The sequence below is a fragment of the Mobula hypostoma genome, chromosome 2 (assembly GCF_963921235.1).
Source record: "Mobula hypostoma chromosome 2, sMobHyp1.1, whole genome shotgun sequence".
Classification (NCBI taxonomy): Eukaryota; Metazoa; Chordata; class Chondrichthyes; order Myliobatiformes; family Myliobatidae; genus Mobula; species Mobula hypostoma.
The window spans coordinates 159,224,736-159,296,824 of record NC_086098.1 but is presented as its reverse complement, the minus strand read 5'-3'; the positions used below and the strand labels follow the sequence as shown (position 1 = coordinate 159,296,824).

Below are 72,089 nucleotides of genomic sequence, written 5' to 3'. Positions count from 1 at the left end.
TCCTGATCTCCACCGTTCTTGATTTTCCTATTGTCCAAAGATCCAGCCAGCATTATTACGCAACGTTTCGACACATCAGTTTGGAAGCAGAGTAGGTTGTACCTTCTGCCACTCTTTACTTCTCTCCCCACCCGCCCCCCCCCATTACTAATGCTCTCATATCATGTTCCTGCTCTCTCCCTGTACCCTTGATGCCTCATCTGTGTGGAAATTATGTACCTGAAATGTGTTCAGCAACTGTCTCCACTGCTTGCTGTGGTAGCAAATTCCGAAGACTCCTCATCCTCTGAATGAAGAAATTTCCATTCAGTCCTGCCCTGTATCCTGAGACTGATCCCCTGGTCTAGACCCGTGGTTAGAAGTGTCCTTTCTCCACCCACTCTTGGACGCTGTTGGTGTTTATAGATTTTCAGTGAGACCCTGGTACCTCTGAACTCTGCTGACTACAGACTTGGATCCCTCAGGAACTGACGGATCTTGTCTGGCTAGAAAGCTGCCCATGCCATTCTCAACTGTCTTGCTTCATGTCCTCTTGTTAATGACTTGCTGTCCAATGAAAGCGTCCCATTATTAGACTCTCCTCAGTTTTACTGAGGCATGAACAACAGGCCTTCCTACAGCTTGCCTCTTGCATGCTACTGCCATATTTTACCGTAACCTTCCATAGTTCTGTATCATGGTGATGGGATGTGCTGAAACAGAGGCCTTGTGCAAGGCCTACATAAATTCAGCATTAGGTATTCATCACTCCCTTACAGAACCCAGAACCCCGAACCCCTTCCTCTCCGTCTGCATCTTTAGCATCTAAACCCTTGTAAAATTCCACTGACTCCTGAGTCCTGTTCTCATAGCAACCTCTGTACAGTATGAGTCTGAGAGATCCCAAACTGTGCTGTCAGTACCACTAATCTGAGCGTAACAGTTCTGGAGAAACAGCCCAGTGGAATCCAAATAACAAACTTCAATTCTGTAAAGGTGAAAGTGCTACTTTAGCTCTCTAATATTCTCAGCTCTGGAGCTTGCAGTCTTCTTCCTCTGTTCCCTATGGTGTTATTTTAATTCCTGATACCCTCCAGCATAGCCAGAAAGCCTTTAACTTGAGTGTATTAAAAGCAGTAGCTGGTTGGTAGTTGTAACTCTGTCAAGCAACACTCCTCACTTTCAGGGCAGTTGATTATCACCAGTGGAACTTCGCACACTGGTGGGATTTGAGGATTAGGCTGGTTCCATTCATTGGAGTGTTATCACTTTGATGTCCATCAGCTTCTGTTTCTCTGGGGTGCTTGATGATGCAGTCAGATGTGACATAACATTAAAGGCAGCTACACTCTCACCTCCCCCCACCCCCCCCCATTGTTCAGTACTTATCCGGCCCTTTGTTCGGTACTTAAACCACAGCTCTGAAGTCTGCAGTGAGTAACTGTCCCTTGAAAGCAGTATCCATCACTCTTGGTGAGAGTAGATTGTACTTTGGCTTTGAACAGTGTGTGCATGGGTAACATTCTGCAGTGTGCTCCATAAGTCAGATTGTCCCTTGAGTCACCTCACTCTAGAACTTTTCTCTTCCTAATTATTTCTGACCTTCTCTCCCAAGTTCTGACCTGCCTTTCCCAGTGTCTGTCAGGTTTGTCCTTTAGACTGATCTTTGGTCTTTTACTCATCCCCCAGGCATGAGTCAATTTCTTTCCCCAGACAGTTAATCTGATTACCCATCCCAGCCCCCCACCCCTCTCTATCTATTACCCTTATCATTACACTGTAGACACTTTAAACCTACTTTTTATAATGCTATTCACATTTTAAGTGTATTTATTCACATCTTATTCTATATCTGTACTTTAACCTCCAACTGCTTTAGCTTATTTACAGCGGCATGCAAAAGTTTGGGCATCCCGGTCGGTTAAAATTTCTGTTACTGTGAATAGCTAAGCGAGTAAAAGATGACCTGATTTCCAAAAGGCATAAAGTTAAAGATGACACATTTCTTTAATATATTAAGCAAGATTACTTTTTTATTTCCATCTTCTACGGTTTCAAAATAACAAGAAAGGAAAAGGGCTTGAAGCAAAAGTTTGAGCACCCTGCATGGTCAGTACTCAGCCCCTTTGGCAAGTATGACAACTTGTAAACGCTTTCTGTGGCCAGCTAAGAGTCTTTCAATTCTTGTTTGGGGGATTTTTGCTCATTCTTCTTTGCAAAAGGCTTCTCGTTCTGTGAGATTCTTGGGCCATCTTGCATGCACTGCTCTTTTGAGGTCTATTCACGGATTTTCGATTATGTTTAGGTCGGGGGTCTGTAAGGGCCATAGCAAAACCTTCAGCTTGCGCCCCTTGAGGTAGTCCATTGTGGATTTTGAGGTGTGTTTAGGATCATTATCCTGTTGTAGAAGCCATCCTCTTTTCATCTTCAGCTTTTTTACAGACGGTGTGATGTTTGCTTCCAGAATTTGCTGGTATTTCATTGAATTCATTCTTTCCTCTACTAGTGTACTCCGTGCCACTGGCTGCAACACAAGCCCGAAGCATGATCGATCCACCCCCGTGCTTAACAGTTGGAGAGGTGTTCTTTTAATGAAATTCTGCACCCTTTTATTCTCCAAACATACCTTTGCTCATTGCGGCCAAGAAGTTCCATTTTAACTTCATTCAGTCCACAGGACTTGTTTCCAAAATGCATCAGGCTTGTTTAGATGTTCCTTTGCAAACTTCTGACGTTGAATTTTGTGGTGAGGATGCAGGAAAAGTTTTTTTGTGAAGGTGTCGCTGCACAGTAGAACAGTGCACCACCACTCCAGAGTCTGCTAAATCTCCCTGAAGGTCTTTTGCAGTTAAATGGGTTTTGATTTGCCTTTCTAGCGATCCTATGAACAGTTTTCTCGGAAAGTTTTCTTGGTCTTCCAGACCTCAACTTGACCTCCACCGTTCCTGTTAACTGCCATTTCTTAATTACATTGTGAACTGAGGAAACAGCTACCTGAAAACGCTTTGCTATCTTCTTGTAGCCTTCTCCTGCTTTGTGGGCATCATTTATTTTAATTTTCAGAGTGTTAGGCAGCTGCTTAGAGGAGCCCATGGCTGCTGATTGTTGGGACAAGGTTTGAGGAGTCAGGGTATTTATAAAGCTTTGAAATTTGCATCACCTCGCCTTTCCTAACGATGAATGTGAACAAGCCATAGCCTTAACAAGTGAATTAAGGTCTGAGACCTTGGTAAAAGTTATCTGAGAGCTCAAATCTGAGGTGCCCAAACTTTTGCAAGGTGCTCTTTTTTTTCCACTCTAAAATTGTATAGAACAAAAATAATACACTAATCTTGCTTAAAATGTTGAAAAGAATGTTTCATCTTTAACTTTATGACTTTTGGAGATCAGTTCATCTTCTGCTCACTTAACTATTCACAGTAACAGAAATTTTGACTGGGGTGCCCAAACTTTTGCATGCCACTTTATGAATGTTTTTTTGTTGTATGTTACTGCCTGACCAACACACCACAGCCTAATACTATGGATTTTTGGTTAATTGGGACCAGTACATTTTCACCCAGTTAAGCAGATTCACCACTCTCTGACTAAAGAAATTCTACCTCATCTGTTCTAAATGGACAGACCCTCTATTGATTCTGTGCCCTCTGGTTCTAGACTCCCCCACTATACAAAGCATCTGCTCCACATCCTCTCTATCCATGCCTTTCAACATTCAATAGGTTTCAATGAGATCTAACCCCCCGCCCCACTCCATTCTTCAAATGCTCCTGATATATTAATCCTTTAATTTCTGGAATCATTCTCATGAATCTCCTCTCCAATGTCAGCAAATCCTTTCTTGGATAGGGGACCCAAAACTACTCTTCACACTCAAATGATGCCTCAGCATTGCATCCTTGCTTTTATATTCTAGTCCTCGCAAAATGAATGCTAACATTGCATTTGCCTTCCTCACCACCAACTCAACCTGCAAGTTAACCTTTATGGAATCCTGCACAAGGACTCTGAAGTCTCTTTGCACCTTGGATTTTTGAATTTTCTGACCATTTAGAAAATAGTCTATGCTTTTGTTCCTTCTACCAAAGTGTGTGACTATACACTTCCTGACACTGTATTCCATCTGCCACTTCTTGGCCCACTTTCCTAATCTAAGTCCTTCTGCGTCTCCCTGCTTCCTCAACACTACTTGCTCCTCCACCTATCTTCATATCATCTGCAAACATGGCCACAAGGCCATCAATTCTGTCATCCAAATCACTGATACATAATGTAAAAAGAAGCGGTCCCAATACAGACGCCTGTGGAAAACCATTAGTCACCAGCAACAAACCAGAAAAGGCTCTGTTTATTCCCACTCTCTGCTCCTACCAATCAGCCACGGTTTTATGTGTGCTAGTATCTTTCCTGTAATACCATGTGCTCTCATTATATTTAGCAGCCTCATCTGCAGCACCTTGTCAAAGGCCTTCTGAAAATCCAAGTGAATAACATTTACTTTGTCTATCCTGCTTGTTACTGCCTCAAAGAATTCCAACAGGTTTGTTAAGCAAGATTTTCTCTAAATGAAACCATGCTGACTTTGCCCTGTGCTCAAGTACCCTGAGACATCATCCTTAACAATTGACTCTAACACCTTCCTAACCACTACGGTCAGGCTAGCTGGCCTATAATTTCCTTTCTTCTGCCTCCCTCCTTTCTTGAAGAGTGGAGTGATATTTGCAAATTTGCAGTTCTCTGAAGCCATGCCAGAATCTAGTGATTCTTGAAAGATCATTACTACACAATCTCTTCAGCCACCTCTTTCAGAACCCTGGGTTGTAGTCCATCTGATCCAGGTGACTTAGCTACCTTCAGACCTTTCAGCCTCCCAAGCACCTTCAACCTAGTAGTAGCAACTATACTCATTTCTGCTCCCTGACATCTGGAACTTTCAGCATACTGCCACTGTCTTCCACAGTGAAGAATGATGCAGAATACTTATTCAGTTTGTCCGCCATTTCCTTTTCTGTATAACTACCTCTCCATCGTTATTTTCCAGCAGTCCAATGTCTATTCTGGTCTTTCTTTTACTCTTTATTTATCTGTTTTTTTATCCTCTTTGATATTATTGGCTAGCTTACGGTCATATTTCATCTTTTCCCTCCTTGGGGCTTTTTCAGTTGCCTTCTGTTGGTTTTTAAAAGCTTTGCAATCACTAACTTACCACTAATTTAGGCTGTGGAAACTATAGAAAGGATGTAGAGGAGATTTACAGGGATGTTGCCTGGATTGGGGAGCATGCCTTATGAGAATAGGTTGAGTGAACTTGACCTTTTCTTCTTGGAGTGACAGAGGATGAGAGGTGACCTGGTAGAGGTGTATAAGATGATGAGAGGCTTTGATCGTGTAGATAGTCAGAGGCTTTTTCCCAGGGCTGAAATGGCTAACATGAGAGGGCACAGTTTTAAGGTGCTTGGAAGTAGGTACAGAGGAGATGTCAGGGGTAAGTGTTTTTATGCAGAGAGTGGTGAATGCGTGGAATGGGCTGCCAGCGATGGTGGTGGAGGCGGAAACGACAGTGTCTTTTAAGAGACTCTTGGATAGGTACATGGAACTTAGAAAATTAGAGGGCAATGGGTGACCCTAGGTGATTTCTAAAGTAAGTACATGTTTGGCACAGCGTTGTGGACTGTATTGTGCTGTAGGTTTTCTATGTTTCTGATTTTTGCACTATTATATGCCCCCTTGTTTGCTTTTGTTTTTGTCAACCACAGTTACATCATCCTGCCTTTAGAATACTACTACTTTAGGACATATCTATCCTGCACCTTTTGAATTTCTCCCAGAAACTCCAGCCATTACTGTTCTCTTGTCATCCCTGCTCCTGTCCCCTTCTAATCATCTTTGACCAGATCTTATCATTCCTTTATTCCACTGTAATACTGGTACATCGGACCTCAGCTTCTGCCTCTTAAATTGCAGGGTGAAGTCACCCTCCTCCATTGGGCAGAACTGGTCCTCAATTTTTCCTTTAGCTCTTCCCACTTTCTCTAAATTTGAGGGGTAGCCATTGGCCCCAGTTATGCCTGCCTCTTCATTGGCTACATGGAGCAGTCCATGTTAGAAGCCTTCCCCGGGAACACTCCCCCACTCTTTCTCCTGCATTGGTGCTGCTTCATACACCTCTGCTGGGTTTGTCAATTTGATCAATTTCCACCCTGCCCTTAAATTCACTTGGTACATCTCTGACACCTCCCTCTTCTTTCTCAGTCTCTGTTTCCATCTCTGGAGACAAGCTGTCAACCGACATCTTTTATAAACCTGATTCCCACTGTTATCCTGCCCACCCTATCTCCTGTAAAGATGCTATTCCCTTTTCTCAGTTCCTCCGCCACATCTGTTCTCAGAATGCAGCTTTAAGTTCCAGGTCCTTGGATCTCCTTCTGCCCCAAATAATGGGTTATCCCTTCAATATTGACGCTGCCCTCACCGGCATCTCCCTCATTTCCCAATCATCCATGCTCACCCCAACTTCCGGCTGTCCCAACAGTAATAGACTGTAACAGTTCCTCCACAACTTCCACCATCACCAAAGGGATCCTACAGTAAATATCTTTACCTCATCCTCCACCCCTCCCCACCTCTCGGCTTTCTGCAGGGATCACTTTCTCTGGCCCAGTCCCTCCCCACTAATCTCCCTCATGACATTTTCCCTAAAAAAAAAGGCCAAATTGCTACACCTACCCATTCACCTCCTCCCTCACCTGCATTCAGGTCCCCAACGAGTCCTTCCAGGTGAGGCAACACTTCAACGGCAAATCTGCAAATCATCTATTGTGTCAGTCTCCTCTATCGGTGAGACCTGGCGTACATTGGGGGACCACTTCATCGAGCACCTCCACCTGATCTGCCATAAGCAGTACATCCCGGTGGCCCAGTCCCGTTCAGACATATTGGTCCATGGCCACATCTTGTGTCAAGATGAGGCCACCCACAAGTTGGAAGAACAAAACCGTATATTCCACCTGGATAGCCTCTGACCTGATGGCATGAATATCAATTTCTCCTGGTTTTAAAACAAAATTCCACCCCGCCCCCCCCCATTCCCCTCTCTGACCTTTTACCTTGTCTCAGCTGCCTATTACTTCTCCCTCCCTTCCTTCTCAGTCCTGATGAACATCTTGGCCCGAAGCTTTGACTGTTCATTCACTTCCATAGATGGTGCCTAACCTGAGGTCCTCCTGCATTTTGTGTGTGTTTCTCTGCAGATTTTCTCGTTCTTGTGACATGATTACTGTAGTGCTAAGGTTTCCTTTACCTTAATGTCCCTATTCATATCTGCTTCATCACACAGCACCAATCCAGAATTGCCTTTCCCGGAGTGGGCTCAACCACAAACTGCTCTAAAGCCATCTCAGAATCAGAATTGAATTGAATTGACTTTATTTCTTACATCCTTCACATACATGAGAAGTAAAAATCTTTACGTTACGTCTGTCTAAATGTACGATGTGCAATCATAGTAATTTATAATAAGAACAACAGTAATGTAACATAGAAATACACTCAAATCAGTCTAATGGCCTGGTGGAAGAAGCTGTCCGGGAGCCTGTTGGTCCTGGTTTTTGTGCTGCGGTGCCATTTCCCGGATGGTAGCAGCTGGAGTAGATTGTGGTTGGGGTGACTCCGGTCCTCAATGATCCTTCGGGCCCTTTTCTCACACCTGTCTTTGTAAATGTGGTGAATTTCACAATTACAGATACACTGGGCTGTCCACACCACTCTCTGCAGAATCCTGCGATTGAGGGAAGTACTGTTCCCATACCAGGCAGTGATGTAGCCAGTCAGGATGCTGTCCGTTGTGCCCCTGAAAAAAGTTCTTAGGATTTGGGGGCCCAAACCAAATTTCCTCAACCATCTGAGGTGAAAGAGGCACTGTTGTTTACCCTCTCAACCCAGATCCATTGATGTCAATAGGGGTTAACCCGTCTCCATTCTTCCTGTAGTCCATAACCAGCTCCTTTGTTTTTGCGACATTGAAGGAGAGGTTGTTTTCTTAACATCACTGTGTCAGAGAGATGACTTCTTCCCTGTAGGCTACCTCGTTACTGTTTGAGATTAGGCCAATCAATGTAGTGTCATCAGCAAATTTAATTAGCTGTATACTCAGTCATGGGTATACAGGGAGTAATGGAGGGTGCAGTACACAGCCCTAAGAAATAAACCTGACAGTGATAGTAATCCTGGATCAGAATCAGGTTTATTATCCCCGGCATTTGTAGTGAAATTTGTTAATTTAGCAGCAGCAGTTCAGTGCAAGACATAAAATAGAGGAAAAAATTAAAATAATAAATAAGTAAATTAATTGCAGTCTTCATATATTAAATAAATTAAATATCATGCAAAAATACCAGAAATAATATATATTTAAAAAGTGAGGTAGTGTTCGAGGGTTCAATTACCATTTAGGAATCGGATGGCAGAGGGGAAGAAGCTGTTCCTGAATCACTGAGTGTGTGCCTTCAGGCTTCTGTATCTCCTACCTGATGGTAACAGTGAGAAAAGGGCATGCCCTGGGTGCTGGAGGTTCTTAATAATGGACGCTGCCTTTCTGAGACACCGCTCCTTGAAGATATCCTGGGTACTCTGTAGGCTGGTACCCAAGATGGAGCTGACTAAATTTACAACCTTCTGCAGCTTCTTTTGGTCCTGTGCAGTAGTCCCTCCATACCAGACAGTGATACAGCCTGTTAGAATGCTCTCCATGGTACATCTATAGAAGTTTTTGAGTGTATTTGTTGACATACCAAATCACTTCAAACTCCTAATGAAGTATAGTCACTGTCTTGCCTTCTTTATAACTACATCACTATGTTAGGACCAGGTTAGATCCTCAGAGATCTTGACACCCAGGAACTTGAAACTGCTCACTCTCTATGAGGATTGGTTTGTGTTCCCTCGTCTTAGCCTTTCTGAGATCAACTATCAGCTCTTTTGTCTTACTGACGTTGAGTGCCAGGTTAATGTTGCAACACCACTCCACTAGTTGGCATATCTCACTCCTGTATGCCCTCTCGTCACCATCTGAGACCCCTGAGGTGCACCAGTGTTGATCATCAGTGAGGAGGAAATGTTATCACCAATCCGCACAGGTTGTGGTCTTCCAGTTAGAAAGTCAAGGATCTGATTGCAGAGGGAGGTACAGAGGCCCAGGTTCTGCAATTTCTCAATCAGGATTGTGGGAATGTTGGTATTAAATGCTGAGCTATAGTCGTGTTTGTGTTGTTCAGGTGGTCTAAAGCCGTGTGGAGAGCCATTGAGATTGCATCTGCTCTTGACGTTTTGTGGCAATAGGCAAATTGCAATGGGTCCAGGTCCTTACTGAGGCAGGAGTTCAGTCTAGTCATGACCAACCTCTCAAAGCATCTCATCACTGTAGGTGTGAGTGCTACCGGGCGATAGTCATTAAGGCAGCTCGCATTATTCTTCTTAGGCACTGGTATGCCTTTTTGAAGCAAATGGGAACTTCCAGCCATAGCAGTGAGAGGTTGAAAATGTAATTGAATACTCCCGCTAGTTGGTTGGCACAGGTTTTCAGAGCCTTACCAGGTACTCCATCGGGACCTTCCGCCTTGCGAGGGTTCACTCTCTTTAAAGCAGCCTAACATTGGCCTCTGAGACAGAGATCACAGGGTCATCAGGTGCAGCAGGGATCTTCACAGCTGTAGTTGTGTTCTCCCTTCCAAAGTGGGCATAGAAGGCATTGAGTTCATCTGGTAGTGAAACACTGCTGCCATTCATGCTATTGGGTTTCACTCTGTAGAATCTTGTAGGCATTCTACCAATTCCTTCCCTTGGAACTCAGCACCAACCGGATTTTCCCAATCTATGTGCATATTGAAATCGCCCATGACTATTGTGACATTGCCTTTTTGACATGCCTTTTCAATCTCCCATTGTAATTTGTAGACCACATCCTCACTACTGTTCAGAGGCCTGTATATAACTCCCATCAGGTCTGTTTTACCCCTGCAGTTTCTTAACTGTACCCACAGATTCTAGATCTTCCAGTTTTATGCCACCTTTTTTGAAGGATTTGGTTTTGTGTTGTTTTTTTTTACCAACATAGCCACCCAAAATCTCTGCCTACCTGCCTGTCCTTTCTATACAATGTAGATTTAAGCTCCCAACTACAATCTTTTAGCCACATCTCTGCCCACAACATCATACCTGTCAATCTCTAACCGTGCTATAGGATCGTCTACCTTATTTCATATACTGAGTGTAACACCTTCAGTCTTGTATTTGTCACCTTTTTTGACTTTTGTCTTCATGCTACCTTGCAACTCACTGACTGCAAATTTACCCTTTCAGCTATCTGCCTCTCCTTCCTGACAGTCTGACTACACACTGCATCTAGTTGTAAACCAACTGCCCCATCCTCAGCCCTATCACTCTGGTTCCCATCCTCTTGCCAAATTAGTTTAAATCCTCCCCAGCAGCTCTAGCAAACCTGCCTGCAGAGATATTGGTCCCCTTTGGGTTCAGGTGTAATCCATCTTTTTTGTACAGGTCATGCCCTTTCCAGAAATCCCAGTGATCCAGAAATCTGAAACCCTGCCCCCTGCACCAGTGTCCTATTTTTGCCCTCACTGGCAAGTGGCACAGTGAACAATCCAGAGATTACTACCTGAGACGTAACACACATCAAAGTGCTGATGGATGCAGCAGTCCAGGCAGCATCTCCAGGAAGAAGTGCAGTCGACGTTTCAGGCCGAGACCCTTCGTCAGGACTAACTGAAGGAAGAGTGAGTAAGAGATTTGGAAGTTGGAGGGGGAGGGGGAGATCCAAAATGATAGGAGAAGACAGGAGGGGGAGGGATGGAGCCAAGAGCTGGACGGGTGATTGGCAAAAGGGATATGAGAGGATCATGGGACAGGAGGTCCGGGAAGAAAGACAAGGTGGGGGGGGGGGAACTCAGAGGATGGGCAAGGGGTATATTCAGAGGGACAGAGGGAGAAAAAGGAGAGTGAGAGAAAGAATGTGTGTATAAAAATAAGTAACAGATGGGGAACGAGGGGGAGGTGGGGCATTAGCGGAAGTTAGAGAAGTCAATGTTCATGCCATCAGGTTGGAGGCCACCCAGACGGAATATAAGATATTGTTCCTCCAACCTGAGTGTGGCTTCATCTTTACAGTAGAGGAGGCCGTGGATAGACATGTCAGAATGGGAATGGGATGTGGAATTAAAATGTGTGGCCACTGGGAGATCCTGCTTTCTCTGGCGGACAGAGTGTAGGTGTTCAACAAAGCGGTCTCCCAGTCTGCGTCGGGTCTCGCCAATATATAAAAGGCCACATCTGTAGCACCGGACGCAGTATATCACCCCAGCCGACTCACAGGTGAAGTGTCGCCTCACCTGAAAGGACTGTTTGGGGCCCTGAATGGTGGTAAGGGAGGAAGTGTAAGGGCATGTGTAGCACTTGTTCCGCTTACACGGATAAGTGCCAGGAGGGAGATCAGTGGGGAGGGATGGGGGGGGGAACGAATGGACAAGGGAGTCGCGTTGGGAGCGATCCCTGCGGAAAGCGGGGGAGGGGGGGAAGATGTGCTTAGTGGTGGGATCCCGTTGGAGGTGGCAGAAGTTACGGAGAATAATATGTTGGACCCAGAGGCTGGTGGGGTGGTAGGTGAGGACCAGGGGAACCCTATTCCTAGTGGGGTGGCGGGAGGATAGAGTGAGAGCAGATGTACGTGAAATGGGGGAGATGCGTTTAAGAGCAGAGTTGATAGTGGAGGAAGGGAAGCCCCTTTCTTTAAAAAAGGAGGACATCTCCCTCGTCCTAGAATGAAAAGCCTCATCCTGAGAGCAGATGCGGCGGAGACGGAGGAATTGCAAGAAGGGGATCGCCAATATATAAAAGGCCACATCGGGAGCACCGGACCCCCAGCTGACGCACCAATATATAAAAGGCCATCCCATTCCCATTCTGACATGTCTGTCCGCCAGAGAAAGCAGGATCTACCAGTGGCCACACATTTTAATTCCACATCCCATTCCCATTCTGACATGTCTATCCACGGCCTCCTCTACTGTAAAGATGAAGCCACACTCAGGTTGGAGGAACAATATCTTATATTCCGTCTGGGTAGCCTCTAACCTGATGGCATGAACATTGACTTCTCTAACTTCCGCTAATGCCCCACCTCCCCCTCGTACCCCATCTGTTACTTATTTTTATACACACATTCTTTCTCTCACTCTCCTTTTTCTCCCTCTGTCCCTCTGAATATACCCCTTGCCCATCCTCTGAGTTCCCCCCCCCCACCTTGTCTTTCTTCCCGGACCTCCTGTCCCATGATCCTCTCGTATCTCTTTTGCCAATCACCTGTCCAGCTCTTGGCTCCATCCCTCCCCCTCCTGTCCTCTCCTATCATTTTGGATCTCCCCCTCCCCCTCCAACTTCCAAATCTCTTACTCACTCTTCCTTCAGTTAGTCCTGACGAAGGGTCTCGGCCTGAAACGTCGACTGCACCTCTTCCTAGAGATGCTGCCTGACCTGCTGCGTTCACCAGCAACTTTGATGTGTGTTGCTTGAATTTCCAGCATCTGCAGAATTCCTGTTGTTTGCGTTTTTTAAAAAACTACCTGAGAGGTCCTGTTTTTCAGTTTTCTACCTAACTCTCCAAAATCTTTCTTCAAGACCTCCTCCCATTTCCTACCCATGTCATTGGTGCCAATATGTACCAAGACTTCTGGCTGCTCATCCTCCCCCTTTAGAATGCTGTAGACCTGCTCCAAGACATCCCTGACCCTGATAGCTGGAAGGCAACATACCATCTGGGTGTTTATCGCGTCCAGAGAATCTCATGTCTTCTCCTCTTAACTGTGGAATCTCCGATCACTACTGCCGTTATTTTCTCCCCACCCTTCCCTCTTGAGCCACAGCACCAGACTCACTGCCAGAGATTCTGTCAGTGCAGCTCCACCCAGGTAGGTAGGTCCCCACAACCCCCCCCCCAACAGTATCCAAAGAGCTATACTTGTTATTGAGGGGAATAACCTCAGGTGTACTCTGCATTGGCTGCCTTTCCTTTCCTTCTGACTGTCACTCGGGTATCTGCCTCCTGTAACTTAGGGTGACTACCTCCCTGTAGCTCCTGTCTATCACCTCCTCCGTCTCCCTTATGAGCTGAAGGTCATCGAGCTATAGCTCAATGCACCTGGCGCAGATGTGGTCATCCGGGAAGCTGGAGGCCTGCCAGAATTCCCACAACTCACGCAGAACATAACACAACCCTTGGAGCCATTCTGACTGCTCGACCTTTTCACAAACAGACGAGAAATGAAGAAACTTGTTTTGCCCGGACCTGTTGCCACCGAAACTTGCCTAGCCAAAGACTCGCCATTGGTGCACTCCAACAATGGCCGCTGTGCATGTCCCTACCTTATTTTTATTTGCCCTTGCTAATGAATTGGAATTCAATTCGGCCGCTGAAAAAAGACAAAAGCCTGCAATCACTCCTTTTTAAATCTCGTACCTTGACCTGTGTGTAGCATCCTCTCTCGATTCGATTAGGCCACCAGAAATAAATCTGCAATTATAGTTCATAGCACGTGGCATGGTAGCATAGTGACTAACGCAAAAGTGTACAGCGCCAGCGATCTCTGATGTTCAGTTGCCGTCCCCTGATGCCACCCTGCATACTTGCAGTGATGATCCTCTTTTCATTGTTCAGATGTTGTCTAGGGCAAGCAATGCCTTGCAGAGATGTGGGGCTCTGGGCTGTTTCCTGTACAGCACGGTGGAGCATTGTTGGGGACTGCTCCCTGTATGGGCAGTCAGCCCCACTCCTGTGGTGTGTCTTCACCTACGGGGTGTTTGGAAGCCACTGACTGCTCTTTCTCTGCGCAGCTCTCACGGAGCCAAAAATTTCTTGCTGAACTCAAGCCATCACCAACCTCCATTGTCCAGTAGGAGGTGATGACTGATGTCCCAGATCCTCTGGTGTCAGCAGAGGGTGTGAGAAGCTGGAGGTTTCACATCAGGTTCTGCACAGCAGCACTGAGGACAGGCAAAGCTTTGTGCCCAGTAATGAAGTGCAGAGACGGGAAGGTGTCTGTGTAATGCACAGGATGGTCCAAGAGTGCAGTAATGTAGGGCAGCTGAGGAACTGGTGTATGTTACCTCTACTTGTGCTACAGTTCTGTGTTCTCTGCAGATAAGGGCAACTGAGCTACTGGTGCTAAGGTGCACCCACCCCTGTGTTCTGGTTTGGTGCACTGAGTTCCCTTAATGACCTTGTAGAAGGATTGAGATAGGAGTTGTCTTTGAGTTAAAGGAATTCTAATCCCCTTCTCTTGCTCCTGACAATTTATTCGAGTGGGTTAAATCTCCCATGAGCTGTTCGTTGCATAGAACAGGCCCTTTAAACCGCAATATTGCGCCAACCTTTTAACCTAATCCAAGATCAAACTAACCCTTCCCTCCATTTTATTATCATCCATGTTCCCATGTGAAAGTTGATTAAATACCCCTAATGACTCTGCCCATGACAGGGCGTTCTACGCATCCCCCCACTGTGTTGTTTTTTTAAATAAATAAATTACCTCTGCCATTTCCCCTCCCCCTTACTTATCTCTAATCACTTTAACATTTCTCCTGGGGCGGGGAGGGGTGTATCTCTGGCTGTCCACTCAGTCTGTGCCTCTTATCATCTTGTACACCTCTGTCAAGTCACCTCTCATCCTCCTTTACTCCAAAGTGAGAAGTCCCAGCTTGCATAACCTATCCTCCAAAGACATACTCTCTAATCCAGGCTGCATCCTGGTCAATCTTCTCTGCACTCTCTAAAGCTTCCACATCCTTCCTATAATAAGGCGGTCTGAATTTTCCGAGTGTGGATGTGCCCACATTTTATTCATATCTTCATCTGTGACTCCTTTCCACAGAAGGATGAGGGAAACATCAGATCACATGACTCCCCTTTGAGCTGCATGTGAAAGTGAACTGGGCCTATATCCACAGGTTCTAAATCCTCGAGTTCTCTCCCCAGCACCATTCCACTAGAACAGGGGATCCCTGGGTCCATGGCATAAAAAAGGTTGGGGCTCTCCTGCCCTAGAAGGACACAGGGGTTGAAGAAGGCTGCTCACTGTTGCCTCCTCTCAGGCAATTAGGGACAATAAGGGAAAGACCTCATAGTAGAGAGCACCCCTGTGGCCATCCCCCTCAGTAATCGTTCTCTTGTTTTGGATGAGGTTGAGGGGGATGACCTGACAGAGGACGACCACAGCGATCAGATCTCTGGCACTGAGCCTGGTTCCGTGGTGCCGAAGAGAAAGAGGAAGATGAGGAATGCGGTAGTCATAGGGGATTCCATCGTGAGGGGAACAGACAAGAGATTCTGTCAACGCATCACCGCATGGTGTGTTGCCTCCCAGGTGCCAGGGTACGGGATGTCTTGGGTTGGCTGCAGAGTATTCTGAAGGGAGAGGGTGACCAGCCAGCTGGAAGTCTTTGTACACATTGGTACCAATGACATAGGTAGAAAAAGGGAGGAGGTCATCAACAGAGAATTCAGGGAGTGAGGTAAGAAGCTGAAAAGCAGGACCTTTAGGGTAGTAGTCTCAGGATTGCTGCCTGTGCCACGTGCCAGCAAGTGCAAGAATAGCATGATCAGGCGTATTAATGTGTGGCTGAGAGACTGATGTAGGGACAGGGCTTCAGATTCCTGGATCATTTGGGCCTGTTCTGGGGGAGGTACAATTTGTACAAAAAGGACGGATTACACCTGAACCCAAAAGGGGTCCAATATCCTAGCGGGCACATTTAGTAGCTATTTGAGAGGATTTAAACTAATTTGGCAGGAAGATGGGAACCGGAGTGATAGGGCTGAGGAAGGGAAAAACAGAAATAAATCAAAGATAGCATGCAACAGAGATTATAGAAAGAACAGGCTAGAGATGAGGCTTAATCAAAGCCAGTGGCATGAGTTACAGGGCAATAGAGGCATGGTGCAGTTAAAACAGAAAGCAACAAATACTGGACTGAAAGTGTTGTATTTGAATGCACGCAGCATAAGGAATAAAATGGGCGATCTTGAAATTCAGCTACAGATTGACAAGTGTGATGGTGTGGCCATCTCTGAAACTTGGCAAAAGGATGGCTGCCATTGGGAGCTGAACGTCCAAGGATATATGGTATATCAGAAAGATAGGTTAGTTGGTAGAGGGGGTGGTGTGGCTCTGTGTATAAGAAATAATATTAAATCATTGGAAAGAGATGACATAGGATTGGAAGGTGTAGAGTCTCTATGGTTTGAGTTAAGAAATGGCAAGGATAAAAGGACCCTAATGGTAGTTGTATACGGGCCTCCAAACAGCAGCTGGGATGTGGATTATAAATTACAGCAGGAGATAGAAAAGGCAGATCAGAAAGGCAATGTCATGATAATTGGGGATTTTAACATGAAAGTGGATTGGGAAAACCAGATCAGTACTGGACCTCGAGAGAGAATTTGTAGAATTTCTAAGGGATGGCTTTTTAGATCAGTTTGTTGTCAAGCCCACTAAGGTATCGGCTGTGCTGGATTGGGTGTTGTGCAATGATCCGGAGGTGATAAGAGAGCTTAAGGTTAAGGAACCCTTTGGGAACAGTGATCACATTATGTTCGAGTTCACATAGAAATCTGAGAGGGAAAAAATAAAATCCAATGTGTCGGTATTTCAGTGGAATAAAGGAAGTTACAATGGCATGAGAGAGGAACTGGCCGAAGTTGACTGGAAAGGGACACTAGCAGGAAGGACAGCAGAGCATCAATGCCTGGAGTTTCTGCAAAAAATGAGGACATATATATATGTCTGCAAGACATATATTCCAAATAAGAAAAAATTTTCAAAGGGAACAAGGACACCACCATGGCTGACAAGTGAAGTCAGAGCCAAAGTAAAAGCAAAAGAGAGGACATACAAGGAAGCCAGAGCTAGTGGGAAGATTGGGGAGCTTTTAAAAACTTGTAGAAGGAAACTAAGAAGGTCATTCAGAAGGAAAAGATGTATTATGAGAGGAAGCTGGCGACTAATATCAAAGAAGATACTAAAAGCTTTTTTAGTACGTACAGGGTAAAAGAGAGTCGAGAGTAGATATAGGACCAATACAAAATGACGTTGGAGATATTGTAATGAAAGATGCAGAGATGGCAGAGGAACTGAATGCATATTTTGCATCAGTCTTCACAGTGGAAGACGTCCGCAGTATACTGGACATTCAAGAGTGTCAGGGAAGTGAAGTTTGTGCAGTGAAAATTATGGCTGAGAAGGCACTCGGGAAGCTTAATGGTCTGAGGGTGGATAAATCTCCTGGACCTGATGGAATACACCCTGGGGTTCTGAATGAAGTATCTGGAGATTGTGGTGGCGTTAACAACGATTTTTCAAGAATCGATAGATGACTGGAAAATTGCAAATGTTAAACCGCTATTTAAGAAGGGTGGGAGGCAGCAGAAATGAAACTATAGACCTGTTAGCTATCGTCAGTGGCTAGGAAGTTGTTGGAATCAATTGTTAGGGATGAGATTACAGAGTACCTGGAGGCACATGACAAAATAGGCCAAAGCCAGCATGGTTTCCTGAAAGGAAAATATTGCCTGACAAACCTACTGCAATTCTTTGAGGAAATTACAAACAGGGTAGACAAAGGAGATGCAGTAGACGTGGAGTACTTGGATTTTCAGAAAGCCTTTGACAAGATGCCGCACATGAGGCTGCTTAGCAAGATAAGAGCCCATGGAATTACAGGGAAATTACTAGCCTGGGTGGAGCATTGGCTGGTCAGCAGAAAACAGAGAGTGAGATCCTATTCTGGCTGGCTGCCAGTTACCAGTGGAGTTCCACGGGGGTTGGTGTTGGGACCGCTTCTCTTTACGATCTATGTCAATGATTTGGACTATGGTATTAATGGATTTGTGGCTAAATATGCCGATGATACAAAGATAGGTGGAGGAAGAGGTAGTGTTGAGGAAACAGAGAGCCTGCAGAGAGACTTAGATAGTTTAGGGGAATGGGCAAAGAAGTGGCAAATGAAATACAATGTTGGTCATGCACTTTGGAAGAAATAAACGGGCAGACATTTATTTAGATGGGGAGAGAATTCAAAATGCAAAGATGCAAAGGGACTCGGGAGTCCTTGTGCAAGATACTCTAAAGGTTAACCTCCAAGTTGAGTCGGTTGTGAAGAAGGTGAATGCAATGTTGGCATTCATTTCTAGAGGAATAGAGTATAGGAACAGGGATGTGATGTTGAGGCTCTATAAGGCGCTGGTGAGACCTCACTTGGAGTACTGTGGGCAGTTTTGGTCTCCTTATTTAAGAAAGGATGTGCTGACGTTGGAGAGGGTACAGAGAAGATTCACTAGAATGATTCCGGGAATGAGAGGGTTAACATATGAGGAACGTTTGTCCACTCTTGGACTGTATTCCTTGGAGTTTAGAAGAATGACGGGAGACCTCATAGAAACATTTCGAATGTTAAAAGGCATGGACAGAGTGTATGTATGTATATAAACAAAGTTGTTTCCCATGATGGGGGAGTCTAGTACGAGAGGGCATGACTTAAGGATTGAAGGGCGCCCATTCAGAACAGAGATGCGAAGAAATTTTTTTAGTCAGAGGGTGGTGAATCTATGGAATTTGTTGTCACGGGCAGCAGTGGAGGCCAAGTCATTGGGTGTATTTAAGGCGGAGATTGATAGGTATCTGAGTAGCCAGGGCATCAAAGGTTATGGTGAGAAGGCGGGGGAGTGGGACTAAATAGGAGAATGGATCAGCTCATGATAAAATGGCGGCACAGACTCGATGGGCCGAATGGCCTACTTGTCCTTTGTCTTATGGTCTTATGGACATTGGAGAGGGTTCAGAGAAGATTCATGAGAATGATTCCAGGAATGAAAGGGTTACCATATGAGGAACATCTGGCAGCTCTTGGGCTGTATTCCCTGGAGTTCAGGAGAATGATGGGGGATCTCATAGAAACATTCCACATGTTAAAAGGCCTGAACAGTTTAGATATGGCAAAGTTATTTCCCATGGTAAGGGATTCTAGGACAAGAGGGCACAACTTCAGGATTGAAGGGCGTCCATTTAAAACTGAGATGCGGAGAAATTACTTTAGTCAGAGGGTGATAAACCTGTTGGACCTATCTAGTCTGTGCCAGTATTATTCTGCCTAGTCCCATCTACCTGTACCCGGACCTGGACCTGGACCATAGTCCTCCCATCATGTACTTAAATTGAGCCCATATCCGCTGGCTGCTCATTCCATATTCACTCTTGAGTGAAGATTTTCCCATCAGGTGCCTCTTAAATATTTCACCTTTCACCCTAAACCTATGACCTTTAGTTGTAGCAGAAGTCTTAAATGTCAGTCATCCTGTCACCTGTTTTACAGCATCTAATTGTTCTTTTGTTTGTGTTTAAATATTGTGCTTTGTCTGCTTGACCTCTAGCTTTTAATCCTCCTTTCATGATTACTACCCCACGCACTTCTGTCCACACCTGAGGTTTGCTTTGATACATTACTCTGAAGTATATTATCCAGTAGGTGCTGCTGCCACAGAGCAACAAGTTTCTCAACTTGTGTCTGCTAATGAATCTGATTCTGCTTCCTGTATTAATTTGAGGGAGGATGGTCAAGCATGAGGTTAGTTGAGGTTGTGTCAAAATCAGGAGGGCTCTCTAGCTGGCTGAGCAACAAACTCATGACTCCCAGGCACCATTGTCAGTCCATGTGTGTTGGTGCAGTGGTAGATGTCCAGGAGGTGGCGACTCTGATTCCCATCATATCTCGGTGCCAGGTCCACCTGGAAAATAGAGCTACCTTTTGCCCTTCTTCAGCCAGGGCACATCTATGTTGATCAACAACTGGAGGAAACACTTAGTAGAAGGGCACAGAGTAGGTTAAATATGACAGCAGAATATAGCATTAATGGCAAGACCCTTGGCAGTGTGGAGGATCAGAGGGAACTTGAGCTCCGAGTCTATAGGATGCTCAAAGCTGCTATGCAGGTTGACTCTGGTTAAGGCATACAGTGCATTGGCCTTCGTCAACCGTGGGATTGAGTTTATGAGCCAAGAGGTAGTGTTGCAGCTATATAGGACCCTGGTCAGATCCCACTTGGAGTACTGTGCTCAATTCTGGTCGCCTCACCACAGGAAGGACGTGGAAAACATAGAAAGGGTGCAGAGGAGATTTACAAGGATGTTGCCTGGATTGGGGAGCATGCCTTATGAGAATGGGTTGAGTGAACTCGGCCTTTTCTTCTTGGAGTGACGGAGGATGGGAAGTGACCTGATAGAGGTGTACAAGATAATGAGAGGCATTGATCGTGTGACTTTATTCCCTGCAGCGTAGGATAATGAGGGAAGATTTGATAGTGGTGTACAAAATTGAGGGCTTTAGATGGAGCAAATACATGGAGACTTTTCCACTGAGGTCGGGTGAGACTGGGAACTAGAGGTCATAGGTTAAGGGTGAAAGGGGAACCTAAGGTGGTGCTGGCTTGAAGGGCTGAATGGCCTACTCCTGCACCTATTGTCTATTGTAAAGGGGAATTTCTTCACTCAGAAGGTGCTTTGTGTGGATTGAGGTGGTGGATGAGGGTTTAGCTGCAACATTTAAGAGAAATTTGGATTAGGGTAACCCTAGTATGTGGATGGGAAGAGATTGAATGGCTTTGGTCCAGGTGCAAGTCAATGGGAATAACAGTTCATCGCAGACTGGATGGGCCAAAGGACCTGTTTCTGTGCAGTAGGGCTGATGGACCTGTTTCTCAGTGATATTGCTCTATGACAATTGGATGGATGGACTGATGGACCTGTTTCTCAGTGATATTGCTTTATGACAATGGGATGGATGGACTGCTGGACCTATTTCTGTGTGATATTGCTCTGTCACAATGGGATGGATGGACTGATTGACCTGTTTCTCTGTGATATTGCTCTCTGACAATGGGATGAATGGGCTGATGGATCTGTTTCTGTGTGATGGTGCTCTATGACAATGGGATGGGTGGTTGGGCTGATGGACCTGTTTCTCAGGGGTATTGCTGTATCACAATGGGATGGATGGATGGACTGATGGACCTGTTTCTGTGTGATATTGCTCTATGACAATGGGATGGATGGACTGATGGACCTGTTTCTATGTGATATTGCTCTATGACAATGGGATGGATGGACTGATGGACCTGTTTCTCAGTGATATTGCTGTATCACAATGGGATGGATGGATGGACTGCTGGACCTGTTTCTGTGTGATATTGCTCTGTCACAATGGGATGGATGGACTGATTGACCTGTTTCTCTGTGATATTGCTCTCTGACAATGGGATGAATGGATGGATGAATGGGCTGATGGATCTGTTTCTGTGTGATAGTGCTCTATGACAATGGGATGGGTGGTTGGGCTGATGGACCTGTTTCTCAGTGATAGTGCTCTATGCCTGATTTGAGCTTACTTCCCTCCCATTGCCTCCTGTGTCTTTCACCTTTAGTGTCTGATGATCACAACCCGGAGGCTTCTGAGGTGAAATTTGCCACTTTTCAGTGTTCCTATTCAAGGCTAGTTCATGAGTGAATTGGGCTGTTGGTGTTTAAATTTTTAAAAAGCCTTTAGGTGGTAATGAATGGTTTTCTGTTCACCAGCCTTTCTGAGTAAATAGTATGAAACAGGATCCATTGACGCTGTTTGGGTTTCTAGAGCTTTTTAGAATCAGCTTTCACAGAGGATCTTGCACTTTAATTAAAGAAAATTTGGCCTGAGATTAAGCTGCTTTGTTCTGTTGGAGGATAAACTGAATTAATCCAGCACTTTGAGGCTTTTATGAATGTTTTTAGTAAGTATACAATAGTGTTACAGATTCAAGTTTGTTTATTGTCATTCTTCAATACACAGGTGTAAAGGAGAGCAAAATCATTGTTACTCCAGATCTAATGCAGCATTTCAAAAAGAAAGCATAAAGGACACAATAAAAAAAACAATAAACAAAATACATAAGATGAGCTTATATACATTAATTGTATTTATCTAATGTGATATAAAATGCATTTGTAACAGCAAACATAAGATGAGTTTTTAGGAGTAACTTGTCACATATATCTTCGTTTCTACCTTAGCCTGACCTGCCAAGTATCATCTGCAAATTTGGAGAGGGAATCGACATTAGTCTTTGGTGTTCTGTCCAGCAGAGCCGATTAAATCTGGTGAAAAGATCATTGAATTGCAACAGTAAATAAAACAGACTGCAGATGCTAAAAATCGGAACTTTACAAGCAAAGTTAGTGCAAATACTCAGCAAGTCGGTCAGTGTCTGTGAGAAAAGAGAACGGTTGATTTTGATGCAAAACGTTGCTTCTGCTTCTCCCTCTACAGATGCTGCCTGACCTGAGTGTTTTCCCCTATTTTCTATTTTTGTTTTACACCTGAAACATTAACTCCTTTCTCTGCCACTGCAAGCTGACTTGAGTATTTCCCTGTAGAATTCAGTTTGGTTTTCCAGGGGGTTATTGCTGGATTTCCTCCTTGTAAGAGATGTTGAGCAGGTTGCCTAAATGCTACATGCCTGTACCTCTGTGCATGTTACTTGCATTGGGCCAGTGGATTTCTATGGGTTTGCAGTAGGGGAGAGAGAGAGAGAGAGAGAGAGAGAAAACACAAACCCAAGTAACTTTCCCCTACCCACCATTGCCCAGGTCTGGTTCCTGTCTAACATCTCTTGGAGGACTGTTGCTGAAACACCACCAGGCTTGGCTCAGTGAGTGGTGAGTATTGGCATTTCTGGCTCAGGAGGTCAAGGTTTCAAGTCATAGCCCCTCAAATACTGTGGTAACTGTTGACTTGTGTCAACTTGTTACCCACGACTGGCTGAACCTGAGTTTGGGTTGGTCAACCATATAGCTTGGATCTAATGTTTTGCTTTTATTGCTAGTGCTTTAATGTTAATAGTTGGTAATTCCTGATGCTAAGTGAGAACATTTGGCCACGTGAATGCTGGCTCCCAGAGCAATACCGTTTCCATCCCCCTCCCCCTCCCCCTCCCCCCACTTGCTTCCCTGCAAACTATTCTCTCCCATGCCTGCGTTAGGGGCAATTAGTAGTGGCTAATTAACCTCTTTGGGAGGTGGTAGGGAGTCTGGAGCTCTGTCCAGCAAAGCCCATGCGCCGTGGGGAGAAATGCCAGCACTGGTGGGGTCGGGCTCAAACCCAGGTTGTTGGAACCACAGGTCTGTGACACTACCTGCTGCACAGCTGTGCTTCCACGTACGGATGCAAGAGAAATAGGAAGAACTAGATCAGTGTTATTTTTTTTAATTTCTAGCCCTGTATAATTTTATATGGGTATAATTTTGTGTTTGTAAAAGTACTTAAGCATAGAATTAGGAAGCGTTTTGAGGTATTCTACAGCTTTGCTTTTGTTTTTTTTTATAGGTGTTACTGTAAGATGAATGCCTAAAAACCTCAGCTCCCGCTTTGCTCCCCCCCCCCCCCACCCACCCTACCTCCACAAAGTGAGCAGAGCCAGCAACGGCAATCATGCTTTCGGCCCTTGTAGGCGGAGGTGTGAGCAGAGGCCAGCAATTGCCAACGTCCGAAGCTGCCTCCTTCCTCCTGGCCCAGGAGCTCTGCATCAGACTTCGGAGTAGGCGAGTGACCAGAGTGCCCGTTCCTAACCGGCCGTCGCAGACACAAGCCGTCCTGCATGGGGAGCGCGATCGCCAGGTATCCGTGTCAGAGGCTGCTTCCCATCTCCTGATGCAGGAGCTTCAGGTTAAGAGAGTGACCAGGACATCCATCCAAAACAAACCCCCTGATCCATCGCCCAAACCCCACTTCCACACCCACAATCTGAAATCCAGTGGCCGGGCCGTCCGGAAGCTGAATTATCGGCGGGTAGCCAACCTCGGGCTGGTCAGTTCACCCGATGCCAGGAACAAGAGAAGTAGCACCAAGCGCAGGAAGAGTGAGCTGCCAGCCACCAGCGAGGAAAGGGTGGAGTTTCGATTTAATCAGAAGAAGCAAGCGATTGCAAGGTGGTCTCGGGAAGTTGGAGCGGAGCAGAGGAGGCGAACAGGGGCTGTAGGCAAGACCGACGCTGTGGGTCGGCAGAGTAAGCCGCAGTCGGTTGTGTATCCAGGCAGTAACCAGGTGAGAATCCAACGCCAGCTCCAGTGAAGAGATGTATTTGGGAGTTTGACTGTGTTAGTCTTCCACCTTCTGTTTTTTGGGAAGTCATGCAGGCCAGTGACTGTTTACTGGGTTTGGTAAGCCAGTATTAACAGAAAGTGGCTCTGTCGAGTTCCTTGGATACAGAAGTTTCCTGTTGACAAGTGAAACTTCAGCATCACCCTGGGCAGGATCCAATCACTTGCATGAGAAAGATTTCAAACAGCTCCGATGGTTTTTGGCTTCCAATCCCACTCACAGAGCAAAGGTAATTAGGCTGCTTGTGACTTGTGGAGTCCTGCCCACTCTCTCCTCCTCCTCATTACATCCATTGTTTCTGATAGAAACTAGGAATAAAAGTTGAATGTGAACAGATTGAAAGTGTAACTTGGGCACTCACAGCTCTGTATTCATCTTTACCATTGTTGTCCCATGTTCTGTAGATCCAGCCCCAACCACATCTCCTGCTATCTTGGTTTTTGTCTACATCTGTTTGGAAGGACAGGGCTAAATTTGTACATCCTCTGCCCATGAAACATACCTCCTAAGGAAACATACCTCCTAATTGTACTCCTCAGTAGCCTGGTTCTAGTTTTAGGATTAGTTATAAAGCACAGGAATGGTCGTATGAATCAACAGGTTCATGCTGACCGTTTGACCCCGTCTCTCCCACTCCCCCTTCCTCCCAGCACTGCTGCCACATCCCTGAATCATTATTTCTGCCTCTCCTACTATTGTCATGTCAGTGTTTCTTTTTGCATCCTTGGTTCACACTGCTATGCTTTGCACCATTTTGTGTTTGTGTTTGTCACCTTATTTATTATGTATGCTCTTTCCTCCAAGTTTATCTCACCTTGCTGTAAACATAGACCATAATACAGGAGCAGAATTAGGCCATTTGGCCCATTGAGTCTGCTGTCCCATTTGATCATAGCTGATTTATTTTTCTTCTCAACCCCATTCTGCCTTCTCCCTGTAACCTTTGCTTTTGCAAATCAAGAACCTATCAACCTCTGCTTTAAGTACTACTTTAAGTATACCTGATGACTTGGCCTTCACAGCCATCTGTGGCAATGAATTCCACAGATTCACCACCCTCTGGCTAAAGAAATTCTTCCTTGTCTCTGTTCTAAAGGAATGTGCTTCTATTCTGAGGCTGTGCCCCCTGGGCCTTAAAATATTCAGCGGGTTTCAGTGAGATCCCCCTTCATTCTTCTGAGCCCAGAGCCATCAAGCTCTCCTCGTACGTAAATCCTCTAATTCCTGGTATTATTGTAGTAAACCTCCTCTAGGCTCTCCTTTGTTAGCTTGCCTTCTAAATTTGTGAGAATGAGGCTGGGATTGTAATCTTGCATTGTAGTGTCATTCTGGTCTTAGACAGATTTGTAGCCTACCTGTCCTGAGCTGGATTCCTAGAACTATATGTACTGCAGATGGTCCTATTGTACAAGTTCCTCCACTCTGAGATGAGGGCAATGTTCTTTAGTCCTTTCTGAACACTATGTTCCATGCTCAGAATTCAAACAAACTATAGCAGTCAGTGGAAGTGTGAAGGGGAGAGGAGAAAGTGCAGGAAATACTAGGCAGGACAGACAGCATCTGTAGAGACCAGAGCGATCAAGGTTTTGGGTCAACAAGCTTTTCCAGCAGATTTTAAAGCCAGCTTTGTGATTTGTTTACATGGGCACCAAATGATATTGCTCCATTATAGTTCTTAATGCCCCATAATACTATCTGAGAGACATAAGAGTGGGTTGGCGGTCCCCACACACTGAGCTCCTTTCAGTACAGCTCTTACTCCATGCTTCTGTTTGTACTGTGCAAAGGTCTTGGGCGTATATGATGCTCAAGATGTGGAGCAGAGAATGGGTTTGTAAATCTGGCCGGAGCAGAGGATGTTGAGAATAGCGAGGGTGGAGCACTGCAGGAGGGGTATGGGAGAGGTGGCAGAGACAGAGGTGATGTGGATGCAGCTTTCTCAATCATGATTCCCCTCACCCTGCCCCCTTCCCGCTCACAGTCCACAGTCAGAATCAGGTTTATCATCACTCAGGTATGTCATGAAATTGTTATTTTTTTTGTGACAGCAGTACAGAGCAACACATAAAACTAACCAGACCTAATCAGTTCCCCTCTACCACCACTCTGCTCCGTCTAGCAGAATTAGTCCTTACACTTAATAATTTCTCCTTTTGCTCCTCCCATTTCCTCCAAACTAAAGGTGTAGCTATGGGCACCCGTATGGGTCCTAGCTATGCCTGCCTTTTTGTTGGGTTTGTGGAACAATCTATGTTCCGTGCCTATTCTGGTATCTGTCCCCCACTTTTCCTTCGCTATATTGACGACTGCATTGGCGCTGCTTCCTGCACACATGCAGAACTCGTTGACTTTATTAACTTTGCCTCCAACTTTCACCCTGCCCTCAAGTTTACCTGGTCCATTTCCGACACCTCCCTCCCCTTTCTAGATCTTTCTGTCTCTGTCTCTGGAGACAGCTTATCCACTGATGTCTACTATAAGCCTACTGACTCTCACAGCTATCTGGACTATTCCTCTTCTCACCCTGTCTCTTGCAAAAACGCCATCCCCTTCTCGCAATTCCTCCGTCTCCGCCGCATCTGCTCTCAGGATGAGGCTTTTCATTCTAGGACGAGGGAGATGTCTTCATTTTTTAAAGAAAGGGGCTTCCCTTCCTCCACTATCAACTCTGCTCTTAAACGCATCTCCCCCATTTCACGTACATCTGCTCTCACTCCATCCTCCCACCACCCCACTAGGAATAGGGTTCCCCTGGTCCTCACCTACCACCCCACCAGCCTCCGGGTCCAACATATTATTCTCCGTAACTTCCGCCACCTCCAACGGGATCCCACCACCAAGCATATCTTTCCCTCCCCCCCTCTCTGCATTCCGCAGGGATCGCTCCCTACACAACTCCCTTGTCCATTCGTCCCCCCCATCCCTCCCCACTGATCTCCCTCCTGGCACTTATCCGTGTAAGCGGAACAAGTGCTACACATGCCCTTACACTTCCTCCCTTACCACCATTCAGGGCCCCAAACAGTCCTTCCAGGTGAGGCGTCACTTCACCTGTGAGTCGACTGGGGTGATATACTGCGTCCGGTGCTCCCGATGTGGCCTTTTATATATTGGTGAGACCCGACGCAGACTGGGAGACCGCTTTGCTGAACATCTACGCTCTGTCCGCCAGAGAAAGCAGGATCTCCCAGTGGCCACACATTTTAATTCCACATCCCATTCCCATTCTGACATGTCTATCCACGGCCTCCTCTACTGTAAAGATGAAGCCACACTCAGGTTGGAGGAACAACACCTTATATTCCGTATGGGTAGCCTCCAACCTGATGGCATGAACATTGACTTCTCTAACTTCCGCTAGGCCCCACCTCCCCCTCGTACCCCATCTGTTACTCTTTTTTATGCACACATTCTTTCTCTCACTCTCCTTTTTCTCCCTCTGTCCCTCTGAATATACCTCTTGCCCATCCTCTGGGTCACCCCCCCCCCTGTCTTTCTTCCCGGACCTCCTGTCCCATGATCCTCTCGTATCCCCTTCTGCCTATCACCTGTCCAGCTCTCGGCTCCATCCCTCCCCCCCCCCGTCTTCTCCTATCATTTTGGATCTCCCCCTCCCCCTCCAGCTTTCAAATCCCTTACTCACTCTTCCTTCAGTTAGTCCTGACGAAGGGTCTCGGCCTGAAACGTCGACTGCGCCTCTTCCTATAGATGCTGCTTGGCCTGCTGCGTTCACCAGCAACTTTGATGTATGTTGCTTGAATTTCCAGCATCTGCAGAATTCCTGTTGTTTACATAAAACTATTCCTGGATTTAACAGCGTATACCTGCAGCAACACTGAAGTAATGTGTACAAATCTGGTACATTTGGAATCAAGTGAATATGACGTAGTTGAATGAACTGTGGATTCGGAGAGAGCTTTGAGACCTACAGAGAGCTTTCATTATCTGCATCTTCCTTATGCAAGCTTTAAGCTTTAGCTGATTTGACTGGGTCAACACTGAGCACCGCGTCCCTTTCCTCTGCCTTTTGACTATCTGCTGCTCCATTTTGTTCCTCCGGGGCAAGTTGCTTAATGAGCACTTTGTCTTTCTACACACGTAAATCACACCCCACTCCAATAAGGAAAGAGTGAGTGTCTGGACAGGAAACTCCATTTGGGAATGTTGTGGTGTTACTGTGCTTTGGTTACAGCTGTTGGCCAATGCAGTCTTTTGTATTCACAAACAATAATGACTGCTTCCAATTTAGCTTCTCCTGATTCCTTTCAATTTGTGCCTGCCCTGTCTTTACTAATCCATAGAAAGCATAGGACCTAGAGCATTACAACACAGTACAGGCCCTTGGCCCATGATATTTTGCCAAACTTATAACCTACTCTGAGATCAATCTAACTCTTCCCTGCTACATAACCTCCAGTTCTCAATCAATCCATGTGCCTGTCTGAGCTTCTTAAATACCCCTACTACCACCACCCCTGACAGGGATGTTTCACGTACCCACTGCTGTGTTTTTAAAAAAAAACGTCTAACATTCTCCCTATACTTCCTCTAATCACATTTCAGCCTACCTAATCCTGTAGTTTAAATACTTCCAGTCCTGACAGTATCCACACAGACGTCCTCCAGGCCCTCTCCAGCATAGCTGCATCTTTCATCTTATACGATGGAGTGCTCAAACTGTGACCTTGTTGTGCAATTCTAGAATAACTTTGCCACTCTGGCATCTGAAGGAAATGCCCTGTATTTTACTTTAACCAGTTTATCTGCCTGTTCTTTATCTCTAAAGATCTGTTGACATACATTCCATAGATCCCTCAAAGTTGCCGTGCAGGTTAATGGAGATGTTAAGAAGGCATGCGGTTGTTGGCTTTCATCAGTCAGGGGATTGAGTTCAAGAACCGTGAGGTAATGCTGCAGCTCTAAAACCCCAGTTAGACCACACTAGGAATGGTGTTCAGTTCTGGTCACCTCATTATGGGAAGGATGTGGAAACTTTAGTGAGGTTACAGAGGAGATTTACCAGGATGCTGCCTGAATTGGAGAGCATGTCTCGTATGATAGATTGAGCGAGCTTAGGGCTTCTCTTCTTCTGAGCAGAGGAGGATGAAAAGTGACTTAATGGAGGTGTACAGTGTGGGACATTCATAGAGTAGCCAGAAATGGCTAATACCATGGGGCATAATTTTAAGGTGATTAGAGGAAAGCATAGGGGGGATGTCATGGGTAGTTTTTTTAACACAGTGGTATGGGTGTGGAACATTTAGGGACATTTAAGAAACTCTTAGGCACATGGATGATGGAAAAATGGAGGGTTGTGTAGGAGTGAAGGGTAAATTGATCTTCGAGTAGGTTAAAAGGTCAGCACAGCATTGTGGGCCGAAAGGCCTGTTCTGTGCTGTAATGTCTCTTATTGTATATCCCCTTGTATGAATGTATTACCTCACTCTGCCCAGCCATTGGTATCTTCCCTGCTGTGTGTGTGTGTGTGTGTGTGTGTATGTATGTATATATATTGACCTTAAATGACTGGGGTTATTATTGTCACATTGGCCCAGGTACACTGAAATGCTTGTTTTGCATACTGTGCTTATTTATTAGATTATTGCATAGGTAGAACAAGGTAAAACCATAACAACGCAGAATAAAATGCAATAGCTCCAGAGAAAGTGCAGTGCAGGTGAACAATAAGGTACAAGATCATGAGGTAGATTGAGGTCAAGAGATCACTTTATTGTACTAGGGAATTATTAAAAGTTTTATAGCAATGGAGTAGAAGCTGTCCTCGAGTCCGGTGGTACACGCTTTTAGGCTGTTGTGTTTTCTACTTGATGAGAGAGAGGAGGAGACAGAACTTCTGGGTGGATAGGACCTTTATGCTGATAGTTTTACTCAGGCGATGAGAAGTAAAACTGAATCCATTGAGAGGGGGCTGGTTTCTGTCATTTGCTGAGCTGTGAGAAAGATACAGACTGGGTTGGATGAGATAGACGGGTAAGGTGGGCTGAAACTTTCTACTTGTGCTCCAGTGATCTGTCTTTCTATAGCTGTTAATATGGGGGAAATTGAATGCTTGCCAGCAGAGTTTACTTTGGTATGTGTGTTTCACCGAAATCTATAACATGTTTACCTCCCTTCTTCAGTGAGACAGCATTACTGATTGGTATGGCTGAAGTATTTTGTTTTTAATCCCTGTGGTGGAAAGGATGTTCAGTCTCTGGGTGTGTTGCAGAATCGATAGAGATTGGGCCAGCTGTCTCTTTTGCTCCTCATCACAAATGAACCAATCCCACTGCACAATTGTGTAACATCACGTCTGGGGCGACATTTTGTTGTAACTTTCTTTACTGGCCTGAGCCTAACAATCCTTTGGAACTCCCTGCCCAGAGAATTTTGAGTCTATTCTGGTTTACAAGTAGGTATTTCTCCCTGCTCGGTCTGAAGTGCCTGACCCTTTATTCTGAGAATCTGCCCTCAGTTTCTAAGCTGCAATCAGGGGTAATGTTCTCGAGGTGCTAGCCTATCAGGCACCCTCGGAGCCTGGTGTTTTAATGACATCACCTCCTTGTGTGTGTAATCCGAAAGCGAAGTGATGCAGGTACATCAAATGGGTCCCAAAATGCCCGATGGAAGGTTATTGACCGTGAATGTTAGCACGTTCCCTCTCCGCAGATGCTACCTAACTTGCTGAGTATTTCCAGCTTTCTGTTTTTGTGTTTATCATTCCTTCAGAAAAGGACAAAATTTGCCGAGCTTGGAGCAAGATGAAATATGAAACTTGTTTTGTAGTGGCATTTTAATGACTTTGGGGGGAAATCGTTGTCATCATGGCTGTCCCTCGAGGTCGAGGATGATGGTCTTCGTTCTGAAGAAGTGGCCCACAGAGTGAAGACGCCTGTGCGTGTATTTGTTTAATGTGTACTTGATGTTGCACTCCAAGAAGCACACGATACTTCACAAATCAACCAACTGATTCCAAGGGCATGGAAACCACGACGATTAGAGCTGATGAATTTGTTGCAGCCTTCATCTACCTTCACAGCCATTGAGTTCGAAGTAACTTCATCTGCCTGTTCCACCGTTGAGGTCTTGGTTGGATTTTTCTTTGTCAGGGACCTCACCCTCGACCTTACCGCCATGGGTGACCCTACCAGGAGCATAGCTCTAGATGGCATTGCTCTCGGGATCACAGGACCACACAAGCTTCTCCACCAGGACAAGGTGACAATCCACGGCGAAGGGTTCCATGGGGGAAAATAGCTGGGTGATTATCAGTGAATATCTGATGTCATCTAATCAGGGCGCTGCGGTAGTGTAGCAGTTGGCATGATGCTGTCCAGCTCGAGGTGTCAGAGCTGAGTTCAATCCCAGTATCCTCTAAGGAGTCTCTGTACGTTGTCCTGTTTCATTCCACAGTCCAAAGACCTATCAAGTAGGTTAATTAATCATTGTAAATTGTCTTGTGATTAGATAGGATTGTCGGGGGGTTGCTGGGCAGTGAGCTTTGAAGGACTTATTCTGTGCCATATCTCTAAATAAAGTAAACATCTGTTCATTATGGTGTTGGGCAGCGGGTCAGTTTATTTAACTCCTTTAGCACGAGCAGTGTTGTCAGGTTTGGACTACAATCCAATTGGAGCAGTCACCACAGTGCATGTCCCAAGTTCCTTCCCACACTCGTGACTGTAAACAGTTTAGTGACTGTAGGAGGAAACTAATACAGGAAGTTCTGTCACACATAATAAACACTGGAAGAAAGTGCTTCCGAATTGTCTTACTGCTACAGTGGGGGAAACTTTGGCAATTGTCTTGCAGATGGGATTTTGCCAGGAAACAATGAGAAAATGAATGGTGTTCTGAAGAAGATCGTGAACACGGCGCGGCGCAGCACATCATACAAACCAATCTTCCGTCCTTGGACTCGCTTTACACTGCACACTTTCGGAGCAGTGCTGCCAGGATAATCAAGGACATGACCTACCCAGCCAATACACTGTTCGTCCCTCTTCCCTCCAGGAGAAGGCTCAGGAGCTTGAAGACTCATACGGCCAGATTTGAGAACAGCTTCTTTCCAACTGTGATAAGACTGCTGAACGGATCCTGACCCGGATCTGGGCCGTACCCTCCAAATATCCAGACCTGCCTCTCGGTTCTTTTTTCACTACCTTACTTTCTATTTTCTATTTATGTTTTATAATTTAAATTTTTAATAATTACTAGCGATTTGTAATCCAGGGAGCGGGAAGCGCAGAATCAAATATCGCTGTGATGATTGTACGTTCAGTATCAATTGTTTGGTGACAAAGTATAAAGCGTTCAACCTCCTTCATAATTCTAGCAGTCCACGTCCGTGGTCATTGGTGAGTGGCGTTTGCGATGCAGTGAGTGCCAATAGCTGATTCCCCCATCAGTATCTGACCGTCTCCTTGTGAATATCTCTATGACTCTGAAGCTCCTTCTCATCTGCATTTAGGGGGAAGCTAATCATCAAGTGGTTTTAAAGTGGATCTAGTGTGCTTGCTGCATCTAAATTGCTTTGCAATCATTTCCCCAAAATCCCACCAACTCAGACATAATTGGACATTCTTGTAAATTCTCCACTTACGCTGAGACTGTGGACTGCCAACAGTACTTGAAACTGGATGGCATGCAGAACCTGTTTGCTTGATTGGCACAGCCTTGCTCCCACAACCACTAAACATGCTCTCTAATTGCTCCCTCTTCGGTGTACACTGCATCTGCAATGTGTGTTACCGACAGAATTAGTTACTGGGGTTGCTTCTTCTGTACCTCCCACACCCATGATTTCTACCTTCAGGAAGGGCAAAGGCAGCAGGGACCTGCAAGCCCATTAGCTACAGGTTCTCCTGCCAGTCACATACCATGCTGAACAGGAACTTTTGCTGGTCCTTCACCGGATATCTCTTCAACAGTGCCTCCATCAGAAGAATGTAAGCAGTTCAAAACAAAACAGCTGACCACCAGGTTTCAATAACTGTAGGTTTTGTTGGTGGCATCCTATAAAGGAATCTTATTTTTTGGGGGGAAAAAAGTGTCTTTGGTGTTTTGTACGCGTGTCTGTATATATATCCTGGGACAGATGGCACTTTGCAGTCTGCAGCTGGCTAGTGTAACATTATTGCACTCCATTTCCAGGAATTGGAGATCTTAAACCTTCTGCCTCAGCACACTGTTCTTTAAACTTGGCTAACAGTTGAATGCTCTTTCTTCAAACTGACCTTCAAACACTTCATAAAATGTAGACCAAACACTTTGATTCAACGATAGCACCTACTGAGATCTAAATTGAACACTACAACACAGTACAGGCCCTTCAGCCCACAATGTTATGCCAACCTTTTAACCTAGTCTAAGATCAGGCTAACCCTTCCCTCCTACATATCACTCCTTTTTTTTTTATACCATAAGACCTGGGAGCCATTTGGTCCATCGAGTGCTCTGCCATTCTATCATGGCTGTTTTATTATACCTCTCAACCCAGTTCTCCAGCCTTCTCCCTGTAACCTTTGACACCGATTCAACCTCCTCCTCAAATATACCCGATGACTTGGCCTGCACAGCTGTCTGCGGCAAAGAGTTCCACAGATTCACCACCCTTTGGCTAAAAAAAAATTTTTTCGCATCTGTTCTAAATGGATATCCCTCAATTCTGAAGTTGTGCCCTCTGGTCCTAGGCTCCCCCACTACAGGTTTCCCCCACCGCCTGAAGGTAGAGCGTTCCTATGAAACGGTTCGTAAGGCAAAATGTCGTAAAGCGAAGAAGCAATTACCATTTATTTATATGGGAAAATTTTGTGAGCATTCGCAGACCCAAAAATAACCTATCAAACCATGCCGAATAACAACACAAAACCTAAAATAACAGTAACATATAGTAAAAGCAGGAATGATATGATAAATACACAGCCTAAATAAAGTAGAAATACTTTTCCACAATCATTACTGAACTGTTCTCCGTAGTGAAAATCTCACGCAAGCACCGTCGGCAGAAAATCTCATGCAAGCGCTGTTGGCAAGAACACTCTCCCCAGTAACCCTTAAACTATGAAGCTGCCAAATCATACCAAATAACACGTAAAAATACACAGCCTATATAAAGTAGAAATAATGTATGTAGTGTAGTGTCACTTACTGGAATCGGAACAGCGCCGAGCACACTGATGATAGTGTGTTAGACTGAGTCGTCGCAAGTTGGGTGGTGCAGTGGCCCCCACCCTCCAGGCCGCTGAGCGATACATTGCCGTGAAGCATGCAGGAATGCAGCAGTAGTCGGGAGGTACACAGCACATCTTTAATTCTGCTAGACGGAGCAGAGTGGTGGTAGAGGGGAACTGGTAGAGGATGTCCAGTCCCTATATACTTCCATCCCCCATCAGGAAGGTCTCAAAGCTCTACGCTTCTTTTTGGATTCCAGACCTAATCAGTTCCCCTCTACCACCACTCTGCTCCGTCTAGCAGAATTAGTCCTTACTCTTAATAATTTCTCCTTTTGCTCCTCCCATTTCCTCCAAACTAAAGGTGTAGCTATGGGCACCCGTATGGGTCCTAGCTATGCCTGCCTTTTTGTTGGGTTTGTGGAACAATCTATGTTCCGTGCCTATTCTGGTATCTGTCCCCCACTTTTCCTTCGCTACATCGACGACTGCATTGGCGCTGCTTCCTGCACGCATGCAGAACTCGTTGACTTTATTAACTTTGCCTCCAACTTTCACCCTGCCTTCAAGTTTACCTGGTCCATTTCCGACACCTCCCTCCCCTTTCTAGATCTTTCTGTCTCTGTCTCTGGAGACAGCTTATCCACTGATGTCTACTATAAGCCTACTGACTCTCACAGCTATCTGGACTATTCCTCTTCTCACCCTGTCTCTTGCAAAAACGCCATCCCCTTCTCGCAATTCCTCCGTCTCCGCCGCATCTGCTCTCAGGATGAGGCTTTTCATTCTAGGACGAGGGAGATGTTTTCATTTTTTAAAGAAAGGGGCTTCCCTTCCTCCACTATCAACTCTGCTCTTAAACGCATCTCCCCCATTTCACGTACATCTGCTCTCACTCCATCCTCCCACCACCCCACTAGGAATAGGGTTCCCCTGGTCCTCACCTACCACCCCACCAGCCTCCGGGTCCAACATATTATTCTCCGTAACTTCCGCCACCTCCAACGGGATCCCACCACTAAGCATATCTTTCCCTCCCCCCTCTTTCTGCATTCCGCAGGGATCGCTCCCTACACAACTCCCTTGTCCATTCGTCCCCCCCATCCCTCCCCACTGATCTCCCTCCTGGCACTTATCCGTGTAAGCGGAACAAGTGCTACACATGCCCTTACACTTCCTCCCTTACCACCATTCAGGGCCCCAAACAGTCCTTCCAGGTGAGGCATCACTTCACCTGTGAGTCGACTGGGGTGATATACTGCGTCCGGTGCTCCCGATGTGGCCTTTTATATATTGGTGAGACCCGACGCAGACTGGGAGACCACTTTGCTGAACATCTACGCTCTGTCCGCCAGAGAAAGCAGGATCTCCCAGTGGCCACACATTTTAATTCCACATCCCATTCCCATTCTGACATGTCTATCCACGGCCTCCTCTACTGTAAAGATGAAGCCACACTCAGGTTGGAGGAACAACACCTTATATTCCGTATGGGTAGCCTCCAACCTGATGGCATGAACATTGACTTCTCTAACTTCCGCTAGGCCCCACCTCCCCCTCGTACCCCATCTGTTACTCTTTTTTATGCACACATTCTTTCTCTCACTCTCCTTTTTCTCCCTCTGTCCCTCTGAATATACCTCTTGCCCATCCTCTGGGTCACCCCCCTCCCCCCCGTCTTTCTTCCCGGACCTCCTGTCCCATGATCCTCTCGTATCCCCTTCTGCCTATCACCGGTCCAGCTCTCGGCTCTATCCCTCCCCCTCCTGTCTTCTCCTATCATTTTACATCTCCCCCTCCCCCTCCAGCTTTCAAATCCCTTACTCACTCTTCCTTCAGTTAGTCCTGACGAAGGGTCTCGGCCTGAAACGTCGACTGCACCTCTTCCTATAGATGCTGCTTGGCCTGCTGCGTTCACCAGCAACTTTGATGTGTGAAGCTAATTAATTAGGTGTCGCCCGACACGTAATTGTCGGCCCAGATCAATGCCGATTTCTGATTGCGTCGTCTCTGATCTGGGTTGACAATTATGTGTCGGTGGTACCTAATTAAGTAGCATGTTTATTTCGGCTTTTTTCTTAAAGATGTGCCCTGTGCCTCCCGACTACTGCTACATTCTCTGCAAATCGGTACAGTATCTGTGGCCTGGGGGTTGGGGTGGTGGGACACTGGGGTGTCATCTCGTCGTCTGTTTCCATTAGAGTTGGAAGGTCATCTTCTCCTATCTCTGCCCGCCTCGATGTCGAAGGTCGAGGTTCGTCGTCTGCTGTGGCTGATGTGGAAGGCTTGCTTGACTGCTGAGCCTCGCGCATTTTTCTATCACACAGTTCTTTAATAAGGACTGAAACCATCCTGCAAATATCTCCTAAACTGACGTACCCTTTCAAAATTAAAGTCGTACTTTATCATTACTCATTGGGTTTTGATTGTTATCCTTTTTTCTTCCAATTGCATCAGCTCTTCATCTGTCAGTTCTTGGTGATGGGATGCCAAAACCTCTTCAACATCATGTTCGTCAGCTTCCACAAGCCAAACTCACTTTGTCCTTACTTAGTTCACCAGGATTGAAACGCTTACTTATGTCTAGTTTTACTGTAAGTGTAACACCCTTACGAGCTCTTTCAGGCTTTTCTGATACCATGGAACTCATCTTGCAAACGACTGCTCACAAACATGTGTTAAAACAAAGCAGTTCCGAATCCAGGGGAGAGCGGCTGCTTGGGGCGCACGCTGTCTTTTATCGCGTGCTGAATTTTTTTTCATAACAGTGAAAACACCTTCTGAAAACGAAAATAGGGTACTAATGTAGGTCTTTCGTAACAGTGAGGTTTCGTAAAGCAAACGTTTGAAAAGCGGGGGGGACACCTGTATAGGAAACATCCACTCTATCCAGACCTTTCAATATTTGACAGGTTTCAATGAGATTTCTCCCCGCCACCCCGATTCTTCTAAACTCCAGCCAGTACTAGCCCAGAGCCGTCAAGTGCTCTTCATGTTAACCCTTTCATTCTTGGTATCATTCTCACTAATCTCCTTTGGACCCTCTCCAATACCAGCACATCCTTTCTCAGATAAGAGGCCCAAAACTGCTCATAATACTCCAAGTGTGGTCTGATAACTGTCTTGAAAAGCCTCAGCATTCCATCCTTGCTCTTTTGTTCCAGTCCTCTTGAAATGAATGCTCACGTTACATTTGCCTTCCTTACCAACATCTCAACCTGCAAGTTGACCTTTAGGGAATCCTGCAGGAGGACTCCCAATCCCTCTGCACCTCTGATTTTTTGAATTTTCTCCCCATTTGCAAAATGGCCCACACCTTTATTCCTTCTGCTAAACTTCCCTACATTGTATTCCATCTTCCACTTTTTGCCCATTCCTCCGATCTGTCTTAAGTCCTTTTGCAGGGACCCTGCTTCCTCAACGCTACCTGCCTGTCCACCTGTCTTCATATCATTTGCAAACTTGACCACAAAGCCATCAATTCCTTCATCCAAACCATTGGCATACAACATGAAAAGAAGTGGTCCTGATACTGACCCCTGTGGCACACCACTTGACACTGGCAGCCAACCACTGTTTGCCTCTTGTCAGTCAGCCAGTCTTCTATCCATGCTGGTACCTTTCCTGTGATACCATGGGCTCCTGTTTTGTTGAGCAGCCTCACGTGCAGCACTTTGTCAAAGGCCGCCTGAAATCCAAAATAAAACATCCACTGATTCTTCTTTGTCTACCCTGCCCTTCTATTTCTTCAAAGGATTCCAAAAGATTCGTCAGGCAAGATTTTCCCGTTTCAAAAGCCTCGTTGACTTAGGCCCATTTTGTTATTTGCCTCCAAGTACCCCAAAACCTCATCCTTACTAATAGACTCGAACATCTTTCCAACCACTAAAGTCAGGCTAACTGGCCTATAATTTTCTTTCTTCTGCCTCCCTCCCTCAAAGAGTGGAGTGACATTTGCAATTTTCCAGTCCTCCAGAACCATTTCAGAATTTAATGACGCCTGAAAGGTTTTTAATGCCTCCATTATATCTTCAGCTGCCTCTTTCAGAACCCTGGGGTGTAGTCCATCTGGTCCAGGTGACTTATCTACTTTCAGACTTTTCATATTCCCAAGCACCTTCTCCGTTGTAATAGCAACAACACTCACTTCTGCCCACAAACAAGAGAATATCTGCAGATGCTGGAAATCCCAGCAACACACGCAAAATGCTGGAGGAACTCAGTAGGTAAGGCAGCGGCTATGGGGAGAAAAGTGCAGTCGACATTTCATTGGCAGAAACCTTTCGGCAGGACAGGAGAAAAAAGGCTGATTTGAAAGGTGAGGGGAAGGGAGAGAGAAACATCGGGCAATAGGTGAAACCTGGAGGGGAAGGGATGAAGCAAAGAGCTGGGAAGTTGACACTCATTTCTGCCCCTTCTCTGTCATATTTCTGGCATTCTGCTTGTCTTCCACACTGAAGACTGATGCAAAGTACTCAAGTTCCTCTGCGATTTCTTTGTCCTCATTTGTGACCTCTCCATTGTTCTCCAGCAGTTAGATGTCCACTCTTGTCTCTCTTTTACTTGTAAATCTGCCAAAAGCTTTTTGTATTTTTTATATTATTGGTTAGCCTACTTTCATATTTCATCTTTTCTTTTTATGGCTTTTTTTTAGTTTCTTTTTAGTTTATTTAAAGCTTCCCAATCTTCTAACTTCCCACTAGTTTTTGCTATATTATATTTTGCTTTTTGCTGACTTTCGATTCCCTTGTCAGCCACGGTTGCCTCATCCTCCCATTAGAATATATATCATCTTTAGGAATGTATCTATCCTGCACCTTCTGAATTGTCCCCAGAAACTCCAGCCATAGCTGTTCTGCTGCCATCCCTGCTAGTGTCCTTTTCAAATCAACTTTGACCAGATCCTCTCTCGTGTCTCTGTAATTCCGTTTAGTTAGATAGATAGATTGATCTCAGAGGAAATTGCAGTGTCACAGTGTCACAAGTGCACATATTAAGTATTAGAAAAGGGGTAGGAAGAATATCAGTTACCACCAACACTCTTAACAGGAGGGGGTCATCACTTCCCTGGCTATAGGTTGACTCATTTTGGAGCCTAATGGCTGAGGGTAAGAATGACCTCATATAGCGCTGTTTGGAGCAGCGCAGTTGTCTTGGTCTATTACTGAGAATGCTCCTCTGTTCAGCCAAGGGTGAGAAACATTGTCCAGAATTGCAAGGACTTTCCGGAGGTCCCTTGTTCTACTGCAACCTCCAGTGTCTCCAGTTTGACTCCTACAACAGAGCCAACCTTCAGTTTACTGAGCCTGTTGGTATCACCCATGTTGATGCCATTGCCCCCAGCACATCATCATGTAGAAGATTATAATGTGACAACAGATTTGTAGAACGTGTGAAGAAGAGGTCTGCATACCCCCAAAGGACCTCAGTCTCCTCAGGAAATAGAGGCAACTCTGGTCCTTCTTCAACACTGCCTCTGTGTTGGTGCTCCACTCAAGTCTGTCATCCAGGTGCACCCCCAGGTACTTGTAGGTCCTCACCACATCCACGTCCTCACCATCAATAGTAATAGAGCAGTGCAAGGCTTAGTCTTCCTAAAGTCCATCACCATCTCCTTTGTATTACTGATGTTGAGCTGCGGATGATTCAGCTTGCACCATTTGACGAAGTCCGCCATCCTCCCTTTATACAACCAACTATTGCTGAGTCATCAGAGAGTTTCTGCAGATGACATGATTCAGTGTTGTATCTAAAGTCCAAGGTATACGGGAAGATTATTCCACTATAATATTGATATGTTTGATTTTTAACTTAACCCTCTCAGACTGCGGGGTAACAAGCATATTATGATCACTGCTTGTTAAGGGTTCCTTTACCTTAAGCTCCTTAATGAAACATGGGTTATAAGATAACACCCAGTCCAAAATTGCTGTTCCCCTAGTGGGCTGAACCAAAAGCTGCTCTAAAAAGCTATCTCATAGGCATTCTTCAAAATCACACTCTTGGAATCCAGCACCAACTTGATTTTCCCAGTGTACCTACATATTGGAAATCCCCCATGACTATCATAACACGGCCCTTTTGGCATCCCTTTTCTATCTCCTGTTGTAAGTTGTTCCTCTCTGTGCCTTGTGGCACATCAAGCCGCAACCCTGCCGTTTCTTTAGCATTGTTTGTTTCGCGAAGCAGAGTCGCTAGTTCGACGCTCAACCCAGCAAGGATGGAAAGTGCGCAAGGAGCCAGCCGGATCCGAATCTGGGCCCAGTCACCTTGAAGTCCAGTGCGGATGCCACTACTCCACCGGTCGGCGTCCCGTTATAATTTGTACTCCACATTCTGGCTACTGTTTGGAAGCCTGTGTATGTAACTCCCATCAGGGTCGTTTTACCTTTGTAGTTTCTTAACTCTACTCACAAGGATTCTACATCTTCTGATCCTATGTCACCTCTTTCTAAGGATAAAATGAACTGTGTATCCGTGTATGCTAAGCTCCCAACTATGATCTTAAGGTGATGCCCACAACATCATACCTGCCAATCTCTAATTGTGTCACAAGATCATCTACCTCGTTCGGTACACTGTATGTATTTAAATATAACGCCTTCAGTCCTGTGTTCATCACCATTTTTGATTTTGGTCACCTGTTACATTTTAATTCATCCCCGACTGCAATTTTGCCCTAAAACCTCCCTGTCCTTTCTCTCAGTTTCATTTACTGCATCTACTGGATACCAACTGCCCCTTCCTCAGCAGCTCTAGCAAACCTGCCCACGAGGATATTGGAACCCCTTGGGTTCTGGTGTACCCCGTCCCTTTTGTACAGGTTGCACCTTCCCCAGAACAGATCCAAATGATCCAGAAATCCCTTGTGACCACAGACCCAAAGACCTGGTCGCTGTGGCTTTCCACTGCTAGGTCATTCTCCTTCCTCCCCCCAACAGTACCCAAGGGCGGTGTATTTAATCATGAAGGGAAACAGCCACAGGGGTACTCAACGCCAGTGGTCCCCAACCACCGGGCTGCGCGGAAACGATATAATTTGACAATATGAGTCATCTGCACCTTTCCTCATTCCCTGTCACGCACTGTTCAACTTGAACACCCTCGGCCAGTCGGCCGGCCCGCAAGAATATCGTCGATATTAAACCGGTCTGCGGTACGCAAAATGTTGGGGAACCCTGCTCTACACTCGCTGCTTATTCTATTTCCCTTGCCTAACAGACCCCAAGGACCTGCCTCTATATTTCACCACCTCATTCTCCCATATACTGGCTGGTGGTGTAGTGGCATCAGCTCCGGACTTTGGAGCAAAGACTCCCGAGTTCGAATCCAGCTGGCTCCCTTGCACGCTTTCCATCCGTGCTGGGTTGAATGTCAAGCTAGCAACTCGGCCTTGTAAAAATAAGAAAGCCTGCTTAAAGAACAGCATCTCGATGACTCCAGTCAGAGTTACTACTACTACTTCTTCGTTCTCCAGTATAAGTCGAAGGTCATCGAGCTGCAGCTCCAGTTCCTTCACATGGTCTTTAAGCAGCTGCAGCTCGATGTAGTTATCAGGGAGACTAGAAGTCTCCCAGAGTTCTCACATTCCACACAATGAGCAATACTACTACCCATTCTCAGCTTACTAGCTAATATCATCCATGTCCCTGTCTGAGTTTCTTAAATGTCCCTAATGTATCTGCCTCTACCACTAACTAGCAGGGCATTCTATGCACGCACCACTCGGGGGGTGGAGGGGGGGGAGCTTACCTCTGACATCCCTCTGATACTTTCCTCCAGTCACCTTAAAATTATACCAGAAAAAATCTCCAGCTATCTACTCAATCTGTGCCTCTTGTACATCTGTATCAAGTCTTCTCTCATCCTTCACTCCAAAGAGAAAAGATCTAGCTCGCTCAACCTATCCTCCTAAAACATGCTCTCTAATCTACATGGCATCCTGGTAAATCTCCTCTGCACCCTCTTTAAAGCTTCCACATCCTTCTATAATGAATGAACTGAGCATCCTAGTTTGGGTCCAGTCAGTCCTGGTAAACCATGATCTACCTAAGCAGAGGAGCAAGTCAAGGAACTTGTTTCTGATGAGTGGACCGATAGGACTTAGAACAACATCACAGAAGGTTCAGAGGTAACTAAAAATGGCCTTAAATGGAGTCTTGCTAGATTATGCACTTCCTAGGAATAAAAATTATCTTTATTTTTAATGGGATTGCGGTATGCGTTCAAACTTAAAATGTTCCCTGAATCTGAGCAATTGTTGAAGAAATTTCTTGTAAATATAACTAAAAACTATAACTATAAACCAGCTAAAATAGAATGCAGCTGTTGGATACTCCCAATGATGGAATTCAGTACTTTACCCCCACGATCTGCAGTGAGAAGCCTGTCGGCGAGCTTGTGAAAATTCCAGTTGTATATTTTCTGACTCGTTTCGAAATAGTCGGGTCGACTGCTACATGTTACACCAATTGCTACATGGGAGTTGTGCATTCCAGTTTGGGCCGTGTCCTTACCACCTTGTTTTTAAAAAAATTATTTCCCCCAAGCCATCAAGCTGATCAACACGTCCACCCTTTAACCACCCCACTACCATTACTTACAAACACATCAGCCACTCCTCTCCACAGCCCCTCTGTACCTTTCACACCCCCATACACTGCCACTTTAACTTGCACTCCACACCTCATGCCTGCACCGACAGTCACTGTCCAATTGTATTTTAGTATACCTCACTGCTATCTGGAAGTTCCTCTTGCCAAGAATCACTTTCACTAGGTGCTCCTGCAGCTAGTGTCTCAGTCTCTGTATATAAGCTAATCTTGTGTATATACATTATGTTTTATAGGATTGGTTTTGTATTTAGGCTTAATGTTTTTTTTAATGCTGCATCAAATCTGGAGTAAGACTCATTTTGTTCTCCAGTACCGAAAAATGATAAGCAATCTTCAATCATGAGGGCTAGACACTGGGCAGAACACTGCAAAGAAAGGTCTTCTCCTCCTTGAAACGCTGCAGGTGGTCTTGTGTATCCACCTTGGGGCGTGGTTTTGGTTAACCATATTGTGCTGGGCTCCGCATCGGGATTGGATGCCCCGAGCACCCCATGGTCACATTGTGCGAAGGTGTAGTAGTGTTGATGTTCTCTGATCTTTAACCCTTTCTATGTCCACAGGCTGATGCTGGAGTGATACCTGAGACCTGGTCATCAACCGTCAGTGAGTGAGTATCACCCTGCTATACATGTTTCCAAACTGGACCACTGAAGGGTTGACCTCTCCTAATTAACTGTGTGTGAACACAGTTGGTCACATTTGGAACACAGTTGGCGTTATATTTAAATGCATACAGTGTACCACTATACCTTTGCTGATTATTGACATAGGAGGAGGCTGTTCAACGTCGAGTGGTTTAATGAGCTCAATGTGATCTAAAACCTTCATCCGTTTATAACTTGGTTATCAAAAATTATCGGTTTTGCATTCAATATTATGAAGTAGTATCCAGGGATGAGTTCCAAACATCCATCTTTCTCTTCCTATCAGAATTCCCATTACTCCTGAGACCTGTCTCTGACTACACCCACAAGTCCCAGGTTCCACCACTAACAGAACTGTGTTACTATCTTCCCCTGGTATTGTTGGCTTCAGTTGAAACACTTTTAAAGCTTTGATATGAAGAAATTCGCAACCCTCTTTCAGAATTTACTTCTGGTCTCCACGTTACTTCTTCCAAGTTCTGTGTAACCTCTACATGCAGAACTGCTCACAGAATTTAGGGCCTGGTCTAACCAGGGCTCTGTAAACTTCAGCATAATGCCCATCTCCTTTTACTTTTTTTTAAAGCATAGCATCCCAGTAGTCTTTTCGTAATTTTTGTCTCAGCCTGTGACACTTTAATCCACTTCCTGACACCTTCCTGACCCTCCAAAAAAAACTGTTTGGTTATCCCATTGCTTTGGAAACTCTCCACTCTTAGAAGAGGCTGTTTAGAAACATAGAAACCCCTACAGCACAATACAGGCCCTTTGGCCCACAAAGCTGTGCGAACATGTCCTTACCTTAGAAATTACCGTGGTTACCCACAGCCCTCTATTTTTCTAAGCTCCATGTACCTATCCAAGAGTCTCTTAAAAGACCCTATCATATCCACCTCCACCACTGTCATTGGTAGCCCATTCCACACACTTACCACTCTCTGCGGTTTTAAAAAAAAAACTTACCCCTAAATCTCCTCTGTACCTACTTCCAAGCACCTTAAAACTGTGCCCTCTCATGCTAGCAATTTCAGCCCTGGGAAAAAGCCTCTGACTATCCACACGATCAGTGCCTCCCATCATCTTATATACCTTTATCAGGTCACCTCTCATCCTCTGTCGCTCTAAGGAGAAAAGGCCGAGTTCATTCAACCTATTCTCATAAGGCGTGCTCCCTATACCAGGCAACATCCTTGTAAACCACCTCTGTACCCTTTCTATGGTTTCCTCGTCCTTCCTATAGTGAGGTGACCAGAACTGAGCACAGTACTCCACGTGGGGTCTGATCGGGGTCCTGTATAGCTGCAGCATTACCTCTCGGCTCCTAAACTCAGTCTCACAATTGATGAAGGCCAATGCACCATATGCCTTCTTAACCACAGAGTCAACCTGCGCAGCAGCCTTGAGTGCCCTATGGACTCGGACCCCAATGTTCCACTGATCCTCCACACTGCCAAGAGTCTTGCGATTAATACTATATTCTGCCAAAGATCCAAAGTGTAGGCCCTCACTTTGCCCACATTAAAGTGTGCTTAACACAGCCTCATCCATTTGCTCACAATCTTTGTGATTTGATGCTTCTGCTTACCTGACTCCCAGTGCGTCACTGGTAAACGTGGGTGTAAACCACCTGTCTGCCATCCACGGTGATGAACAGTCCACAATCTTCATGACAAGTTTGTGCCCTGCCTGTTTGTGTATTTATTACATGGAGACATACACTGACGTTGCCATTTGACCAACATTCCCAAGGGTGTGCCAGGGATACAGACGCAAGTGTGACCACACATTCTGGCACCAACATAGCATGCCCGCCATGCTTGGTAGAACAACAAGCAACAAAACAAGCCCCATTCCTCCCTCCCATCCCTGCACATACACTCTCTTCTCATCCCCAAGAAAGGCAAATGTCTTCAGCCTTTGACCTGCAGCGGACTCTGACCTTGGAGGCTTTGGGTCATCAGCTTCCCCAGCAGATGCATCCATATTTACCGCTTAGACAAAATTCTTGCTTTCAAATAGCCGGCATTTTTTAGCTTACAATGTATTATAAGAGATCATCACCTTTACCTTCTGGAAGCTCTCAGACTTTCTTATACACCTGACCAAAGGGAAATACCAGGAGGTGACAGGCGCAGAGGGTATTGGTAATCTATTGATGAGGCAGCCTAGGTGGGAAAACCCAGAGATATAAAAACAAAATGCTGGAGGAACTCGGCAGCTCAGGCAGCATTCCAGGAGGGAAAATTAAAATAAATTTCTAGGCAAGGTGGATGTTGAAGGCAGAGTTGATGAAATTGGCGAGTTTAGTGTGGGTGTATGAAGCAGCACCAATGTAGCCATTGATATAGCGCACAAAGAATTAGTGTATGCTTGCAACATGGACTCTTCCACGTATCCAGTGAAAAGGCAGGCATATCTAGAGCCCATGTGGGTGCACACAGCTACACCTTGGGTTTGTGGAAAGTGGGAAGAGCTGAAAGAGATTATTGAGGGGGAGGATCAGATGGAGGAGGGTGGCAGTGGAAGGGAAGTGGTTTGGTCTTATCTAGAAAGAAGCGGAGCACTTTAAGACCTTGATGAGTGAATGGAATGTAGAGGGACTAGACATCCATAGCGAAAATGAAGCAGTCAGGGCGGGGGACCTTCAAGTGATTGAAGACATCAAGACCCTGTGCAGTGTCTCAGATGTAGGTGGGAAGGGAATGATCCAAGGGGAACAAAATGTTATCAAGATATACGTACAAGGGTTTATTGAGCCAGAAGCACTGGGCCTACCCAGACTGTCAGGTTGGTGGATCTTGGATAAGAGGTAGAAACAATCAGTGCAGGGTGAGAGAACTGGGATTTAACCTGAGTAATTTCAAATTTTTCAGTTGTTGTCTCAAAACTCTGGTCATTTTACTACCTTGGATATGATTTATTCTTTACAAGTCCACAGTGGAGACCAGTTCTGATCAGCTGTAGAGTTCCTGTTGTGTAGTCCTTAATCATGGATTCTAGAAACGTCTCTGCAAGTTAAATGCTATAAACTTTACTTTTCTCAGTATTGGAAGTGATGTGCACAACTTTTCAATCTAAAGAAATGGTTTCAAGTCCAACATTGGAGTTGCTCCATATGCAGTCTTCCAGTGTTCCCCTTGACCTGTTGTAACCTTTGGGAGGGAAATCATCACGCCCTGTAGATATGTCCACCATTTGTCTTCATCAGTTCTGTTTGCATTAATTTTGGAAGGACCCTGACCCTGCTCAAAACACGCACAATGTTGGAGGAACTCTGCAGGTGAGACAGCATCTATGGAAAGCAATAAACAGCTTAACATTTTGGACCAACATCCTTTATCAGGACTGGAGGGGGTGGGGTGTACAGGAGCCAGAATAAGATGGGGGGGAGAGTGAGGAGTTTAAGCTGGCGAGTGAGACCAAGTGACAGGGAAGGATGGGTAGATGGGGGGTGGGGGAGAGGTAATGTGAGAAACTGGGAGGTGATGGGTGAAAGTGGACCATGGAATAAAGGGAAGGAGATGGAGAAATTGGAGGTAGGTCATGTAGTGAGGGTGGAGAAGAGAAGGGGTGAGAGAGTTGCCAGAATGAGAGAAAAATGTAAAAGTTGTTGGCAGTGGAGGTGATGGGGGAGTGGTTACCAGAAGTTAGAAAAATCAATGTTCCTGCCATCATGCTGGAGACTATCCAGATAGAATATAAAGTGTTGCTCCTCCAACCTGAGTTTGGCCTCATCGTGGCAGAGCAGCCCATGGACGGATATGTCGCTTATGGTAATTGGATGGCCACTGGGAGATTCTGGTTGTTGTGGTGGACTCTTGCCAGCTTGAACTCCTTCCCCTCCCACCCCCTCAACCTTATGATTCTGGCTTCTGCCCACTTCCTGTCTGACCTTGGTCTGAAATGTTGACTGTTTATTCACTTCCATAGATGCTGCCTGACCTGCTGAGTTCCTCCAGAGTCTGCAGAATCTGGTGTTTACATTTTGTATATTTTGTGTGTGAATATGTATGTATGTCTGTGTGTGTGTATATAATAATATTTTCTGTTGGTCAGTTCCCTGTCCATACTGCTGCTGAAAATCCATGTACACAACATTGACAGCACTCTCTTCATCAACCTTCTCTGACCTCATCAGGGTAAAAGAAACATCAGTCAATCATTTTGCCTTCTACAAATTGTGCCAGTTCTTTAGTAAAGTAGAATTTCTACTTCTGGGCTCATCAGATTCAAATTGAGCCTGTGTAAGGCTTTTAAAATTCAAATTGGGTATTCAATAGCAGATCACCAAATATGAAGCTAGTGCAGTTACTCGTGTGTTTAGAAAATCAAAATAAAATATCGCTTGTTTTTGCGTGGGTAACTTTATGTCATTTGATTTACAATTGTGAATTTATCATAAAAAATATTTGATAAATACTTGTAGGTGATTGACCATGTTTACAGTTTACCAGATTAAAATATGGATACCAAACAAAAGCTGAACTACTTGGTATGTGTGAGAATTATTGTGGGGGAGGGGTGGGGTCTGTGAGAATGTTCATCACCAATTTTTTTTAACATTACTCTTCCGTCATTGAAGGGTCCCACTGAAGGCGGAGATCCCTCAGGTCCACGGCCAGACCTGTGTACATCCAGCTGGCTTGAGTGGTGAGTATCTTTTTGTAGGTTATAATAGTCCAGCTGCAATACATAGCTTGATCACAACTTGGTTTCATGCATTAAATCTCTATGAATGTAAGGGCAGGTTGCTGGGATATTGGCATCCTCAACGTGATAAATAGGAACAATAAAGGACGCTTGAATATCACACCCAACTGGTATGGCGTAGACATCCACCAAAGTGGAGTTTTGCAAATTTGCTGTTGCCTTTGTATTTTTGTTCGGTTGCCTCAGATCCCGCAGTATGGAAGGTAAATTCTCCCACTGCTTCAGACATTCGGTGATGGAACGTTTGCCAGTGTCATTGGACAAAAAAGTTCTCCATGAAGCAGTTATCACATTGATTGCGGAGTGTGAGATCCCACTCGCCTTGCGTGAGCACAAGCCAAATTCCGAAAACTGGCAACGCAGGTACAGAGGAGCCTCGCTCCTTCATACTCCATTACTACAGACTGGATGGGCTGCAGGACTGCTCTTCGAACCTGAACTTGGCTGTTCAGGTAGGGGTAGGAAATCGCTTCCATTGAACTGCCCATCGAGATATGCTATCCAAATATTTTCCCTATTGCTTCACAAGTATTTCTTTCTAGTTCTTGTTTCAAGGCCAGCTTTTACTGCATCCTTAGATGCTGTCTAGCTATTCACTAATGTCCAACAAGAGAAAATCTGCAGATGATGGAAATCCGAGCAACACACACATAACGCTGGAGGAACTCAGCAGGCCAGGCAGCATCTCTAGAAAAGTGTACAGTCGAGGTTTCAGGTCGAAACCCTTCGGCAGGACTGGAGAAAGAAAGCTGAGTAGATTTAAAAGGTGGAAGGAGGGGAGGGGAGAGAGAAACACAAGGTGATAGGTGGAAACTGGAGGGGGAGGGATGAAGTAAAATGCTGGGAGGTTGATTGGTGAAAGAGACAGTAGGCCGTGGAAGAAAGAAAAGGGGGAGGTGCACCAGAGGGAGGCAATGAGCGGACAAGGAGATAAGGTGAGAGAGGGAGAAGGGGATGGGAAATGGTTTAGGAGAGGAGGGGTGGGGGGCATTACCAGGAGTTTGAGAAATCAATGTTCATTCCGTCAGGCTGGGGGCTAGCCAAACAGAATATAAGGTGGTGTTCCTCCAACCTAATCGTGGCCTCATCACAACAGTGGAGGAGGCCATGGCTTGACATGTCGGAATAGGAAGTGGAATTAAAATGGGTGGCCACTGGGAGATCCTGCTATATTGTGGCAGATGGAGTGTAGGTGCTGGGCGAAGCATTCTCCCAATCTGCGTCGGGTCTCACCAATATACAGGAGGCCACACCAGGAGCACCGAACACGGTATTTGACCCCAACAGACTCTCAGGTGAAGTGTCGCCTCACCTGGAAGGACTGCTTGGGGCCCTGAATGGTAGTGAGGGAAAAGGTGTAGGGGCAGGTGTAGCACTTGTTCCACTTGCAAGGATAAGTGCCAGGACAGAGATCAGTGGGGAGGGATAAATGGACAAGGAAGTGTTGATGTTGGAGGAAAACACCATTCCCTTTTATCACTTCCTCGGACTCTGCCGTATTTGCTCTCAGGGTGAGGTTTTTCATTCTACAACGAATGAGATGTCCTCCTTTTTTAAAGAAAAGGGCTTCAACGTTGCCCTCAACCGCATCTCTTCCATTTCACACACGTCTGCTCTTGCTCCAACCTCCCACCACCCTACCAGGGATAGGGTTCCTCTTCTCCTCACCTACCACCCCACCAGCCTCCTTGTCTAGCACATAATCCTCGGAAACTTCCACCATCTCCAAAGGAATCCCACACACAAGCGCATCTTTCCCTTCCCCTCCCCCCACATTCCACAGGGATCACTCCCTACGCGACTCCCTTGTCCATTTGTCCCTCCTCACTGATCTCCCTCCTGGCACATATCCTTACAAGCATAACAAGTGCTACACCTGCCCTTGCAACTCATCCATCACTACCATTCACAGCCCTAAATAGTCTTTCCAGGTGAAGTGACACTTCACCTGTGAATCTGTTGGGGTCATATACTGTGTCCGGTGCTCCCAGTGTGGCCTCCTGTATATCGGTGAGACCCGATATAGACTGGGAGACCACTTCCCCGAGTACCTATGCTTCATCCGCCAGAAAAAGTGGGATCTCCCAGTGGCCACACATTTTAATTCCATTTCCCATTCCGATATGTCAATCCATGGCCTCCTCCACTGTTGTGATGAGGCCACTCAGGTTGGAGGAACAACACTTGTATTCTGTTTGGATAGGCTCAAACCTGATGACATGAACATCGATTTCTTAAACTTCTAGTAATGTCCCTGCACCCCTTTCCTTCACCATTTCCCATCCCTTTTCCCCCCCCTCTCACCTTATCTCCTTGCCTGCTCATCACCTTCCTCTGGTGCTCCTCCCCCCTTTTTTTTCTTGCATGGCCTTCTGTCCCATTCACCAATCAACTTCCCAGCTCTTTACTTCATCCCTCACCCTCCAGGTTTCATCTGCCACCTTGTGTTTCTCCCTCCTCGCCCCCCACCGTTTAAAGCTACTCCTCAGCTTTTTTTCTCCAGTCCTGATGAAGGATTTTGGCCTGAAACGTTGACTGTACTCTTCTCCATAGATGCTGCCTGGCCTGCTGAGTTGCACAGTCATTAATATTTTCTTTTTCCACTTGTTTGTATGCAATTGAAAAAAGCACGAAAAAAATCCTGCTCTTGCCTCTGTGAAGCTGCACCAGGATCTGTCACCTCTCAGCTGTGTCAACCCTGCCGCTCGCCACTTTATACCGACTATCACCCCTCTGTCCTCTCAATTCTGATGCATAGTGTAGCCTGGAACATCAGCTAGCCTCTGCCTCCACAGATTCCAGCAGCTTGTGTGTTGATCCAATTTCCAGTACCCACACTCACTTGTGCTATCGGAGTTCTACGTGCCATTGCAGTTCTAAGCAGAGGCTTCAATTTCAAGCTGAAGGCAGGATTCACAGAGGAACTGCTACATTGAATTGAGGTGCTGCAGGTCTTCGCAGAACAATAAGAGCTGTCCCCAATCTTACTCTGGGTTTTTTGTATTTCTCACAAAATAGGCCATTTGGCCCATTGAGTTATTACTGGCTCTCAGAACAATCCCCTTCCCCAAATTATTTTCAGGTAACCTGTTCTGTCACTCTCAACACCTCCACACCACACTACTTTGCAGCAACCCTCCCCCCCCCTCCAATTTCCCCCTTCAGTCACTTGCATTGGGGGCAATTCAGCCATCAGCTTGACTTTGGGATGTGGCAGGAAACCAGGACACTTAGAGTCGGTGGGGGGAGGAACCCGTGGAATCACAGTAAGAACATGCAAACTCCACGCAGACAGCACCCGAGGTTAGGGTCAAATTTGGGTTACAGGAGCTGTACTAACCACTACAACAGTTAAATAAACTTCACATCAGCCCATCATAATTGACTAGGATAAAGGCAGGTATAACATTTCTAGCATATTTCCGAATGCTTGGTGAGCTAATGTTAATTGTGTGTCCTGTGACAGGTGAAGATGACTCAAATCGTAGAACAGCCCCACCCATTGATGAGAGCCAGCGAGGTGTGATGGACTCCTACAAGGGAAGAGCCCCAACCACTGATGTTCACCGTGAAACACAGTGCAGCTCCCCACTGTGCAGTGCTGAGCACTTGTTCACACCATTGGCCAAGGAAGTGTGTACAGAAAATGGGACAAGCAGTGATACGTCAGAAAGAAATATCTGTCCCAAGATCCCACAATGTGAAGCTCAAGCAATGCATGTTGGGGTAGAGAAGGCCAGGAGGGTAGTTGGAAAAGGCAACAGTAGAGGGGGGAATCATAAAAAGGTAGTCATATCATTTCCTTCAGTTGCAGCCTCTGAGAAATGTCGAGGAATTGGTTCAGTTCACAAAGTGCCTTTAAAGGGTATAGCGACCAGTGATGTGCCTGACTGGGTGTCTTCAGTTCCCAAAGCAACCAACGACTTGCCCACAGGAAACGATGGAACTGGAGTGCTGACGTGTCATGGAACTCTGACACAGAATGGGCTGCCTTCAGGTAAAGCCCCTGTTGAGATGTCTGTGGAGGGTGAGGCGACCGGTGACCCTCTTGCAGAGTGGAGGTTGCCCAGCAAGCTGTTGGAAGGTGAGACAGCTAGCCATCATGTGGGAAAGGATCAGCCGACTGACCGATCAGTAGATGCTGCAGGGGACGAGGCCACAGCAGCACCATCAGGAATTGCAGCGACCATTAGTGCAGTCGAGGATGCATTGATTAAGACGCCTTCAGAAGTTAAAGGGGGTAAAGTAACCTTGGCCACAGCTAGTGAAGATGTGTGTGTCAGTGAAATATCAGCTGAGAATCAGCGAGTTCCTGACATGCTTGCAGGAGAAGAGACAACCTTTGGACTTTCAACACAAGATGAGCTGGTTGTACCCACAATCACAATGCTCACTCACTTCACTCCAGAAAATACTATCAAACCGGTACCCTCAGAAGTTGCAGCAGCTGGATTTCTCATTCCCAAGAGTACCGTGGCAAAGGTCTCTCCAGAGGTATCTGTGGGTGTGATTGCAGAGAGTGAAAGTTCGGTGACCAATGTCCTATTTGGGAAGAGTCAGCTGACTGATGTGTCTCCCACTCCCATAGCCATAATAAAGGCTTCTACCCCAGTTGAGCTGACTGCAGGAGTGCTTTATGGTCTGGCAGCTGACGGGGAACTAGTGGAGCCCGAGTTGGCTGACATACCTACAGATGTCACTGGCTTTGCCACGGAGATTTATACTGAAAGCGATCAAGCTGTGGAAGGAAGTGTGTTGGTGGACGAAGCACTTGGAGGTTGCCTGCAGCCCGGGGGTGTGCACGAAGCAGCTGAAGCCACGTTTAGATTTGAAGGAGTCGGGTATGAGGCATTTGCAGACGACGAGTTAGTAGATATACCTACAGATGTAATCAGTGATGTGACAGAAAAGGAAGCAGACTACAAGGTTCAGCCCCTAGGCATGACAACAGCCAGCGGGGAGATGCTGGGGAACAGATATTTTCCACTATTCCCAGATTCAATAGCCAACAACATCTTGGGATCAACTAAAGCTACAAGCTCCAGGGATGTGTCTTCAGTGAATGAATTCTCTAAGCTTTCACTGGAGTCTTCAGCACGTCAAGAGGATGAAAATGCCTGTGTAGAGGGTGTGGTGAGTTGTAGCCTCACTGAAGAGAAGCCACTGTACGATATGGTTGATGTGGAAAGTGAGCGTATGGCAACAGAGCAACCATTCAGAAAGGGGTTTAAGGGTAGAGTGGAGACCCAGATGTCGAGGGAAATCTCCAGTGTTCCAACCTCCCAAGGCAAGGAGTGTGAAAGGTCAGCCTCAAAAGAACAAGATGTCTGTGCCCATAGTGGCCGTGATGAAGCTGACGACCAGCGAGCTGCTGAGCTGGAGTTCGTTCCACGGCCCGTTTCAAGCACAGCGCAGACACTGTGGATGGAACTGGAGGCAGCTAGTGTACCCAACAGGTGTGATCAGCAGACCATCGAAGGGAAGACTGAGCTTGGTGAACCCAGATCAGTGCTGGTGAACGACTCTGCAGCCCTCCCTTCTGCAATGCGGGAGGTATTCGGGTGTAGAAACAAGAAGAAGGGATTTGTCAGGCTAAAGCGGAGGAAGTTAAACAGCCCAGTGCTTTTGTCAAATTGTACTCCCAGTGTGTCCACTTTGGGGAAGTTCTGTCTGAGCAGGACTCCAGCAGTCATGCAGATTTGCAGGGGAGAGGCTAACTGCATCAGTGCTGATTTGTACCACAGGGTCCAACATGTGGAAGAAATAAAACCAAAGAATCTGTCTCTCCTACCACTTAATGACTTAGCACCTCATAAGCTCGGCAAAAAGCTCCTGCTGGTGGAACACTTGGCGGCAATTGCCAGTGGCTTGTGTGCGTTCCCCAGCTGTACAGAAATACAGCAGGAGTTCACCACGTCATCCAAGCTCACGTCAGTGGGTGTATATGGAAGACTTCAAACAAAAAGAATTAAGGAATTACAGTTTTGTTTTGGTCAACAGGCAAACTCCCGGGGTGTTCTTTGTCACCTGACCCCGAGGAAAGATCAGTCCCTCCATGCTGGTGTTTGTAGGAGCGCTCAGTCCTGGCTTCCCTCCAGACACTGTAAGCAGTCACTGCACTTCAGCTGTCCTGTTCTTTCTAATCTCGACCTGTTTTTGCTGCTTTCTTTCATCAGTGACGGCGTAAGAGCTGATCGGCACTGTGTGTCTGAAAGGACGAATTTATCAATTATTCCTCAATACTGGAGCCAGGACTGGCGGACACTTTCCCAGTGTCCACCCCATTGTGGCCAGAGCCTCTGGCCGCCTGCTTCGCTGGTCAGGGCGGGGAGGTGCTGCTGTGCATGTTCCCGATTTGGCCTGCACACCGTTCTAGCACTTTTGTCTCCAGCTTGCTACAGATTATGGACAAGGCAGCGCCATTTTGGAAGGCTGTCAAGTGCCCACCGACCACTTTTGACTTTGTTTGAAGAGGGTGTAAAGAGACTCATTCCCCTGATTCCTTTGAACAAACCAGTTTGGCTGCCGTCCTGTAATGTGGCTGGATTGTTGTCGTGCAGTCAGCACATTCCATCTACCTGCACATCGACGTCCAACGTCAGTCCTTCAGACAGCTGGAGGCATGGTCGCCTGGCAAATCGGCCCAGGTTAGTGTGGCATGTTTTGTAATCCACTGGGGACAACAGCGGGCAAACACTGATTTATTGAATCGGCAGAGATGGAATTGGTTTATTGTTGTCACATGTAGTGAGATAGAGTGGAAATCTTGTTCATCCAGATCAGATCATTACACAGTGCATCAAGGTAAAACAATAACAATGCAGAATAAAGTGTAACAGTTATAGCGAGAGTACAATGCAGGTACACAGTAAGGTGCAAGATTAAAGCGAGTTAGGTTGTGAGGAAACCGTAATACAATATAATAAACCATATAACATTGAGGTAGAAGCTGTCCTTGAGGCTGGTGTTAAGTGATTTTAGGCTTCTGTGCCTTCTGCCTGATGAGAGAGGAGAGAACATCCAGGGTGGTCAGTGTTTGTCTGTACTTCTCAATGCCTTTGTAAAGCAGCCAGAACAATCAGGATCCATGGAGAGGAAGCTGGTTTCTGTGATGTGCTTAGCGGTGTCCACAACTCTCTACAGTTTGCTGTGGTCATGTGCAGAGCAGTAACGACACCAGGCTGTAGTGCATCCAGATAGGATGCTTTCTACGGGAGCAGCGCTGTGCTTCCAGCTCCCTTGGTCCAGTAGATCAGATTAGTTCTTGCCTTTCAGGCATTATTTTCTCTTGGACCAGCTGTGCCCATGCTGGCCATGTTTACACAGTGTTTATAGGATTGATGCAGAAAGGGATTTGGTTGGCACGTGGAAGTAGAATGAAAGAATGTGGGAGTTTGAGAGGGTGCAGAGGAGATTTACCAGGATGCTGCCTGGATTAGAGAACATGTCTTACAAGGATAAGTTGAGTGAGCGAGGGCTTTTCTTTTTGGAGTGAAGGAGGATGAGAGGTGAATTGATAGAGGTGTACAAGGTAATAAGAGACATAGATTTTTTTTCCTGGAGGGGGTAGAATGACTATTAAAATGGTGCCTAATTTGAAGGTGATTGGAGGAACATATAGGGGGATGCCAGAAGTTTTTTGTGCAGAGTATTGGGTGTATAGAACATCCTGCCACAGGTGCTGGTAGAGGCAGATGCATTAGTGACATTTAAGAAACTCCCAGATAAGCACGTTGGCACGTGGCCAAGTGGTTAAGGCATCGGTCTAGTGATCTGAAGGTGAGGCAGTGTGTTGTGTCCTTGAGCAAGGCACTTAACCACACATTGCTCTGCGAAGACATTGGTGCCAAGTTGTATTGGCCCTAGTGCCCTTCCCTTAGACAACATCGGTGGCATGGAGGGGGGGAGACTTGGAGCATGGGCAGCTGCCGGTCTTCCATACAACCTTACCCAGGCCTGCACCCTGGAAACCTTCCAAGGCGCAAATCCATGGTCTCACGAGACTAACGGATGCCTATATTATTAGATAAGCGCATGGATGATGGAAACATGAAGGGCTATGTAGGTGGAAGGGGTTAGATTGATCATGGAGCAGGTTAAAAGGCTGGCACGATACTGTGCTTCGAAGGGGCTGTGGTGTTCTATGTTCTATGCAATCCCGTTTTCTTCCTATCATCTGTTAGCCTATGTGTGAGTGTTTGTGAGCTTGTCCCCTATTCAAAGAGCCGGATTATTGTATTACTTGAAGTAATTCCCCCCCCCCCCCCATAAATGGAGTGAAGTGGTTATTTCGGTTAACACTGGTAATCAATGTTTGAAGTATATTTAAAGTACTCCAGAACAAGTCACTACGGAGTTTTATGGCAGGAAGTGGCAAGGAATGGATCATACATTGGAAACAGCAAGTGCTTGCTTTGGTTAGACCTTTTGGTTCTTGTATTGGAAGATTCCCAGTGCCGCTTCGGGTAAAGTTAAGTCCTTTCTGACTACAGTGATCCATTACAGACAGTCTTGAATGTTTCAGATGAGTCTGTTCTGGATGCAGTGGTATGTTTAATAATCTGTGTCTGTTCATTCAGTTCCCTCCCGCCCTGTTTGCTTACTGGGAACACAGCCAGTTTGACTGAAGCAAAGTCACTGCGACTTCAATTGGCAAATAAGAGAAGGCAAGTATCGGAACTGTCCTCGTGGACAATGCTAATGACAAAGGATAATGCTCTTTGATAAAGAGAAAACGTTGGCTATAAATGTGGGTGCAAGCTAGGGGGTTGCTGCAGACTCCTCCATCTTCTCTCTTCCCTCTAGTTAGTGATTTGCTAGCAGGTCCTGTGTTCCGAGGCGGTCTTCGTCAGCAGGAGTAATTCCTTCCTCTTTAAAAATGCTGCTGGTTTTAACACTCGGGCTCATTGAAACAAGAGAGGGCTTTCTCTGTAGTGCAGATTGGATCTTGCCCTGAATAACTGCCACCTAATCCTCCATTCCTGAAATAAATGTAGATTGTTTAACACTGATAGCTTCACCTAATGCTACAAAATTCTTGAATGAGTCCAGGCCTTCATAAATCAAAGTACAGAAGTTAGGATGTTTCGTTGAAGTTGTACACGATGTTGGTGAGGCGAAGTTCAGAGCATTGTGTGCAGTTCTGGTCAACTACCAACAGAAAAAATATCAATAGAATTGGAAGAGTACGGAGAAAATTTACAAAGATGTTGCTGCGATGAGGGCCTGAATTATAGGGAAAGATTGAATAGCTTTGAATTTTATTTTCTGGAGCACAGGAGACTGAGGGGAAGTTTGATCGAAGGATGAAAATTATGAGGGGTATAGATAGGATAAATGCACGCAGGCTTTTTCCACTGAGTTTGGGTGAGACTAGAACTAGAGGTCATGGGTTAAGGGTGAAATGTGAAATATTTAAGGGGAGCCTGAGTGAACTTCACTGTGTTGAGGGTGTGGAATGATCTGTCCGTGGAAGTGATGGATGCAGGCTCAATTTCAAATTTTAAGAGAAGTTTGGATAAGTACATGGAGGGATATGGTCCAGGTGCAGGTTGATGGGAGGAGGAAGAATGGACTAGATGGGCTGAAGGACCTGTTTCTGTGCTGCATAATACTCTAACACGACAGGTTCATCTTGTGCAGGGCGGTGTGAGGCTGTAACACCGTGATAGGGAACCCAGCACAAGGCCACTGTGATTCCTTAGGAGCATGTTGGATTTGGTGGCACACCTTCCCTGTTAGGCTTGATCACAGGGCAGGGCACCAAAAGGCTGATGATGTCAAGAGTAAGCAAGTTTTTGTGCAGGTGGGGCATAGTAGTGTGTTTGCTGGGGATCTATTAATGGTATGTAACTTTTGGTGTATTTTATTTGAGGATTTGGTATCGAAGGAGGAAATAATCTTTGCCCTTTTCCCCTCAGTCATCTTCAGCACCTGAGCTTATCCTGCATCCTTGAGCCCGTGTTGGCTTTGCCAGATGCACCTACCTCATCTGCAGAATGCACTGTTGCCGAAAGCACCTTCCCCACCGCCTCATCCCCCATTCCCAGCATCACCTACATGGAAACTCAACTGCACGCAGAGCAAAAAGAGGCAAGTACAACTCATCCTGTAACGTGATCATGTATCTATTACCACAGAGGAGGGTGAGTTACACGCAGAAGGGAAACTAGGGGAAATCTTTGTGCACAAACAATACTTTTGCACAGTACTGTACTTGTCAACGTAGAGTGGAGAGCGAGTTTTGAAATCTGGTCGGAATAGAGGATGTTGGGAATGGCAAGGGTGGAGTGCCACAGGAGGGGTGTGGGGCAGGTGGCAGAGAAATGCCAGGGCAGGGGTGATGCGGGTGCAGACACATCCAGCCCTAAGACATGGTCATATTTTTTGCAAGCAACATTGGATATCAATTTTTTTTTTCCAAAAGTATTGCTCCCTCAGAATTTTTCTGTTTATGATATCCAATGAAGCTGAAGCTGAACACAAATATAATTTCAGACTACTTGTATCGCACAGGAATTTAGAGAAACAAGAAATTAATTGAATATAATGCATTTAGTTGTCTAATGGTGCTGAAGCTTTTCCTGTAGAATTTGCTGGTACATCTGCTGATCCAGGTTTATGTTCTTTAAATAGGGCAGGGCCTCCCATACTCACACCTGATTGTCATCCCATTGATTGAAACATCTGACTCTAATTTCCCTTTTAAATCATCCGATTATCCTAGAGGTTCACATACTTTTATTCCCAACAAATACTTTATGTACTTACTTTAGAAATTACCTAGGGTTACCCAAGGCCCTCTATTTTTCCAAGTTCCATGTACCTATCCAGGAGTCTCTTAAAAGACCCTATCATATCCATCTCTACCACTGTTGCTGGCAGCCCATTCCACGCACTCACCACTCTCTGCGTAAAAAAAAAACAACAACAACAACTTATCCCTGACATATTCTGTGTACCTACCTCCAAGCACCTTAAAACTGTGCCCTCTCGTATTAGCCATTTCAGCCCTGGGAAAAAGCCTCTGACTATCCACATGATCAATGCCTCTCATCATCTTATACACCTCTATCAGGTAACCTCTCATCCTCCACTGCTGCAAGGAGAAAAGGCCAAATTCACTCAACCTGTTTTGATAAGGCATGCTTCCCAATCCAGGCAACATCCTTGTAAATCTCTGCACCCTTACTATAGTTTCCACATCCTTCCTGTAGTGAGGCGACCAGAACTGAGCATAGTACTCCAAGTAGGATCTGACCAGGGTCCTACATAGTTGCAACATTACCAGGCTCCTAAATTCAATTCCACAATTGATGAAGGCCAATACACTGTATGCAAAGATTATTTCCAGAGGCTCAGCAATCTCCTCCCTCGCCTCCCACAGTAGCCTGGTGTACATCTCATCCGGTCCCAGAGACTTGTCCAACTTGATGCTTTCCAAAAGCTTCAGCATATCCTCAAGCTTTTCAATCTGCTGTAAGTTATCCCTACAATCGCCAAGATCCTTTTTTTTTAGTGAATACTGAAGCAAAGTATTCATTAAGTATCTCCGCTATCTCCTATGGTTCCACACTTTTCCACTGTCACACTTGATTGGTCCTATTATCTCACATCTTATCCTCTTGCTCTTCACATATTTGTAGAGTGCCTTTCCAAGTTCCTCTCTGATAACTTCATATTTCCCTTTACTCCAACTAAACACTTCCCTAACTTGTCTGTTGCGATCCCTCTCCAACGCTATGGTAAAGGAGATAGAATTGTGATCACTCTCTCAATGAACAGGTATATTTTTTGTGTTATTTGTTTAATTAGGTTCTCTTTATCTAGTTTTAGGACTTGCATGAAGATCTGATCACATTTTAGGTCATAATTATGCAGAAATAGTGAATTCTACAGGGTTCACGAACTTCCTAGCACCACTGCAATCACAATAATAGACAAACACAATCTGCCTAAACTAATAACACACAAACACTTGTGCTTCTCATCAATACAGAGTACACCATTTAAACAATCACAGTCTCGATTCAAAAAAGAATGTGAACCTCTGGGGCATTGGCTTCTATAAAAGCTATTTGGAGTTTGGTGTTCCAGTCAATGAGATGAGATTGGAGGTGGGGGTTGTAGAGGTGCCCTACCCTCTTTTTAAAAAAAAGACACACAAAGTCAGGTTACTGGCAGAGCTTGCTCTTCTCAAGGAAGATCTGTTTGTGTGCACCATGTCTCGATCAAAACAACTTTCAGAACCTTAGAAGAATTGTAGAGATGCATGAAGCTGAAAAAGGCTACAAAAACATTTCTAAAGACCTGAATGTTTATCAGTCCAAAGTAAGAGAAATTGTCTACAAATAGAAGAAATTCAGTACTGTTGCTACTCTCCCTAGGAGTGAGCGTCCTGCAAAGATCACGCCAAGAGCACAATCTGCAATGCTGAAGGAGGTGAAAAAGAACCTAAGGGTAACAGCAAATGACTCTAGAACTTGCTAAAGTCTCTGTTCGTGTGTCCACTATAAGAAAAGCACTGAACAAGAACACTGCTCATGGGAGGGCATTGTGGAAGAAACCACTGCTCTCCAAAAAGAAACATTGCTGCATGTCTCAAGTGTGCAAAAGACCACCTGGATGTTCTACAACGCCTCTGGGGCAATGTTATGTGGGCAGATGAGACAGAAGTTGAACTTTTTGGCAGAAATGCACACTGCTATGTTTGAAGGGAAAAGGGCACTGCACACCAACACCAAAATCTCACCCCCCCTGTGAACCATGGTGGAAGCAACATCATGGTTTGAGGTTGCTTTGCTGCCTCAGGGCCTGAACAACTTGAGGGAACAATGAATTCAAAATTGTATCAAGACATTTTACAGAGGAATGTCAGGGTAGCAGTCCATTGCCTGAAGCTTAATAGAAGTTGGATGATGCAACAAGACAGTGATCTGAAACACAAGAGTCAACGACAGAATGGTTTTAAAAGAAGAAAATTCGTGTTTTGGAATGGCCAAGTCAGAGTCCAGACCTTAACCCAATTGAGATGCTGTGGCATGACCTGAAGAGGGCTGTTCGTGCAAGGTATCACAGAAATACTGATGAACTGAAGTAGTTTTGTGTGGAGGAATGGTCTAAAATTCCTCTTCGCCGTTGTGCATGTCTGCTCAGCAGCTACAGGAAATGTTTGGTGTTATTGCTGCTAAAGGAGGTTCTCCCGGTTATTAAATATAAGGGTTCACATAATTTTTCCAGCCTGGACTGTGAATGATTAAACAATGTGTTCAATAAAGATATGAAAAGTACAATTGTCTGTGTGTTATTAGTTTAGGCAGATTGTGTTTGTCTATTATTGTGACTTAGATGAAGATCAGAGCATATTTTATGAGTAACTAATGCAGAAAGTCAGGTAATTGCAGAGTTCACAAACTTTTTCTTGCAACTGTATACGTGCCTAAGATTTTTGCACAGTACTGTACCTGAAGTTTTGAAAGAGGTTGGAGTTTTAAGCAAAGGTACATTCATCCCTCATGTTCAATATAACCTCAAGTGAACTATAGTTTAATTTGCCAGATCGTTGATCCGTTCCCATGGCAGAGGATCACAGTGAGCATTAGAAAGGCTTAGTGGTTTAAGGGCATGTCACCAGAATGGTCAAGCAGGATAATGTTCATGCTGGAAGCCAAGTGTATTATGTAATCTGGTTGTGTTGAATGGTGCTGGCTGTGGTGTAATGTCTCTGTGACAAGTTGTCCATCTGTCCTCCCTCAGTATCAGAGTGAACACATATCACTAGTCCATCAGTGACCAGTATTGAGCTCAGGCCGGTCTCCAACTAGAATGGGTCTAGGCCCCGTGTACTGGGAACCCCAGCTGCAAGGTTTCTGGTGATGATTCACCGGGACACAGTGCTGGGGTTAACGAACACAGAACACTACAGCACAGTACAGTACAGGCCATTTAGTCGCTATGTTATGCCAACCTTTTAATCTACTCTAAGATCTAACCCTTTGATAACCCCTCCATTGTTCTATCATCCATGTGTCTAATAATGTAAACATTCCTAATGCATCTGCCTCTACCACCACCCCTGGCAGGGCATTCCACACACCCATCACTCTGTAAATAAATAAATAAATTTACTTACCTTTGGTATACCCTCCTATACTTTCCTCCAATCACATTAAAATTATGCCCCCCTCTGTAACTTACTAACACACCCTTCCACTTCCTCAACCAAGTCATTTATAAAAATCACAACGAGCTGCTATCCTGGAGTAGATCTCTGCAGAGCACTCACTGGTCACTGACCTCCGGACAGAATACTCTCCATCTACTTACCACCCTCTGTTTTCTATGGGGAATCCAGATCTGAATCCACACAACACACACAAAATGCTGGAGGAGCTCAGCAAACCAGGCAGCATCTAGGGAAAAAGTGCAGTCGATGTTTTGGGCCAAAACCCTTCGGCAAGACTAGAATCCACACAGCCATGTTTCCCTGGATCCCATGCCTCCTGACTTTGTGAATGAGCCTACTGTGGGGAACCATGTCAAATGCCTTACTAAAATCCTGTCCTGGAGTTGCGGAGGCTGCCCCCATGTGCGTGCATGTGTGTGTGTGGGAGGAAAAGGACTTGTTTTGCTATTGTTATTCTGCTGAGCATCGTTGGCATCAGAATGTGTGGCGACACCTAGCGGCTTTCTCCCAGCACATCCTTGGGTTGTTAATGTAAACGAAGCATTTCACTGTATGTTTTGATGTACCTGTGAAAATAACTTGAATCTTAAAAACCTGAAAATGACCTGTCTCGCCTCCTTTCCTCAGCACCCTGCATCCACCAACAAAGCTGTCAGCAAGTCGAAGGAATCTCTGAGGAAGGTCTCTCAAATTCGAATTCGGAAAACCATTCCAAAGCAGGACACAAACCTGACACCCATGGGGTTGCCCAAACCCAAGCGGTTTGTATGATAGAAACATAGAAAACCTACAGCACAATCAAAGCCCGTCGGCCCACAATGCTGTGCCAAACATGTACTTAGAAATTATCTAAGGTTACCCATAGCCCTCTATTTTCTAAGTTCCAGGTACCTATCCAGGAGTTTCTTAAAAGACCCTATCGTATCTGCCTCCACCACTGTCTACACACTCACCACTCTCTGCGTTTAACAAACAAACAAACTTGCCCCTGACACCTCCTTGGTACCTACTTCCAAGCACCTTAAAACTGTGCCCTCTCGTGTTCGCCATTTCAGCCCTGGAGAAAAGCCTCTGACTATCCATACAATCAATGCCTCTCATCATCTTATACACCTCTATCAGGTCACCTCTCATCCTCCGTTGCTCCAAGGAAAAGACAGTAGACAATAGGTGCAGGAGTAGGCCATTCAGCCCTTCGAGCCAGCACCGCCATTCACTGTGATCATGGCTGATCATCCACAATCAGAATCCATTTCCTGCCTTATCCCCATAACCTTTGATTCCGCTATCTTTAAGAGCTCTATCCATCTCTTCCTTGAAAACATCCAGAGACTTGGCCTCCACAGAAGGCCAAAAGAGGCCAAGTTCACTCAACCTATTCTCATTAGGCATGCTTCCCAATCCAGGCAACATTCTTGGAAATCTCCTCTGCACCCTTTCTATGGTTTCCACATCCTTCCTGTAGTGAGGTGACCAGAACTGAGCACAGTACTCCACATGGGGTCTGACCAGGGTCCTATATAGCTGTAAATTACCTCTTAGCTCTTAAACTCAAGCCCACGGTTGATGAAGGCCAATGCACCGTATGCCGCCTTAACCACAGAGTCAACCTGCGCAGCAGCCTCGAGTGTTCTATGGACGACTCAGACCCTAAGATCCCTCTGATCCTCCATTCTGCCAGGATTCTTACCATTAATACTATATTCTGCCATCATATTTAACCTACCAGTATGAACCACCTCACACTTATCTGGGTTGAACTCCAACTACCACTTCTCAGCCCAGTTTTGCATCCTATCGATGACCCACTGTAACCTCTGACAACCCTCCACACTATCCACAACAACCCTAACCTTTGTGTCTTCAGCAGATTTATTAACCCATCCCTCCACTTCCTCATCCAGGTCATTTATAACAATCACGAAGGGAAGGGGTCCAAGAGCAGATCCCTGAGGCACACCACTGGTCACCGACCTCCATGCAGAATATGACCCGTCTACAACCACTTCTGTGGTCAAGCCAGTTCTAGATCCACAAAGCATTGTGCCCTTGGATCCCATGCCTCCTTACTTTCTCAATAAGCCTTGCATGGGATACCTTATCAAATGCCTTGCTAAAATCCATATAAACTACATCTACTGCTCTACCTTCATCAATGTGTTTAGTCACATGCTCAAAAAATACAATCAGGCTCGTAAGCCACCATCTGCCTTTGACAAAGCCATGCTGACTATTCCTTATCATATTATGACTCTTCAAATGTTCATAAATCCTTCCTCTCAGGATCTTCTGCATCAACTTACCAACCACTGAAGTAAGACTCACTGGTTTATAATTTCCTGGGCTACCTCTACTCCCTTTCTTCAATAAGGGAACAACATCTGCAATCCTCCGGAACCTCTCCTGTCCCCATTGATGATGCAAAGATCATTGCCAGAGGTTCAGCAATCTCCTCCCTTGCCTCCCACAGTAGCCTGGGGTACATCCCGTCCGGTCCCAGAGATTTATCCAACTTGATGCTTTGCAAAAGCTCTGGCACATCCTCTTTCTTAATGTCTATATGCTCAAGCTTTTCAATCCACTGTAAGTCATCTCTACAGTCGCCAAGATCCTTTTCTATAGTGAATACTGAAGAAAAGTATTCGTTGAGTACCACTGCTGTCTCCTCCGGTTCCATACACACTTTTCCACTGTCTCACTTGATGGTTCCCATTCTCTTTCATCTTTTCTTCTTGCTCTTCACATACTTGTAGAATGTCTTGCGGTTTTCCTTAATCCTGCTCGCCAAGGCCTTCTCATGGCCCCTTCTGGCTCTCCTAATTTCATTCTTAAGCTCCTTCTGCTAGCCTTATAATCTTCTAGATCTCTGTCATTACTTAGTTTTTTGAACCTTTTGTAAGCTTTTCTTTACTTCCTGACTTGATTTTCAACAGCCTTTGTAAACCACGGTTCCTGTACTCTACCATCTTTTCCCTGTCTCATTGGAACGTACCTATGCAGAATGCCATGCAAATATCCCCTGAACATTTGCCACATTTCTGCTGTACATTTCCCTGAGAACATCTCTTCCAAGTTCCTGCCTGATAGCCTCATATTTCCCCTTAACTCCGATTAAACGCTTTCCTAACTTGTCTGTTCTTATCCCTCTCCAACGCTATGGTAAAGGAGATGGAATTGTGATCACTATCTCCAAAATGCTCTCCCACTGAGAGACCTGACACCTGACCAGGTTCATTTCCCAATACCAGATCAAGTGCAGCCTCTCCTCTTATAGGTTTATCTACATCTTGTGTCAGGAAACCTTCCTGAACACACCTAACAAACTCCACCCCATCTAAACCCCTTGCTCTAGGGAGATGCCAGTCAATATTTGGGAAATTAAAATCTCCCACCATGACAACCTTGTTATTATTACACCTTTCCAGAATCTGTCTTTCTATCTGCTCCTCGATGACTTGTTACTATTGGGTGGTCTATGTAAAAAAACACCCAGTAGAGTTATTGACCCCTTCCTGTTCCTAACTTCCACCCGCAGAGACTCGGTAGACAATCCCTCCATGACTTCCTCCTTTTTTGCAGTCGTGACACTATCAGCAGTGCCACACCTCCACTTCTTTTGCCTCTTTCCCTGTCCTTCCTGAAACATCTACAGCCTGGCAGTCTAGCCATTCCTGCCCCTGAGCATTAGTGGCCACTACATCATAGCTCCAAGTATTGATCCACGCTCTAAGCTTATCCGCTTTGTTCATGATGCTTCTTGCATTAAACTAGACACATCTCAGACCATCAGTCTGAGCACATCCCTTCTCTATCACCTCTTGCACTGTCTTCAAGCTTTCTCTATTTGTGAGCCAACTCCATCTCTTCAGTTCAGTTCCCACCCTCAGCAATTCTAGTTTAAACTCTCCCCAATAGCCTTAGCAAGCCTCCCGGCCAGGATATTGGTCCCCCTCGGATTCAAGTGCAATCCGTCCTTTTTGTACAGGTCATGCCTGCCGCAAAAGAGGTCCCAATGATCCAGAAATCTGAAGCCCTGCCCCCTGCTCCAATCCCTCAGCCACGCATTTATCCTCCACCTCGTTCTATTCCTATTCTCACTGTCACGTGGCACAGGCAGTAATCCCAAGATTACTACTTTTGAGGTCCTGCTTCAAAACTTCCTTCCTAACTCCCTGTAGTCTGTTTTCAGGACCTCCTCCCTTTTTCTACCTATGTCGTTGGTACCAATATGTACCATGACCTCTGGCTGTTCACCTTTCCATTTCAGGATATTGTGGACGCGATCAGAAACATCTTGGACCCTGGCACCTGGGAGACAAACTACCATCCGTGTTTCTTTCCTGCATCCACAGAATCGCCTGTCTGACCCCCTAACTATAGAGTCCCATATCACTGCTGCCTTCTTCCTTTCCCTACCCTTCTGAGCCACAGGGCCAGACTCTGTGCTAGAGGCGCGGCCACTGTTGCTTCCCCTAGGTAGATCATTCCCCCCCCCCACCCCCCACAGCACAACAGTACTCAAACAGGAGTACTTATTGTGAAGGGGGAAAGCCACACGGGTACTCTCTAGTATCTGCCTCTTGCCCTTCCCTCTCCTGACTGTAACCCACTTATCTGTGTCCTGAGGCCCAGAGTGACTACCTGCCTATTGCTCCTCAATCACCTCCTCACTTTCCCTGACCAGACGAAGATCATCGAGCTGCATCTCCAGTTCCCTAATATGGTCCCAAAGGAGCTGCAGCTCGACACACCTGGCACAGATGTGGCCTTCCGGGAGGCTGGGAGTTTCCTGGACTTTCCACATCTGACACCCAGTAGAGAACACTGGCTTCACAGACATACTTCCTGTTTCTATTCTTCACAGATAACCTACCTGGCCTCGACCTGTTATCACCATAGCCCTCCTACTCTGTCTCCCTCTACTCTGTTGCCCATTCCTCAGACACCCACTCTGTAAAGCTGTCTCCTTTTAAACCGCGCCGGTCTAACTCGCTGACTCCATGCGCTTCCGCAGTCGTCCCTCAATCAAAAAATGTATCTGACTGGCATTTAATTGTGCTCTTTTTATGGAGATCTTGTTTTTAATTACAGACCTTTCTACTTTATAGATTAAAGAAAAAAGAATTTAGTTTGGAGGAGATATACACTAACCAGAATTACAAATCACCATCTGCACACAGGTATGACACGGAGGTTCGGCTTTCCTCTGGCTTGACTTCATGCTCTAGGTTGGCTGCCTGATCAAGGCTGACTTCTGGCATTTGCTTCATCCCACCGGGTGCACTCTCCCAGGGTCAGACCCTTCGGTCCACAGGGACAATGCCTTTCTGCCTTGTGAGGGGTCAAGACTGAGGCTGGGAACAGAGTATCTCAATAACTGTTGGCTGAAGGGGGAGCAACAGATGTTAAGGCCAGTATAGATCTTGAATTTTTGGGGGGTGGGGTCGGGGGTAGTAAATCCACTGTCATCGGTCATTGCCTTAAGCCTGGTTTGGCTCACTTCCCCCAGCTTTTCTGTACTGGGACATCTGGCTGGCCTGGACAGTAATACAGCCCTCACTACCTTCCCCCTACCCCTCCTCTGCTTACTCCTGGTGTGACAGGTTAGAGCATAGAACACTACAGCACAGTACACACTCTTCAGACCCCAATGTTGGGCCAACTGTAAGATCAATCTAACCCTCTCTCCGACAGAGTCCTCCATTTCTCTATCAACCACATGCCTGTCTAAGAGTTTCCTAAATAAGTCTAACATTTTGTGCCCTGGCCCAATGCCATTAAGCAAGCATGGACCCCAGGCTGGGAACCTCTGCTCTCATTTATCTGCCTCTACCAGCACCCTTGGCAGGGTGTTCCACACACTCACCACTCTGTTTTTAAAAATAAAAACAATTTGCCTCTGATATCTCCCCCCCGCCCCCATACTTCTCTCTAATCACTTTGCCATTTCCGTCATGGGAAAAAGTCACTGGCGATCCACTCGATCTATGCCGCTTATCTTGTCCTTGCCTTGAGCCTGGTCCGCCTCCCTTCTCCTGGCCGCCCTTGGTTCTCAAGTTACCTCTCATCCTCCTTCGCTCCAGATAGAAAAACCCTAGCTCATTCAACCTGCCCTTCTAAGGCATGCTCTCTAGTCCAGGCAGCACCTTGTTAAAACTCCTCTGCTTTCACATCCTTCCTATACTGAGAATACCAGAAATGAACACAATATTCCAAGTGTGGTCTAACCATGGGTTTATGGAGCTGCATAATGATCTCATGGCTCCTGAACTCAATACCCCGACTAATGAAGGCCAACATACCAACATACCATTCTATTAACTCGCACAACAACTTTGAGGGATCCATGAACGCGGTCCCCAAGATCCCTCTGTTCCTCCACACTGCTAAGAACCCTGCCATTAAGTCTGCACTCCAATCACTTCACACTTTTCCAGGTTGAACTCTATTTGCCACTTCTCGGCCCAACTCTGCATCTTGGCAATGACCTTTTGTAACCTACAACTAATTCTACATGATCCACACTATGTTCTTTGGGAAGTGCCTGAGAAAATCTGTCTGCTGGCTGTCATTTAAAGGGAGCTGAGGTTTTGTGACTGGTCCACACCAGTATTCCACACTTGGAATATTGTGCTCATTTCTGGTATTCTCAGTATAGGAAGGATGTGAAAGTTTTAGGGGGTGCAGAGGGGTTTTAACAAGGTGCTGCCTGGACTAGAGAGTGTATCTTAGGAGGACAGGTTGAGTGAGCTAGGGCTTTTCTATCTGGAGTGAAGGAGAATGAGAGATAATTTGAGAGCCCAGGGCAGCTGGGAGAAGAGAGGTGAACCAAGCTCAAGGCAAGGATAAGATAAGCAGCACGTTGTTGAATTTAGTGAACCTGTGGCTCAGCTGAAAGCCAGTTAATTGTTTCCGCATGGTTCAGATTTTAGTGTTCACTGGTGCTTTTCACGGAGATGGGGAGAGTGTGAAGATGAAAGTCTAAGGCACTGGGTCTGGATTGTGTTTGGATGAAGAAGGAAGGGGAGCGAGGTGTAATTCCTTCCCCTTGAGGAGGGGAGAGAGAGAGAGAAAGGGCCTCATGTCCAAAGGAATAATACAACTCTCCTCATGTATTGACTTACAAGCAAGACTACCTTCACCCTTTTGGTGAAAGCCAATGTTTAACTGAATGCCAATTCACCATTAGGCAGGCTTTGAGAGAACACTGCCTACCTCCTTGTGATGTGGTGGGGAGTTGGTTCTTCCCTCTGTGGGCAGAGTAATTGGCGTTTCATGGGCTTCCCTTCCCCGGTGGGGAAGCTGAGAGCTGAAATGCCACGCTGGTTTCATTGGTTGTCATTGTCTCATTCAGCAGACACCAGCGTGCAGTGCTGGCCTGAGACAACCGAGCCATTGGAGGTAGTGGGGAGGAGAACCAGATCGGTGGGGTTGTCACTGTGACCTGCACTGTTCTTACCTGAAGCAGGGTGTACCCGTGACATATAACATGGTAATGACTTGTACAGAGGTTTCAGCTCTGCCTCGCTTACTGGTACTGTTGCCTTTTGAGTTAAAAGTTTTGGAACATATTACGTTACAGCACAGTCCAGGCCCTTTGGTCCACAATGTTCTGTTGACCTTTCAACCTACTCTAAAATCAATCAAGGCCTCCTATATAGGCGTCCATTTTTCCGGTGTCCATGTGCCAATATGAGTTTGTTAAACTGGCCCTATTGTATCTGCCTCTACCACCACCCATGGCTTGGCGATCCAGACACTCTCCATTCTGTTAATAATAAAAACCTATTGTACCTCTGACATCCCCCCCCCCCCATATTTTCCTCCAAACACATTAAAATGTGTTTTACACTTCTCTGCACCCTTTCCAAAGCTGCCACATCTTTCCTATAAAGTGATAACCCAGACTGAATGCAATACTGCAAGAAAGGTTTGGCCCACTCTACCATTTCCTCATCTAAGTCGTGTATAAAAATTATTCTCTTTCCCCTCCCCCTGCAGCAAGTACCTGGAGACCATCTATGAAGAGCCTGTTCTGAAGAAGGGCTCCTTCGTCTGCACCAGCCTCCAGAAACGCAAGCGCCTGTTGGAGTTCCAAGACTACACGCTTCCTCGGAAGCGGCGTGCTCACGCTGGAGTCAAGGTTGCGAGCCGTACCCGGGGCAGGAAGGCCAGCACCCGGGAAGAGGAGATAGACTCGCTGCTCGTTCAAAAGCTGACTGAACTGGAAGCCGACCTGGCTGGAGAGGATGAAGGTCACTGATGGGTGTGACCTGTTGTTTGTGGCATTGCAGTGCCCGGGTCTGTTTTCGCTACATTGGGATGTTGCACTGTGTGTCAGCTACCTGATTTTCTGACTGGGGAAAGAACTGTGTGGAGTTTGTAGGCTGCTGCGTGCTTTCCTTTAAAAGAGACATCATCAAGTCCTAAACAGCCCCCTGTGCAAATAGCACTGCCCCACTCTTGCTGGGAGTGAGTGGAGGAAAGAGATTATCTTTATTCAGAAGGCATCTCTGGAGAATTACTCAGAAGTAAATGGACGCGGTGAGGTGAAATTCACCCTATGCTTGCAATCAAATGAAGCTGCTTCACCTTTCTACCAACATTTGATTTGCTGCAAACCAGTTTCTTATCACTCTTAAGAGATTCGCTTAAGCATAAAGCAGAGTGCATCTTTTAATGTTTACAGGATAGTAGATCGGAATATCACTGGTTTAGGCCAAGCTCTGTTGGAGACCTCCTCCTAAGTGGTTTCTAGTTGTGTGGCTTGGTATGGGATGGATGTTGATATTTTTATACCTGAATATCTAAACTACTTGAGCCTGAAGTGCTGAAGGTAAAGATTCCAAAGTAAATACTGACTCTCTGTGTGTGTGTGTGTGTGTGTGTGTGTGTGTGTGTGTGTGTGTGTGTGTGTGTGTGTGTGTGTGTCCTCCAGAAGTTCAAGTGTAGATGCCAACAACAGGTGAAATGTCAAGCGGCAGACAGAGCCGGCCATCTGCAGGCAGTGAAATGTCTGTCGGGTCAGCGTCAGTCTTTAGTTGCAGAAGGTGTGCGTTACCAGTGGCTGTACCACTGTGTAGGTTGTGTGTGCATTTTCTTATTTTTTACATAGGCACCATGTGTAATTTACAATTACTCCAGATTTAACTAACCCAGTGCTGTATTTTGGTAATGTTTATTAATACCCAGGCCTCCAGTCATACTGGCAGTGACTGGCCTAACCTGAGTCGGTGGATGTATTGTAGATCTGAGGGTTTGTACTCCAGCCTGTGTAGAAAACTGTATCAATACCACACCTTAACTCCCCGTAGAGACCTGCGTGGTCACTAAGATTTACTATAAAATCACTGCATTCAGAACTGTGCCACGTTTTCTTTGTGCGTCAGAGGTAGTAGATTGAAAATTTAAGCAACACACATAAAAGTTGCTGGTGAACGCAGAAGGCCAGGCAGCATCTATAGGAAGAGGTGCAGTCGACGTTTCAGGCCGAGACCCTTCGTCAGGACTAACTGAAGGAAGAGTGAGTAAGGGATTTGAA

The 72,089-nt window shown here is 45.8% G+C and overlaps 1 protein-coding gene across 1 annotated transcript; it reads left to right on the top strand.

Moving 5' to 3' along the window:
• The first annotated feature begins 19,657 nt into the window (after positions 1-19,657).
• Positions 19,658-71,475, top strand: LOC134357650 (uncharacterized). The gene is made up of 11 exons (XM_063069278.1): positions 19,658-19,662; positions 22,765-22,781; positions 23,573-24,165; positions 43,570-43,616; positions 48,236-48,303; positions 51,830-55,010; positions 56,943-57,029; positions 58,284-58,455; positions 63,176-63,309; positions 67,657-67,728; positions 70,550-71,475. Exons 1-11 carry the CDS (start codon positions 19,658-19,660, stop codon positions 70,809-70,811), a joined length of 4,638 nt encoding a protein of 1,545 aa, XP_062925348.1. The 3' UTR covers positions 70,812-71,475.
• Positions 71,476-72,089: the final 614 nt, after the last annotated feature.

Bases quoted from the DNA above. Each gene is read 5' to 3' on its own strand.
- LOC134357650 (XM_063069278.1), top strand. The intron at 43,617-48,235 runs GTGAGTATCACC...CCGTCATTGAAG, and splicing joins TGGTCATCAACCGTCAGTGA to GGTCCCACTGAAGGCGGAGA. The intron at 67,729-70,549 runs GTATGACACGGA...CTCCCCCTGCAG, and splicing joins AAATCACCATCTGCACACAG to CAAGTACCTGGAGACCATCT.